Source organism: Ambystoma mexicanum, chromosome 11 (assembly GCF_040938575.1).
Source record: "Ambystoma mexicanum isolate Mex_15411 chromosome 11, UKY_AmexF1_1, whole genome shotgun sequence".
Classification (NCBI taxonomy): domain Eukaryota; kingdom Metazoa; phylum Chordata; class Amphibia; order Caudata; family Ambystomatidae; genus Ambystoma; species Ambystoma mexicanum.
The window spans coordinates 102,999,196-103,071,284 of NC_090934.1; the positions used below are offsets into that span (position 1 = coordinate 102,999,196).

At 45.3% G+C, this 72,089-nt stretch overlaps 1 protein-coding gene across 1 annotated transcript; it reads right to left on the minus strand.

The window, feature by feature from the left end:
* Positions 1–45,408: 45,408 nt before the first annotated feature.
* LOC138504935 (filaggrin-2-like) lies at positions 45,409–46,770 on the minus strand. The gene has a single exon (XM_069625328.1). It carries the CDS (start codon positions 46,768–46,770, stop codon positions 45,409–45,411), a length of 1,362 nt encoding a protein of 453 aa, XP_069481429.1.
* Positions 46,771–72,089: the final 25,319 nt, after the last annotated feature.

The following is a 72,089-nucleotide window of genomic DNA, read 5'->3' on the forward strand; positions in this document are numbered from 1 at the left end:
TTTATGTGATGTAGATGGGACATCATTGATTTTTTGACTCTGGAGAGAGTGTAATTCGAGCGATGATGCACATTCATCCGAGAGGTGTATGAATGCTTATATTTAGTCCACATCAATGTGGGTAATACCCTGGCTTCACTGGCAAGGTTCACCTAGTCCTTCTCTTCGTTAGAATCCCTGCACAAACGGTTATTTCGGGGACGCCGTGGTGACGCGGCTATTCACACACTCCATGGTGGAGTCTGTGAACGACACAACCTGGACGAGCGGTCGCATATGAATACGATGCAATCATTGCTCTGCATTTCGGAAACATACTATTTGGGTTATTGAGATATCCTTATTTGAATATTTCGTGTGTGAATAGCCGCGTCACCACGGCGTCCCCGAAATAACCGTTTGTGCAGGGATTCTAACGAAGAGAAGGACTAGGTGAACCTTGCCAGTGAAGCCAGGGTATTACCCACATTGATGTGGACTAAATATAAGCATTCATACACCTCTCGGATGAATGTGCATCATCGATCGAATTACACTCTCTCCAGAGTCAAAAAATCAATGATGTCCCATCTACATCACATAAAAGACCAAGTCTGAAGAAATCATATGTCCTGAAGATGGCCACAATATCTATCTCGAAATAGACATTTGAGGAAATGTCTGATTTTTGTATGGGCCGAAACATGTCGACAATTTACACCTCAGCTAATGTCTAAATGAGTGACAATATAGCTTATGAATTCCTTCTAAGAATAGGGTCATTGGTTGACACATTCATATATGTATTAATGTATTTTATGTCTTTTTTATCTTCTGGTATCTTTTGATACATTGATGTAGGAATCGATTCTGTCTTTTTTATATTTATATGAATAAAAGTATTTGCTAACATTCCCTTGTGGCGAATGTTTTGTTCCCTCTAGTCCTCCATGCTCTGATGACAGCAATGTTTGTGTATCTGATGTTTGTGTATCCGGTGTAAATGCATGTGACTACAGTATCCTGATTTCTGCCAATTCTGGAGTTAGAGTAGTAAGGGGTAATTAATTCTCTGTACCTCCTGGTACCTCCTGTATGCTGCCTTGATACATTTCCAAGTATGATATTCTGAAATAATCTAATATTTGACTTTATAGTACACTACTTGCACCTAGTGTATCGTATAAGTAGCCATCTTTCTCTCTCTCTCTCAGGTGCATGTTTGGTCGAGTCACCCCAGCCGCTGCTGCCAGTAGTGTGAACAGTGAATAAACACAGACATTTTGAAGCAGAGGGATGAGGATGCTGTGTTTTATGGTTAAAAAGAACATGAAAACAGCAGTGACAGTTGTTTACCAGCCTAGTATTGGGCGACACACATTCCTATTGGATGTGTCTTGCAGGAATGTTGCCATTACACTGAGGGCACATTTTCCATATGTGGGAAGTTCAGTGGAATGCAGACAAGCGGTGCAGCATTTGCTAGGGCTCTGACAGACCTTGTAGGAACCATAGTATCAGGCTTCAGGTTCTACAATTGCTTTTGTAATTTTATATTTTTCCCAGTTATTTGTGTTTGTACATAATGTAACAAATGAGCATTTTCACGGGCACAGCCAACCAGTCAGTGGTCAGCGCACAAATAAACAATACCTTTTTGCTCACAGAAGAAAAAGATCATTGCTTTTGATACAAATGCAACCTTTCTGAGAAGGAATTACATTTTGAGAGACACATTGTGTGTAGCCTCAGGAAAAGAAGCCATTTCAAATGGACATTATTTAACAATACTAATATTGCAAACTGTCTGTTTTTAAAACGTACCAATCTTCATCTGTAATGATCACTTCCAATATACGTTATAGTCACAATATGAATGTTACACTTGCCTTACTGAGCAAGGGCCATTATCAAAACCTACAATAACCATGCATATTTTTCAGGATGGACTGTCAGATACACTACTATTTAATAACCCAATGCGAAATGGTTTGGGATACATAGCACCAATGAAAGTTCTTGGCTATCTTGCATACAACCCAATAGGATATTAGGAACATCGGGAGGACGCAAAATTATTATATTTAACAAATATGCCTGTGATGAAGGATATTTTGCTTGAATCACTATGTCCATCAGGCACATTGGCTTAGAGCTCGATTTATTTTTCACACCACTCACATTAACAATAGGGTGTTTGTAACCAAGAACCAGACATACTCAGTGGTCGAAGTGAGCGGGAGCGTTCGGGAGCGGTGCTCCTCTACTTTTTTAAATAACATTTTACAGCTCCTATACTTTTATTTAAAAAAGAAACCGTTCCGGAATGGTTTCGTTTTAAAATAAAAGTGTAGGAAGAAGTTGAAACTTGCACTTTCAGTGCAATGCACTGAATGTTCCCTTACACAGCAGGTGCAAGTGTTTGAGGGGGTGTATTGTGTGTGGGAGGGGACGTGGTGATGGGGTTTGTGGGAGTGGCTGCAGGCCAGAAGTGAACATAGTTCCACTACTTCTTTTCGTACACTTCGACCACTGGACATACTCCTTCAGACAGAGTAAGGAATGTCTGCGCCTATGGGGCTGCACACATGCCTGGCCACCAATGTGCAGATATCCTAGAGAATTATCAGTCGACCATTTTACCTTTCCGTCGATTGTACTGGTAAGATAGCACAGCGAGTAGAGCGCTCGCTTTGACATCCATGCAGTGTTAAAACATAATCACATAATACCGCCTTGTTATGAATATTGACCTAAGCTCATTCGCATTACACAGAAAACCGCGTTCATAATGTTCCGCTTTTCGATCGATGTCGCCGCCATTTTAAGAATCGTCCGCCATTTTGATTTCAACTCTTGTTTCTGTGTTCTAAAATGGTGGATTGTGTTTTCAGCTTGCAGCCAAGCTGAACAACCTTTGAGTTATGTTAATGTTTAGGGTGACCGAGAGAAGACTATTTGACCAATGCAAAGAAACCTTGTCACTCATATAAACTGCAATCCAAGTGTTGTCTGAACTCACGAGCCTCATCCTCGTATAAACACCAAGACAATGGAGAGTAAACTTCAGTCGTATGTTTTAGCTGAACTGCATTGTAGCGACTTTTGGAAAAAAACTTAACATGGATTTGAGAACCAACGGCATCATTGTATTTTTATGGACATGTACATTTGTTTAATCCTTTGTATAACATTGTAAACATTTGTCATGTGAACTAGGCACAAACTCTAGCCCGCAAATTATTAACTTGGAGAGAGGCTGGACAATGTTTCAAAAATGGTATAAATATGTCTGTTTTCAGATGTCCAGCACTCCCACCCCTCACTGTGTCGGCTGGTACACACTGCAAGGAGTTGGGAGCCAGATAGCTATTTGTTTTGCATTGACTGTACAGAAATAAAAGATACTTGTATCTTTTCAGCCTGTGATGGGTGTATTTCATTTGTGGTACTAAGCCTCAATATTTCTTTGGTCTTTCAGCAGAGCCTGCTGACACAGGTTCAAATCCTGGGCGAGGCAAACTCAGCCTTCAGAGGTTGATAAATGTGCACCACACAGCGTGGGTAATAAGCAGCGCTCAGATGCCTGGATTGTAGCGCTATATAAATGCAAATTATGTTATTAGTTACAATAGGACACTTTCATACGTTAAAATCATGTTTTTGCACCATTTCAATTGGCCAAAATATGAGAAATCTTAAACTATGTGTGTATCATTTGATTTGGGTAAAATGAATGGAGGATTTCTTCTCACTTGTACCAACTGCAATGACCGAATTATTGCACAATTTGAGAATGTTTTAATTATTATGTTGACGTGATAAATACATATGGATGTAATTTGCCTTCAAGATGCTTTATATCTGAAGTAATCATTATTAGCAGCTAATTATAACCGTGTTATTTCCTGTGCCTTTTAATTTCCTTTGCTTTCAGTGGGATTCATGTACATGGTCCATAGCTAAAAAAAAGTAGTTGGCTAAGAAAAATACCTCCAATGAATTAGCACAATTCAAATACATCTCATCCCTCAAAAGGCAGGTTCTGACGAGTGCCTCCAGTTCAGCTGCATTTAGTCGATTTTCCAAGATGAATGCCACCATGGGGAGCTCATTACCTTCCAGCATCACAGACGCCAAGCGAATCCAACGGTGTGCTGAGAGGAAAACAAACAGATAGAAGGCCACTTACTGTAAAGTCAACAAGAAACTTGCACATGATTACACATCCCCCACAATGCATTTCTCTATGCCGGATTGCACTCTAAAATTAAGGTGTAATTAAAGCGAAGCACTCTGCATATGTTTAACAGGACTATACCACACACTGAGCTCTTTTTCCATGCCTGTGCCAGGAAGGGGACTATTCATAGCTTAGGCTGGGTCACAAAAAAGACGGCTCGGTGGAATTATGGGACTAAATGTGAGGCACTTCGTAGTGGTATACGTGTAAAGAAGGAGCGCGGCAAGAAAAGTTTCCCCAAACCATTTGCCACCTGACTGACGAGGCCGCCCTCGCTCCCAGAGCCTCTGATCATTCTTATAACGCCCCCCCCCCACCCCCACCAACCGTACAGAATGCTGTTCTTTGCGAAATGGGTTAGAGCTACAGAAATCCTTGAGCACACACACGTACTTAATATATCCATGTGGAAGGACCGGATCGGACATTCAAGATTTCAAATGTTGACTTTTCCTTAAAAATGGGATTTATGGGAATTAAATGCCAAGTTAGTGTAATGAGACGAGCACTTTTGGTCTCCATATCCTACACATATAGGGGCAGATTCATAGAAAAGTGTGCATTTATTCTGCAAAGTCCGGGTACCAAGAACATCACTGCGCGAGTCTGCGCACAGATTTGTTTCTGTATGCTCAGCGTATTCATGAATTTGTTTGTGCAATGTAACCGTATATGCAAGTCGCGGGCGGAACGCCCCAACATGCCCCCACGCAAATCAATAACAGCCAGAAACAGCTACCTTTGCGTGCTCCCGAGATCGCATTCATGCACCCTCAAAACAGTGCACGGGGACCCCCACAAGCATGCCTGCACCTTGTGGACCCTGCGCAGGGTGTCCAGGAACTGTCACCGGCACCCCGACGACATGTGTTTGATTTATTATAACTCAGGTAAAACTTGCTAACCCTTGTAAACCAGCCCAGCCCAGCTACCCACTACGCAGCGTATGCGCACCCTAAAGTCCGGTCGGAACCCTGTCTGCGTGCACGCACCCCTAAATCTGACATGCAAACTCACCTCTGTGATGCAAATCCTATGCGCAAGTGTCCGTATGCCTGCCTTCGTGTGGCGGAGAGATCGAGGGATTTGCGTGGGCATTTAGCAAGTGAGAGGGCAGGGCGGTCACATCTGTGAATATGCTTTGCTGTGCCCGTCCCTCGTAATGCTCACTTTTTTTCCTTGTACTTCCTCATTTTCTGAGTTCTGCCTCCTACTCTGCACTCTGCGCAGGCCTCGCTCACGCTCTGCATGGAGTCTTGCGCAGGGCACTCGGCTGCTCGCAGAGACGTGCTGAGCCTGCGCGAAATCCACTCAAGTCCAAGGAATTTCCCACGCATTCGATTCCATGAATCGGCGAACGGGATTACGCACGCAGTTTGGCATGCAAGTTCCCTAATTTCTGTGCAAATAATTCCATGAATCAGGCCCATAGTCTTACATTGAGGGGATTGGAGGAATGCAGAACGTTGTCATAACACATCTACCTTTCTTGAGTTAACAATGCTCACATTCCAAAACAAATGTGAAACATGGGGGAGATGACCCTTTAAACAAAAACATTTATTCGACCCATATATTCGACCATGATCCTAGGCGTCCCTGTCCCTGTGCCAACGAAATCCTGCATACTCCTTCCTCACACCCTCACCACCGACTCACCTGAAGGTCCCGTGCTTCCAGCTTTGGCTATGAAACCTGTGCTATGCTCCCTGACCATTTGTTGTCGAACCACCATAAAAATAGAAAAGGGACTTGATCCAATTTCTACTTCCTATGTCAGTGGCAATCTTGTTTTTTGATGGAAGATTGAGCACGCATATGTGTGGAACCCATCCACCAGTCAAAAACAAAAAGAACCTAAACTGGTCGCATCCTGGACTGAGCAGTGGGGTACAAATAGATATCACTGCCTTGTCTGGGGGCATCCAGAGCTGTAACCAGCTCTGAGTCTTTACCAAGGCACTTGCTTTGCTTTGACCCACATAGGAGCAGGCTGGTGGGCTGTTACCAGCCCTGTACACCCCTGTATAGCCTGGTTGATTGTTATATAATTTACTGGAAATAGATATAGGAAGAGGGGTTCTCTAGGTTACCCATTCCTAAATTGTTGAAGTTAATCCTTGATCAAAGCTGGATTGAGGAGGAGTACGAAAAGTCTCCACACTTGGTTGCCGCCCAGCAATATTTTGATGTGTCAATTTTCTAAGAGCATAAAACCATCATTTTGCGATCCCATAAATCGGATCATGACAGGCAGTTTATGGATGACTTGTGGATAAGTAAAATGACCAGAGAAGAGATGGAAAGCCACTCGCCGGCATTCGGAAACCGGGGTCCAAGACATTCTGCATGTTGCCAAGGAATGCGGCATGGATGCACAACATTCTGCTACCTCAACACACCTGATGACAACAAAACGGGCTGCATCAGCACAATAACCACATGGGGAAATTAATGTGACAGTAATACCGAACTACTAACAGCACATTTTGATTCTATTGAATTTAAAAAGAAATTTAAAAATAATATTGCGACAATGAGTAACGCCAAAACTAAGATGTCTCACACTCTGTTGAAAAGGATTACATGTCCAGGACAACAGATGTATATTATCTCTCGTTACTAGCTATGATAATCAGAAATGGATTGCCAATATTGTACAAGGAGGAAACTTACTCGAACAGCTGTATCTGGTCAGCTGTTAGCACTTAGAAAGCCTGGTATATGACTGCGGCCATGTGAACCAGCGGACAGGGAGCAGGCTGTGTGTGCCCTTTGGGTTTCTTTTAAACTCCACACTGGCCACTCAACCCGCACTACCTCAACTGCCATACCACAAAACCTTTTCCAGCGAGCAATTATTTCAGTGTTTGCATGGAGAAGGCACACACAACAGAAAACATGCCAGTATTTCTCAAAGCCAAGCTTTTGGAATTGTTTTAACCAAAAGGATTGGTTGTTGGTTTTATTATCAGCGACAATGGCTGCAGCTTTGTGCGTGCATTGGCGGATAACTATTATTGTGTGGCATATTATGAATACAGGTTAAACCTCACAATACAGGACTTACTGAAAAAGACATAGGGCCTCATTATGAGTTGGAATACGGCCCAATGAAATTACAGTTACCGACACTTGGTCCAGTGGAAATACCCCCGGATGACAAGTGGAGGTGGCGGAGTAAACCACCATTTTTTCAGAGTCCATTGGACTCTATTTTTCTGCCAAATGACAGCCGCTGGAATGACTGCCATGGTAATTCTACTGGTTTTGCTTATTTTCAGTGGACAGTGGGAGGATTTACCTCCAGTGTGATGCTGGAGGAAAATCCCCCACTCCACAGCCAAACTGGTAGTATGGCGGTGCAGAAAAGGGATGGTAATTCCATTACCATCAATTTTTTCACAAGCCGCCATAATTGTAATGAGCCCCATAGAAATTGCCAACATAGTGGCATTATGTTGCTAAATTTGTGTCCATTTCATCCAATCCATCAAAGCCTGGCAGACACTGAGATTTTTTCGCAAACCACTAATGGCCTGCCTCGGCTTAATGTTATACAGGAGGTTTCCACCTGATGGAATTCAACCCTGTTTGGGCTGAATGCCTCTTTGCACAGACAGCGCAAAGCGATCAACAAGTCTGTGATGCAACACAAAGGTGAAGCAAGATCATCTCGTCACATTTCTTGTGACTGTGCACAGTCACACGAAATGGCTTATTTAGCTTCTAGCAACTCTTGAACATGCTACACAGACTCCAAGCAATTATATAATGACCACAAGGGAAGTTGTCCCTGTCTTTTATCTAGTAAAATACCAGAATTAGAGCATGGGTCTAGAAGTTCGAGAATACGATGATCTGAACCTCTCGAACTGTCCAACACATACACCAGTCTTTACAAATAAATGCCAGGACCAACCAAGACGCAGTTGGTTCTAAGGAGATCATCTGTGCTATATTTGTAAACCCATTCTATAGATTGTGTCTATTGTTTCTGAGGGAGATATGGAAATATACAAGACATGGATCCTGGACCGAAGTGTAGCACATGAGAGGAAGAGGTCCCACTTGCGACTTTCCAGGAAAAGAATTGGAGAAATGCCTTCCTATTCCACCTCCACCGCGAGCGGTCCCAGTGACACCACTATCATCATACTCCCGGGATAGTGCAAATCACCAGCCTCTCCACTATCTCCTTCATCTGTTACCGTGAGCAGAGCAGTACAAGGTCATGGCTGTCCTTTTCTTTTACAGTAGCTTCCCAACTCTGGTCCGAAGGAGAGAATGCTCTTTGGAAAGGCCTAGCCACATTTCTAAGACACAGCCAGCAGAACAGTTGAGCAGAGGAGATCCTCAGGCACTATTCTGTAGATAATGATCTGTTGACAATACATGGCAAGTGTCTGACTGATTGACACAGCAACATTGAGCAGTGGTCAACATTAAGCAGATTGGCAAAAAGTGTGCCCTGCAGCCTGTGCCAAATCTGAACATATCTGCAGTGTTGTGAGGAGCATCATTAGAGGCAGAAAGATAGGCCTGTTAGCCAAAAAGGTAATAGTCTTAAAAATGCTGAAGATGACCCAGCACTTCCTATGCCAAAGTTGTACTGTCCAAGGAGATGTTGCTGGAAACACATCTGGGAGCCTTTGACCATGTTACTTCCACTGTTAAGTCGAATGGCAATGATGCAGGGTATGGAACCATCATCCACTCGTGCTGCTTGGGTCTGATGCAGCAAACTGCCTCAGAGAACTCAGCATACAGCAACCACGGTAGGGATATTACCATATACATTCATGTAACCTAGATCTGTGAGTTAGCCCCTCCCTAAAATAGTTACTGCAAGATACTTTCTAGCAATACAGAGATTATCCTTGGCTGCCCCCATCACACAGCCCAAAAACAATATAAGATCAACTACCTGAGGTCGAGTGTATGTCTTCCTTCAACAGAAAGATTGCATGAGGACTCTGTGAGAAACATGAGGGTATTCTCCCAGGTCGAGCACAGGAATCCCTTATCCAGGATGCCAGCACCCAGCCATCACTGTTGGATCCAGTTCCTGGGGGTGGCCCAGTGGAGGAGGATCACCTGGGTGGGGGTGACCGGGTTTATGCTAGGGAGGATATCCAAGGTGAGGCTCAGTATTGTACCAAGGAGGAAGGTGAGGGGGCGAATTCCCTGAGGTTTTCCTTGGTTATTCCACTTCTACCTCCCTTCCACCCAAAAGAAGCTCCCTCAATAATATCCAATCACCCCTACACCTCTGGTAAACCAACTAGGAGCCCAAACCTCGAAACACCAGGAAACGGCCTCTCTCAGAATCCCCATTGTTATTTCATGAGAAAAGTCCTGATCATTCCCATTCACTTCACAAACCCTACCAATCTCCACCTTCCAAGGTCATCAACCTTCCTGACATGAGGGTTGTAATTCCTTATAACATCTCTTCCTCATCCTACCCCGTAGGATATTTGGACACTCCAACTCCCCCACACCCCCCTTTTCTGACTCAAACACGTTTCCCTGACATGAAAACCAAAGCAGTAACCCTAGAGCTGTTTACCTGACATGTCCCGACACAAGAGTCAGGCAGAGTCAGGTAGTGAACGAGAATCACACACACCTGACAGCCCTTTCGCTTCCCCACAGGGATGAAAAGTGGAGCAAAAGAGCACAGGAGGAGCAAGGCAGACAGTGAGACGAGACAGCTATCCAGGCCTGAGGAGGAGAAAGGTGGCGATATCGAGAGGCTAACAATGAGAGACACGATTTTGCCCTTTTCAACAAAGACCCACAAAACCCCCACAGAAAGAATCATAAGAGTACAATAGCCCAAGTGTGCTGCAACAGATGTCAACGATACACAGAGTGCAGTGTTGCTAATAAGAGTAAGCGAGGGAAACTCCTGTTACTGTGGTGCAGGCCATGACTCCAGTTACGAGGAAAGCCAAGCGGTTCATCACGGCCGGTGAGTTGGCGGGAGAGACGATAAGAGCCAGGCTATGGTGAATGAAAGTCGCAAACTGGCAAGTTAAACCAAGTTCAAAGAACTGTAAAAGTGTTAAGGGGATACCTGCTGCAGAAGGAACCATCACTCTGGTCGGTCCCCGTCTGAATGAGACTAGAGATACCAAAGGGCCCTAGGAGAGCCACCAGGTTAGGCCAGAGTGGTCATACAGGAGGTCAGGCAAAATCCCTTTACAGTCGAAAGCCTTGGACCTAAGAACTGTACAGAAAGAAAGGGAAGTACGTCCCGCCTAGTGAGAAAGCAAGGCAAGTGAATCCCGCAATAATTGAAAGCAAAATGAATGTGAAGTTGGCAAAAGTGAACCCTCGAAGAGGGATGCTAATGAAGCAGGGAAAAGTCTAACGTCCCAAGAAACAGTTTGTTGACAAAGGTAAACATGGGGAGGGATGTCCCCTGGAACTGTTTAAAATTGGTGAATAATGTATAAGCCAAAGTGAACCCGGTGGAGGGAGGCTGAAAGCAGAGAGGGATCTGCGCCCAGAAGAGGGGAACCCAGGGGTGAAGAACTTTTTTTTTTTTTCTGTGGAAACTCACCTTTGGAAAATTTGAGACAGAACCACTGAAGGCCCTGAACTCGAGAGGACTGTTTGGGATCCAAGCCCGAAAGAGGGAGAAAAGGGGGTGAAAAGCAATCACCCAACAACACGAGAAGCGCCTGTGCCCAGAAGAGGAGGACCCAGTTGTGAGACTATCACTCAATGAACATATGGAACTGAGCTTATTTTATTTGTCATTTTCCGCCCCTCGAAGGCAAGAGACTTTTCCTTAAGATAAGAGACTTGGCCTGAGGCTCCTGAGCTGCTGAAACGGAAGTGTCATCTCATGCTGGGTGAGCTCGAGAGTGTGCTGTGCTACAAGATCCCACCACACCCTGTGCTTAAAGCGTGGGGAAGGGAGACCCAGGCTACCACATTCTGACATATTATTTGTGAACACTTCTTTCTTTTCTTGAAAACTATCCCACACACTTTTTGTATTAGTTGTAAGGGTTGGCATAGGTTTCTTAGTATAAGCCCTTTTTATTTGACACAACACCACTAGGACTGCCTTATTTTCATTTGATGGTCAACGCTTGCTCCCATCTTAGATTTAGGTTTAGGCGAGGCGTTGTTCCACCCTCCATGTGCATTTTAGTAAACACCCTTGAACTGTGATCACCTGTGTCTGTCTTTAATGTTGCCACCATGAGTTCCTTACAACTCACACATGTACGTTTTTTGGATATTTGCATGATGTACCTCTATATTTTGTCTTTTATTGATTTTTTAAATGCACACTGTTCTCTTTACCCCGAGGTTAGTATTTTGTGCAATGTTTTCAGTGATGATTTGTGGAAATGGAAATGTAATGAAAGTACTCACCTGACAGATGGGAAATGTCAGCTTTAAGGGCTACAGAAGAAAAAGGATAAGAAACCAATATGCACCACAACTACACCACAGTAACCCAAATGATGTAGGCCCTACATCCCCATACATCCTGCCACCACTCAACCTGACACTTAAACACTGATCTAGTGGCACCTGTGAGACAAATAAATAACATGAACAATGTATCAAGGAGAAGAAAACATACTGTTTTTACAACAAAAATACATATGAGCTCTTACCTCACAGTCGAAACACAGACGTTAAAGAAAAAGGAACAATGGGTGTCTCACTCTCCATTCAAAACGAAATAACCATAAAAATATGAAAAAAGAAGAATAATGGAACTAGGGTGATGGAAAATATAAAATGTCACCCATGCATAAAGCCCAGTAGATCCTCTATTCAAAATACACAATGATAGCATCAATATGGTCTAGCTAGGTTTGGAGTTCCCAGAACATCCCAGAACTTCCCCTTTATTCCGTTACACTATCCCTGACAGCTGTGGTGTTGGTGGCTGTGGGTTGGTGCCTCTTGAGCAGGAAACACTGGTAGCAAATGTCTTTTCTTAAGCTATAGTTCCCACACTCATACAAATTTCCTTTGGTGCAGAAACTCCCACGTGCTGCTGCAACTTACCAGATCGTGTCCCGGATTTCCATCTGAAAAACAGACACTGCTAAAATATCAAGTATAGTATGGGTTAGTGTCAAGTTTTGATTTGACAGTTATTTTATAGTTTACAGTTGCTTTAGAGTGTTCAAAGATCAGAGTGTTCAGGAGTGCTTACAGTTTAGACAATGTTACAGTGAGCTTAGACAGTTAGGGTTTGGAGTTAGAGTTTAGGGGGAGAGTTTAGTTTTTAGATTTTCGTTTTTAAATGTAAGCTAAAGGTTTGATAAGACATCGTTTTCCCAACTATGTTGTTTTCACTTACCGCCACATTCTTCTCCTGTTGCAAGTCTGACTTTCACAGCCTCCCGTTCCAGCACACACAGGCTCGTAAGCAGGTCTGACTCTCAGCACAACACATCATCCCACTGGTGACATTTATGATTAGAAGTGCATTTGACAACAGTCCTTGCCTCCATCTTGGTGGACACTGTGATGAATCTGATGGTATCATCACTTTGTTCCCGGTGATGTACTCCTCCCATTTGGCCAGGGGATGGCAGCCACTGACTGATCCTGGTGACGGTTGTTTGAGGGGGGTTACATGGGCAGACAATCTCCGGAAGAGGGTTGCGGTATCATCAGGTGAGAAATGTTATCCCCCTTTCCTTTCTGAAAATCATTCTCAGATTACCAATGCCCTAATAGCATATTGTAACACCTTCTCTCTTCAACGCATGGAGAGTAGTAAAAACCTTTTGTTACAACCCAAAGACCAACTCTGAAAATATAACCCGCCTTGTAAAATTATGAAAGACATTTTTTCCAAATCCACATACACTTCTTTCAAACCTAGTTCGCCTTTAAAACCCATTCTAAACATTCAAAAAGTGTTTTCTGGAAGGGACCACTATTCCCATAATCCCCACATTACTGGGATGAGGAAGAGGAGTGGAGTAATGCAGAGAATATGAATCCACGTGGACAGGCAGCGCTCTAGTGGCAGTGAGCGCTCACCTGTGCCCGGGACATTCGAATCACAGAAACAAGGAATGAGAGGAAGCTGCTGCAGGAGCAAGTTGATCCTTTCTGTGCGAACGAACATCTGGGAGTAGAGGAAGTCGGTGGAGCCAACTGGCTCAGGTATCTGAAGGCAGAAGGCTGCGGGAAGTGGATGGCATGCAGCAAGAATGCCAGGAGCGAGTCAAGGGCTCCTAGGCGTTGACTTGAAGTCGGAGAACTTCACTTTGCTCCCTGTGGTCCCATGCGAAGCAGATGAGCACAGCAGAAGCCTCAGGAAGCAGGAAAACAGTGGAGAAATGGTGCCAAAGTAGAAAGCGGCAGAAGATCGTTACCGGAGGGCCACAGAGGAAAGGAGAAATGCTATCAAGACCCAGTGAGTCCATGGAGGTACAGAGAGAACAATGGGGTGTATTGGGCCATGCCAAACTGAGAGAATTACACAAAGCGAAACCAGGATAGAGAGAGCGAGAGAAAAGGAACAATTTAATACACCAGAGAGAGAAAGACTGAAAGAGCAGTTTTCAAAGAGGGGAGACTGTCAAGTTTGTCAATGCATGTTGGAAGCATATAAGAGAGACACTAAAGAGGCCATATATATATTTTAAAAAAAATATATTAGCCAGTGGGGCTAAAAACCGGAACCATCAAGGGTGGGAGAGTAAGCATGAGTTCACATTTGAAGCAAGCACTGGCAGGTAGAGTACACCAGGCTACTATAAGTGTGTGCATTTGAAAGAAGCCCTGGCAAGAGAGTATACCATACAACTATAAGTTTGTGAATTTGAAAGAAGCCTGGCAGGAGAGTATACCAGGCAATTACAAGTGTGTGTTCTCAGGAAGTCATGTCAGGGGAGTATACCAGGCAGTGGCAAGTGTGTAAAAGAAATCCTAGTAGGGGAATACACCAGACAAATTGGAAGTAAATACAACAAACAGATTAGCTAGCAGGCTGTGTTGGTATAAGAGACACGAGGAATAAAATCCATGGCAGGAGAGTACACTTCCATTGTTGACCCATGGGAAGGTCACGGAAATGTCAAGAACTGTTATTTGTAACCCAAGAAAACAACCAGAATACTCATCCTTGATAGATTTCTTTTTTTGGAAGTTATACATTTTTACTTTCCTTTGAACATTTACAAAGCACTCAAGGCCAAAGACATTATCCTTTTCACCTTAGAATTTGTTTGGAGTGTGAGGGTCAGAATAGTACTTTAGACACAGGCCAATATTGTTTTGGACACTCTGACACAGACAGACCCTTAGCTCTGAGTTTAGGTAGGAAAACTCTGCTAGTGCTGGGACTGCAAGGCCTTTTCCCAACCCCTTTTATGTTCTAATAAAAGCCTGTAGCAAAAATCATGTTTAGCTTGTGTCAGAGTATAATTCCTGACCATTCACACCACCTTCCTCACTAGAGTGGAATACACCATTAACCAGGCTCCAGCACACGTGACATGTAAGGTGTGGCATATTGTATTGGACAGGACACCTTCACCTCGATAAATTTTGTTCTATGTGTCTTCTCTCAAACAACAAACACCCAGGGACAATCATCAAGAGAATCCAGTAACAAGACTGATCACAAAGTGTGTGTGTGTGTGTGTGTACATGAACATCTGCTTGTACCTACACCATGTGCACTATGCAGACTTAACCATCAGCAACTGTATCTATGCATTGTTTGCTTTCCGCTAAATGTACTATTACCCAGTGATGTTTACATTTCTCGGTATGGATGTTTGGTATGTTTCAGCCAATGTACAAATAATACACTTTTTAAATAGTGTTATTTTTCTCAATTCTTCTGCACAGATGTTGTGTTGAGAACTACTTCACAGCATACATATGGATGAGATTTGTAGCCGCAAAAATAATTGGTGGGAAATGTCATCCTCTAAATGAATGGTGCAGCCAAAAATACTTCACTGACGTTGTAGGTGTAAATACAAACAGCAAAATTCAACATTTTGTGTAGCAGAACAGTTGGAAACTTCCCACAATTATGTCAGTAGGGAAAAAACATTGTAAACTTAAATTTAAAACTCCTCTAAACAGACATCAAACAGAAGAACACAACTTCTCCACACCCAGTTTACATACCACGCCACAAGCTAAAGTATCCTACCTGCATGTGCACACAAGTCTGCCATCTGAACACAAATGCTTCTATGCTCTCAACACAGCACACCTAGAAATAGACCCACAAGCAGAGCTGCGGGTGCTTCTGGCCTGCATACATCAACACAATAGAAAAACCTTCTTGCATTGTCCCTCTCTTCGCACTCACAAAACCAATCTCCCTCTCTTTCAGATCCGACAGAGCACCTGGAGAACATGCAAAGGGCAGCGGTGCGTGGTACAAATCACACTAAAATACGATCACTCCTGCTGTGCTTCAACACTGGTACTCACAAGGGCACCTGGTAAGGTAACAGGTCAGCATGATGTTAACCTACTCTGGTTGGCCTTGCACTAATTTCACCCACTGTCTTTCTGTCTCAGTGAATGCACATCAAAGCTGGTCCCATAATGCTCTAGTGTTTCACATCAGAACTCCCCACTAGGGAACCCCAGTAAAGGTGGGCCGCGGTATGGCAAGAAGCTCACATAGACTGCTGTGATCTCACCTTACAAAGCTTTCATTTAGTTATTCAACATAAAATGCATTTCATAATCTTGCCTGGATGGTGCTTCGGTTCATGAAAGTCTCTTATTGTGTCTTTGGGAACTCCCTTTCATTTTCCAGATGCAAGCTTTAAGCATTAAAATCAGCCTCTTTCACAAACTCACATCGAAGCACTATGGTATTTTGTATCTCAGAATGCACTCTCTCTGTGTTCCTTCTCCCACTATCTTTATAAGTCACTTTTAGTATTTTGAATACAATTGCCAGAAGTCGGTGAATGAACCTTCTCTCGTAGCCTTCACTGGCCACTCTGTCTTTATTAGAGCCTTTGCTATTTTGACTACAATTCCCAGCATTCCGTACCTGAACTTTCTCTCACTGTCTTTATTGGCCACTCTGGTGCTTGGATCATAATCCCCAGAATGCAGTCTCTGAGCACTGCGTCGGTCACTGTCTTTATTAGACCCTTTGGTATTTTGACTACAGTTCCCAGAATTCAGTACCTGAACTTTCACAGTCTTCATTGGACAACCTTGTACTTGTACTACAGTTCCCAGCCTTCTGTCTCTGAATGTTCCCTCTCTCACAATCTTCAATAGATTATTTGGTACTTGAACTATAATTGCCAAACTTCAGTGTTTGAACTTTGCTTTTCTCACAGTATTGATGGACTATATGTGTATGAGATTTATAAAGCAGAAACCTATTTGGGCGGCCACGGAGTGCTGTACACGGGCTGTGTTGGCCATTTTGGTACTTTGTGGTTACATTTCCGAACATGCACTGTCAGACTCAACTTATGTGGTATCAGGTAATAATGTCCCCATATATACTATCCCCATAACTAATGTCGCTGGGAAAAGCCATTGGCGACATTATATATGGCAACATTATGTGTGGGGACGGGTTGCAGGGATGTCCCCTGCTCCCCTTGTAAAACAAAAAAAAAGAAGAAAATCAGGGGTTGGGGAGGTGTCCCCCGCATGTTCAATGTAATAATGTCTCTGCAAAAATAAAAGAAACTTTTTGTGTCAGGACACATTTTTGCAGGGGCATTATTACCTGGAACCACTAATGTACTCAGTCCTCCCAGTATCTCTTCTACTTTTCTTTTCCTTGTATTTCTTCTTGTTCCGGCTCAGATGTATTCATGGACTTCCAGCATCCGTAGTTTCTGTGGCTTTTCACTGTACAGTTTTCTCCCCACCCGATGCCCATCACATCACTCCAGCTCTGGCAGGACCTCTCATGTATTGTAAGAGGATTCAATTCAGCACTACAGCTAAGTCTATGCCTAGTCTAGAATACAGAATGAAAACCCTTATTGATATATCTTTATGTCCAGTTCATGCGTTCTGGATGACTACCCCTGTATAACACCCCTCTCTTGGAATCCCCCTGGCCCCACTGAGCCAAGAAGGAGTTCTGTTTTGCAAGTTTAAAAGGTTTATTTGATAATTGAAAATATATATATATATCACACTTTATAATAAATTAATAATTGAATATCACACTTAATCTGATATGGTAAATATTAACAACGGAGAATCTGGCACTAGCACACTTCTTTATAATCAATAAGGAGTGGACATGGAATGGATAAGGTAGCACATTGGTAAATAGGTACAGAAGTATAATGTGGTAGAGAATGCTTTATGTAAGCTCAGGTGGATGCAATATTCACTGAATGCAGTACAGAAAATACTCAATATGATTTCAACCCAACAATGTAATCACTTTTCTCTGGCTATTCACTCCCCCCTCTTTATGCAATGCAAGGAAATGGGAGGAAACACACAGTTCTCAGAAATGCAATCAATGTAATTCAGTTCACCCCAGCAAGCTTAGACAACAGAAAACAGATAGGAGTTTTGAAATAGCAATGGATGAGAAATATGCTAAATTTGCTTTTAATTCCCTTTCAGAGGTTCAGGGTGAGTGGTATCTAGTTACTATTAGTCCAGGCTCACACTAGCAATGATGCAGGGATAGTTAGCAGGTTAAACGAATTTCTGGCAAATGGAAAGCAAGCAGCAGCAGTTTTTACATGTGAAGAAATTTGCAAATCGCGGCAAAATTCGCGGATGCGTGTTCCGCGATTGCGGTAAAACTATAGGGGGTAGGAATGCGGTTCTAGGTTCCTAGGAAAGCCACGATTCTAAGCTATCAGAGGAAAGTTACTGCAAGTCTCTAGCCCAAACGGTCGCGGAGATATGAGCGATTTAATAGAGGTCGTTTTTGGTTTTGCAAATTTTAAAAGCTCAAAATGACAAGTGACACATTTTTGCAGCTAGAATGACAGGTGACAGATTTGGATCTATCAGGCAGTTCTACTTAGGTTAAATAGATTGAATTGGATGAATTTAAACTAAGATATTGGTTCTACACAGTTCTGCTGGGTACTCACACTATATTCTTGAATTAAATGGGCCTCGTCACGGATCTGGTCAGGGTCTTAGACTGGGCTCTGGTCTCTCTCTGGGCACAGCACTGCTTTCTCTCTGGGTACAGCACTGCTTTCTCTCTCTGGTCTGGTCTCTAGTTTGGCTTTCTGGAGGTTGATGAATTTGAAGTCTGGATCTCAGGATGTTGTATGGTCCAGCAGAGTGCGTTGCAGCAAATGGAATTGAAGGTCTCTACCTAAGTTTCAGTGGTCCATTTATATGTTCTGCAAGTGGGCGTGTGTGTTTGGTCATAACTAAACTCGCCCCTCTCACTTGTCATTGGTCAAGCTTTCATTCGTCCCCTGATTGGCGAACTGAGTTGTGTCAGAGTGATGTCAGCCATTTATGATCTCTTGAAGAACCTCCCTTATCATCTGTGCACCCAAATCTATATATGATCAAAATACATACTTCAGAGTTACACAGTTGTTTGAAATTACATATACATGGTGTGGCTGAATTTAGCCATGTCTCTGTCCAAATCTGCTCTTTCTAGGAGCTTGCATTCAGAGATGGTACATAATTGACTTTTTAACTGATTTTTCAATTTCTGACATGGACCCAACTTTACATACATGTGCGCAGGGGGTATGGACATTAATTGATGAAGTTTCAGATTTTTAACATGCACACATTTAGAGTAATATCCACTTTTCCGCTGACACCCCCCTGAACATACCACCGGTTCTAAAAACCTCTTAAACTGTGGGCAGAAAAATCACAAGAATTATGGTATCATTTATAAAATTTTCACATGTCCGCACCATGAGTTATTAATCTTTTTCTAAACAATATTCTGGCTACAAAGGGGTGTGGTTTTCTCTCAGCACAAGGTAGAAATACTGGTTTATCCAGTTCTGCCAAGCCAGCTTGCTCTCACAGGCAGTGCCCCTCCCAGCTCCTGCCAAGAGGAAGCTACATTTTACGACTGCGGTAATAAAACCTTTGCCTGAGTGAAGAGGGCTTTGTTCAGAGCTCCTGTAGAACACAGGTAATTCAATTATCAGATAGATGGCATATCCTTAGTGTTGCCAGCAAAAGGCAGATAGCCTGTGAACACAGTTGTGACTCAAGTTTCACTCCTGATGGGGGTAGCTGTCAAGCAAAATCAAGTTCCTTAAGCCAGACCTTCAGCTAACTGGCAGGTTTTTTTGTTGCTTTTTAACTTAACTTGCAATTTTACACAAGCAGCTAGAATGCTGATTCTAAGTGCAAAACTATGACATTTCAACAGTTACAAAGGCATGTGACCCCAAACATAGGTCACTCATTTAATCTAAACATTTTCGATTTTAGTGTCTTTAATCCAGTGCAACTTAAACTGCTGCAATCCACAGCTCAGCCAGTCTTGTTATAAACCTTGTCTTATGATCTTCATTTCCCAGATTTTGTAGGCACACAAAACTCCATTCTGCCAAATGTCTGCTGGTGTTCAGTAAATATTTTGCACATATTGCAATGTTTGAAAATAGGCATTTTGACTTGCCTTCAGGGAAACACAGAGTGGTTTTAAAACGCCGGCTTTTGGATAGTGGTGAGTACTGGTACTGCACCCATTTTTGGGATTTAAGAAATTAATTCCCCACAATTCTAGGTTGCATTTGGCAATCAGCATTTCCATTCCCAATGGTTTCAGACTACTGTGCGGGTAGTCCAATGGTGGTTTTAAAGCGCTTTGAAGCTAACCGGCGCTACTGTTTTTCCTTTGGCAACCCATTTCCCTCATGGCAACCCGGCCTTTCATTCTCGCACTGGTGGGTGGCAAGTGAGGCAACCATTTTGGTGTGCGCACAAACTGCGCAGCTTTCCTGGATTTCGCCGCACATGTGGGTTTTCCGCCATCTTGAATTTTCTAAGCCCACAGCACCCAATGTTGTGGCATGATAGCTTAAACGTGGGTCAGGACACCCAACAAACCCCCCCCACGTGACTGCCCCTTGAATTTGAGTCGATGGGGAGTCGCGTGCACAAGGGTTTTGACCCATGCACCGGTCTGTCCGCATAATCTTCTTCCTCTTCTGTAGATGGCACAGTTCAGCATCTTCTTCTCCATCCGGTACTGATCGATGGGTTCTCCTCGCCGATCCTGATGGGAATATTGGGCGGTCCACTGGGCCCATTGGATCTTCGTTCCCGGTCTCCGGATCGCCCTCCTTGGCCCGTCTTCAGGTTTTCTTTCTCCTAGGACGACAAAGGAAGAGCGGCAATACCTACTCATAGACGTTTTTCCACCACTGTTGAGATAGTGGGGCAGCATATGCATTTCATCATAACGAAACATTACATTCTTATTTTAATAAAAACATTATGACTAAGAGACAGTTTCATGCAAATCACAGTATGTTAGAGACTAGATGTGGTATGTTTTATGATTGGAACTGAATTAGTCTGAGACAGTACCCGCTAGGATTCCAGAGGATTCCTCCAGTTGTTGCAGAGCGTGCCTGGGATGGCAACATTTCAACTGGTTTATGTGGACCCACTTGTCTTCCCCCTCTGCCAAAGGACCTTTGGGGATGTGGATTTTGTAGGCCACAGGGGAGATCTTGTCGACGATCTCAAAGGGTCCCTTCCATGTAGGCAAAAATTTGCGCTGCTTGGCCTGGTTCCTTTGGAAGTTGTATAGATAGACCCGGTCTCCAACCTGATATTCCTTCCTGGAAGTTTTCAGGTCATAATGGGTCTTCATGCTATCAGCCGATCTTTCTAGATTCCGCTGAGCATAAGCAAAAGCATGTTGGAGGTGTTTCCTTAAATTCTCTACATACTCATGAGTAGTGGAGGCATTTATCAGTGTCTGCTCTTGGGTCCTGTAGAGCAAATGCTGGGGAAGCACCATCTTGCGTCCAGTCATCAACTCAAATGGTGACATTTTGGTTGCAGATGAAGGGGTAGATCTGATGGCCATTAGGACCAGAGGTAATCGGATATCCCAACTTGGCCCAGAATCTGCCACAAACTTCTTTAATATGCTCACAATTGTCCGGTTATATCTCTCTACTGCCCCAGAAGAAGCTGGTCTGTAAGCAATATGCAGCTTTCTCTTGACCCCCAGTATCTCCCACATCTTTGTCATTACTTCACTGGTGAAGTGGCTACCTCTGTCTGACTCAATCCTTTGAGGTAGACCAAAACGGGAAAAGATGTGGTTAATCATCAAGGCAGCTGCAGTTTCTGCCTTGCAATTTGGGGCTGGGAGACATTCCACCCACTTGGTAAACAAGCATGTCACAGTCAACATGTACTTATTCCCCCTAGCCGAGCGAATCACAGGGCCTACAAAGTCGATTTGTAAATCTGACCATGGCAGTGTCATTCCCCTCTTTTGGAGAGGCGCACGGTGCGTGAGGGATGATGGCTGAAATTGTGCACACACAAGACAACCCTTCAAATATTGGTTGAGGTCCTGGCCCATGTGTGGCCAGTATGCAACCTCTCTTAAGATTTCCAGTGTTGTGTGAAACCCCCTATGACCGGCGGTGGCCGCATCATGGGCGTGACTTAACATCAGGCTTCGGAATGAGGTAGGAACCACCCACTGATCGTGGCCAGCTTTGGATTTCCTTACCAACAAACCGTCTTGGATCCGGAACATTTTTGGACATTTCATCAACACTCTTAGGTCCTCTTTCCCATTGTAATCGGTATCCGTCAGGGGAAAGTTCTCAGGGTCCTCAAGGTGCTGGTAAAATTTACCAATTATTGGATCCCCCTTCTGAGCAGTAATCAAATCAGCATCAGGGGTCTCCTTACTCCATTGTGCAATTGAGAGGTCGTTGTGAGCATTTGTCTGGGACCTAGTGATGGCAGTGACCTGGATTTCCCCCAACAGGGACTCAATCTCAATTAGATCCCCTTGGATGGCTCCGGTTTTGGCCAGCTGATCAGCTAAGTGATTTCCAGTTTTGTCTGGTCCCTCTACTTTGGAATGACCCTTGATCTTTTTCCAATAGATGGTCATCCCATTCGATGAGACCAGATCATCAATGTTTTGGATCAACTTCCCATGTTTCAAGGGTTTGTTGTTAGCACATAACATGCCTCTGGTTTTCCAATTAACCAGGTGCTCCACGAACCCATTCCGTACATAATCCGAATCTGTGATTATGACCAGTTCGTGGAGTTGATGCTGGACAGCAGTGAGGATGGCCTGATGCACAGCCATCAATTCTGCCACCTGACTACTTCGGGGACCAATTTTGTATCCAGCTGAGGGTTCTGGGGACTCATTCACCCATGCATTCCCTACGCCGGCCACCAGTTCTTTCTCCCCGTTGTTGTCAACATGGTAAGAGCATCCATCCACATACACAGTGGGCATTCCCTCACACTTGTCTTCTTCAAAGACTTTGTGGGGGGAATTAAGGTATGCCTCCATGTTGTCCTTTATTTTTAGACTTTCGTCCTCGAGACAGTTTTCTCTGGCACAATCATGCAAGTCAGCCAGACCTTGCGCGAGGGGACTCTTCTTGTTTTGGCCATATCGGACCTCCACAGGAAAGCCTTGCATTGACAGAATCCAGGAAGTAATTCGGGAATTACTCACATTTCCGGCCCGGATTCTGTCACTTTGGAGATATTGCAGAGGCTGGTGTGGAGTCTCCACTATGATGTGTTCCCCCTGGATAAACGGGCGGTAATTCTTCAATGCCCACACCGTTGCCAGGAGTGCCTTCTCACAATCGTTGAATTTTTCCTCCACGGAGGATAAAGTTTTGCTCGCATAGGAGATTACTTTATTGACCTTGTCATGCTTTTGGTATAATACGGCCGTCAAGCACGTATTAGAGAACCCCGTCTCCAGGAAGAACTCCTTGTTTCTGACAGGGTAAGCTAGGCAGGGCGCTTGTGAGAGGCTTCTTTTGAGTTGTCTTACTGCCTCGGCTTGTTCTGGACCCCATTCCCACTTGACCCCCCCTTCAGGAGATGAATCAGGGGTCTGGTGATCTCTGCGTAGCCCTCAATGAACTTTCTGCTGTAATTAGTCAGTCCAAGGAGGCTCCTTAGTTCACGCAGAGTTGTGGGGTCTTTCAGTTTCTGAAGTGCTTCCACTTTCTTTTCCTGGGGACAGAGACCCTGAGGAGTAATCTCATGCCCCAAGAAATTAACACGGGTTCTACACCACTGTGCTTTCTGAAAGGAAAGTTTTGCTCCGGCGGCCCTCAACTGTGTCAGAACATAACGGATCTCCGCTATGTGTTCCTCCACAGATGAACTTTTGATGAGGACATCATCTACATAAGCCAGGTTACCCCTCGCACCCAAGTCGGGCATGGCCTTGTGTAGAAAAATGTTGAATTCATTGCCGGAGTTGAGGTATCCGAAGGGAGTCCGGGTCCAGGTGTACTGCTGGCCCCCAAAGGTAAACGCCAGCTTGTATTGGTCCTCCCTGCTGACAGGCACGGTCCAGTATCCATTGGTCAGGTCTATTGCAGTGAATACCTGTGACCCCTGGATCTGGGCTAGCCCTTGGTCAATGTAGGGCAGAGGCCATCGGGAAGTATGGACCCGTTTGTTGAGCTCCCTGAGGTCGGCACAGAGTCTCCACTGGCCATTTGGCTTCAATATTCCCAGCACCGGATTATTGAAGGTGCTGTGGACTGGACGGATTATTCCCCGGGACTCAAGGTTCTTAATTATTTCAGTAAGGGACTCCATTGATGCGAGAGGCAAGCGATATTGCTTCACAAACACAGGAGTCATGCCAGGGTCCGTGGGGATTGTTGTTGTGTGGATGTCAGTGCGACCACAGTCATATGAGTCTACCGCAAAGAGATCTTGGAAATCCAAGAAAACTTGTTTCAACTTTTGCTTTTGTTCCAGCGTCACACAGGCATCAGCTAGGTTGACTCTCTCTTCCACCATCTGCCTGAAGCCTGGAAAGACTTCTGGTTTGGCTATCTCCGCGGCCTCCTCCAGCTGGGTGGAGAAGTCCCTGGTCAGAGTGCTGATTTGGACCGGAGGCTTCAGGTGGGAAAGGCAGCCCTCATGGACTTGGAAAATCACCTCATCCCTCCTGAAGTCACACGTCACATCTTCCTTACCATAGGGGCAGGAAGTGTACACCAGGAAGTTCCCCCCATGCCGGGTGAAAATCCTGTCTGGTGTTGTATTGTCATCACTGTCACTGTCAAAACAGTCCTTAGGGATTGGTCCTAACAGTTCGTTACCTAAATCCATGGAAAAATGTCGGTCATCAACCGCCATTCCAATAATGGTGCCTGCGGCTAGAGTAATACTCTTTAAGTCGCTGTTATCCACCTCTATTGGAATGGTGTCATGTTCTAGGTTGACTAATGGAGTTGGGTTTACCCCCAACCCTTGCTGTTGGAGAAAAGCGTTTAGATGTATGTAAGCATCAGGGTTTTTCAACTCTTGTCCCCTTTTAACTTTCACTTCCAGGGAGAATTGTCGAGTCCTTTCTGGGATGGTGACTTCCTCTTTAACCTGAATTTCAACTGCATAAGGTAGCAATTGAGCTGACCTAAATGCTTTTTCTGGATCATCAAAGGTCATGGGATTATCCGCTAATCGGGACCAAGCTTTGAAGTTTATTAGGTCCAAACTAATGGCAAAGCGATTGAGAATGTCACTGCCTAAGTAAAAGGCGGCAGGGACGTCACGCACGACCCAACAATTGTGGACTATGCTCTTGTTGCCAATGGAGATTTTGAGCATACACCTGCTTGGCAGGAGATGTTTGGAATTGGGTGCTTCCAGGTCCATTTCCCATTTGTCTATCAGTTTGAAGGTGGGAATGGCTGGATCTTTTGGGAGTTGGCGGAACATGGCTTCGCTGATGAAGCTCTTACCGTTGTTCACGCACACTCGAGCGAGAACAGTCTCCTTCCCATCATTTAACTGAACAGGGATGAACAACTGCTCTCCAATTTGCTGAATATCAGCCAGGCTCTGAGCTGATTTCACATATTTCTGGACTATAGGAGTGGGAGTTTCTGAGTGTGGATTTGTAAAGAATTTCAGAGTGTTTCCTTCCAGCATGGAATACCACCTTAAACTGGGAGGAAGGTTGATTTTCAGAAACAGAGAGGACCCCCCATCACCAGTCTGTTGTCCTACTGCTATTACTGTCACGTCTGGAATTTGGTTGTTCTGGAAGTGAAATTCTACTTGGTCAGATTTTTGTTCAACCATGTGGCATGTGCCGTTTAAACTAACATGGTTGACACTCTGTTTTAATTTTATTGGTCGGCTAGTCTGGGTCCAGAGGACTTTGTTTACGCAATCTATTAGGGGTGACAACCTTCTCAGGAGGTCATTCCCTAGTAAACAAGGGGTGCCCTCTGGGGTCACAACTATGACCGGGTGTTTCAACTTGTGTCGCCCGATCTTAATGTCCAAGTCTGCCGTCCCCTCGACGGGAATTTCCTTCCCGTCAAAGTTCTGCAGTTGTCCAGGAAGAGAGGTGAGAGGAATTTGGTAATTCTCTCCCCTTCCTGCATTCAGTTCGTCAAAGGCCCTTCTGGACAGAAGGGTAGCTTGAGATCCAGTGTCCACCAGCGCTGAGATTGTACCCTGCCCCTGTACTTGTACCGGGGCATAATATCTTCCCTCCTTCTCCTCAAGGGGGCACAGATAATGTACATTTTTGGACAACTGGTGGGCTAACTTTCTGGTTTTGGACATCGCTAGCGAAGAGATTTGGGCAGAATCTTGTGGAGAGCCTTGGGAATCTGAAAGAAAATTTTTGCAACTGGAGATCAGAGCCATTGTGGGTTCCCCTGGCTCCGTTTCTGGGCCGCCCCCCCCTTTTTGGAGGCAGTCCCCAGGATGGGTTTGAACCAGGGGATTTTCTTGCTGTTGGTTCTGGGATGAGATGGTGGGCGGCGGTAGCTCAGTCTCCACATCTTCCCAGTCTGGATTTGCATCCCTAGGGACCCACTTTTCTTTGGGAGGAGTTCCCCCCTCTCTGAAGGAGAAGATCCTTTTCCCAGGATCCTCTGAGGATCCCTCTCCCTCAAATTGGAAGATCTGTACCTCCTCCTCAAACTGAGTCTGTTTGGGTCTTTTGTTTCTCCTACCCCCCCTCTGCTCCTTAGGAGGCAGACTTTCAGGGGCAAGAGATTTTGTTTCCGGTTCCTGGGTTTCCAGGGGCTGTTTACAAGTGAGGAAGGAAGCTTCCTCCAAGGCTTTACACCCCCCTTCCCCTTGTGCCTCCTCCCTGGGAACCAGTGAGTTATCGGGGTGCTGCCCCCGTCATTGTTCTGGAGCACCAGGTCCAGAGTTGGGTGCGTTCTGCGCCGGCATGCTGATCTGAGGGTTCTGCTGTGCCCTCAGTATATGACCCATATCCCGCGCCATGTTTTGAACCTGGCGCTCTAACTGGGAAACCCGCTCAGGCTGATACGGGGCCCTGTTTTCTCCCCTGGGCTGATCCCGGGAAGGGTAGCTGTCCCTCCTCTGGTAGTACCCCTGGTTGGGAAGATTTTGGTACCCCTCCACCCTTGGCCTCCCCTCTCCCGGATTAGGTTGTCTGGGCTCAGGGAATTGGGGAAAGAAGGATGGATGATTTTGGGGTTGGAAGTCGGGTGGATATCTGGGGAAAAAGTTCTGCCCAGGGTTTGGTAAATTTCTGCCCTCCGGTGGGAAGTTTGAAGGGAAGTTCCCTGGGTTAGGTGCTTGGCTGGATCCCCCCCCTTGGGCTGGAGGAGTCCACACATAACCCAGGATGGGTCTGTTACCTTTGTAGCGAGGACTTACATAGTCAGGAGAGCGAGGGACCCCATTTGTGGGGCTGCCTCCCTGGCTCCCTGTCTGTGACTGGCCCGAGGACCTTCTGGGCCTAGCATTATTAGGTGCAGGTAGGTTTTTAGGCCCCCCCATCTCCAAATCCAAAACGGGGGTGACCTTTACCTCTGCCACCTTGGCAGCAGCAGGGGTGCTGTTGGCTTTGGGGTTTTCTGGGCATTGCTTTTATTTTCTATGGGCTTCTGCACCTCATAGATCCGGGTAGCCTGTTCAATGACCCAGTCTAAAGATATTTTCTCATGAAAATCCCTCACGAGCTGGGTCATGATATATTTGGGCAAGGCATGGAAAAACGTATTTATAAACTCTCTACTATCTGTGCGCACCCTTCTTGTGGTCTGTGCAAAAGCACGCTTTAACTCCTGCACAAATTCTTGTGGGGCCTGATCCTCCCCACATTGCAAATTGTAGGCTGCCTTGCGAGCCTCTTGAGGATTTCTGTGAACAGAAAAATGTTTCAGGATGGCCGCCTTATAGGTGGACCATCTTAAATGATTTTGGTCCTCCAGCCCCGCAAAGAAACTGGAGTATTCCGGGGAGAAGGTCCACTTTACATATTGAATGCAGCTTTGGCTGTCCTTCAAATGGAAAGTCTCCATCATTTGTTCAAACAACTCTAAGTGCTCCCAAACAGAATACTTAGCGTTCTTATGGTAAGGCGTGATGACGCTCCTGATCGCCTTAATCTGCTTTAAGGGGTCCTTAAGCAAGGCCGTTTTTGCCTTATTGGCCTTTTTGGTTCGGGTAACCCTTGTCCATTCTTCCTCGGACTCAGAGGCACTGCTCCCAGAGGTTCCCGTCTGTTCTTCCAGGTTTTCCCGGATTCTGCGAGCCTGGGAATGGCTGGCAGAATGTGGGGACCTGGTCTCCTGTGTCCTGCGCAGTTCAGAGGAGTCTTCAGATTCCTCCTTGCTGCCAGGATTTGATGGGTACCCCCTCCACTGACCTAACTGGGCAGAGGTTTTCAGGATGCCCTTAATGGGCCTACTCTCCTGGGGTTCCCCACTGAACTGTACTGTACTTGGGTGCCCATACCCGGATGCCCACCCCTCCATTCCTGGATGGTACTGGCCTATGAGCCCCATGCTTCTGGCTGGATAGTAATCTGCCATCCCTGTGGCCCTGTGCTCATGTGCGCCAGGGGACATGGGGGTGGCAGAGTCCAGGGACTGAGAGGTATGAGGGCCTCTGGTACTAGGGCTTCTGAGGTTATGCTCCGGAGTTTCCATTTCCCAGCGAACCTCATCTCTATCCGCCCCTGCTCCCTGTTGCAATGCAAGAGCCTGCATTTGTGCCTTCAGTTCCTCAGTTAAGGCCTTACTCGACTCTATCAGTCTCTCCTGCATCGCTACCTGCTGTTGGAGCCTATCATTGTGCTGGCAGAGAGCTTCATTCTCTCTCTGTGTTTCCTGATTGGTCCTGGAGCACTGGGCCAGTCTTTGCTGCAGGAGGGTTACCTCCTGTGCTGTGTCCCTATTGGCCTGCTCCTTTCTTGCTAGAGCATCCTCCACCCTCCTGGTGTGCTCTAACAAGTTCTGGTGTTCTTTTTGGAGGTCACCCAGTCCCTGGTGGGCCAGGTGATTTTCTTCCATTTTTCTTTTTAAATGGCAGACTTCCTGGCCTAAGGCGTCTCTTTCCTGACTAAGAGCCTGCATTTGTGCCGCCAGGTCGTCCCTTTGCCTTTGGAAGGCACCAGCTTTCTGGCGCTCCTGATCAAACTCTGCCTGGGTATCTAGGTCTTTCAGAATCAGTTTATTGCTCTCCTCTTTCTCTCTGTCTAGTTGGATTTGCAGGGTGGCTACCTGCTCTGTGCATGCCCTGTTGAAATTGATCTGTTGCTCCAGCTTTTTCTGGTTTTGCAGTAAGGAGTCCAAACTGTCTTGGTGCTCCTTCTGCAGGGCCAGAAATCTGGTATCCTGGTCTGTCTTTTCCTGTTGTAGGATGCCCATATCCTCTTTTATTTTAATGATGTACTGCCTACTATCATCTTCTGACTTCTGGCTCCTCTGCAGCCTCTGCTCAGAAGAGTCCAGATCAGATTGGGCCTTCTGTAATGCCATCTGTTGCCTATTTGCCAGATTTTGGCTTTCAGCACATCTATCCTGCATGTCTCCCATATATAGGTACAGGTATGCTGCTATCCTGGCAATCTTATTGTGTTCCTCTTTGGCTTTAGGAGCCATATATAGTTCACTCAGGGCCACATGTAAGGGACCCTGATCTCTCCATATATCTGACCCTGTTTCCGTGACCTGTTGCATGATGGCCTGCAACCAGACTGTTTGGTCCTGGTGAGTCCACTCACCTCTCACAAATAACTTATGTAAGAAGTGCTCTCTGGCTATTTTCATGTCTACTAAGGCCGTCATTCTAGAGATTGGTCTCTGTCCTGACTTACAGAAGTTAGTATTTTATTTTTGCAGAACAGAACTTTTCTTGGAGTGTCCCTTTTGAGGAATGCTTCACAGCGTAATGCAGCGTGGTGATCCGACTGGATGTATGTATCCCGTCAGTTAGCACACTGTATTAAGCTGCACAAATGGTAAATCTAACCCAAACGTCTCGGCACGAGCCCCCAATTTGTAAGAGGATTCAATTCAGCACTACAGCTAAGTCTATGCCTAGTCTAGAATACAGAATGAAAACCCTTATTGATATATCTTTATGTCCAGTTCATGCGTTCTGGATGACTACCCCTGTATAACACCCCTCTCTTGGAATCCCCCTGACCCCACTGAGCCAAGAAGGAGTTCTGTTTTGCAAGTTTAAAAGGTTTATTTGATAATTGAAAATATATATATATCACACTTTATAATAAATTAATAATTGAATATCACACTTAATCTGATATGGTAAATATTAACAACGGAGAATCTGGCACTAGCACACTTCTTTATAATCAATAAGGAGTGGACATGGAATGGATAAGGTAGCACATTGGTAAATAGGTACAGAAGTATAATGTGGTAGAGAATGCTTTATGTAAGCTCAGGTGGATGCAATATTCACTGAATGCAGTACAGAAAATACTCAATATGATTTCAACCCAACAATGTAATCACTTTTCTCTGGCTATTCACTCCCCCCTCTTTATGCAATGCAAGGAAATGGGAGGAAACACACAGTTCTCAGAAATGCAATCAATGTAATTCAGTTCACCCCAGCAAGCTTAGACAACAGAAAACAGATAGGAGTTTTGAAATAGCAATGGATGAGAAATATGCTAAATTTGCTTTTAATTCCCTTTCAGAGGTTCAGGGTGAGTGGTATCTAGTTACTATTAGTCCAGGCTCACACTAGCAATGATGCAGGGATAGTTAGCAGGTTAAACGAATTTCTGGCAAATGGAAAGCAAGCAGCAGCAGTTTTTACATGTGAAGAAATTTACAAATCGCGGCAAAATTCGCGGATGCGTGTTCCGCGATTGCGGTAAAACTATAGGGGGTAGGAATGCGGTTCTAGGTTCCTAGGAAAGCCACGATTCTAAGCTATCAGAGGAAAGTTACTGCAAGTCTCTAGCCCAAACGGTCGCGGAGATATGAGCGATTTAATATAGGTCGTTTTTGGTTTTGCAAATTTTAAAAGCTCAAAATGACAAGTGACACATTTTTGCAGCTAGAATGACAGGTGACAGATTTGGATCTATCAGGCAGTTCTACTTAGGTTAAATAGATTGAATTGGATGAATTTAAACTAAGATATTGGTTCTACACAGTTCTGCTGGGTACTCACACTATATTCTTGAATTAAATGGGCCTCGTCACGGATCTGGTCAGGGTCTTAGACTGGGCTCTGGTCTCTCTCTGGGCACAGCACTGCTTTCTCTCTGGGTACAGCACTGCTTTCTCTCTCTGGTCTGGTCTCTAGTTTGGCTTTCTGGAGGTTGATGAATTTGAAGTCTGGATCTCAGGATGTTGTATGGTCCAGCAGAGTGCGTTGCAGCAAATGGAATTGAAGGTCTCTACCTAAGTTTCAGTGGTCCATTTATATGTTCTGCAAGTGGGCGTGTGTGTTTGGTCATAACTAAACTCGCCCCTCTCACTTGTCATTGGTCAAGCTTTCATTCGTCCCCTGATTGGCGAACTGAGTTGTGTCAGAGTGATGTCAGCCATTTATGATCTCTTGAAGAACCTCCCTTATCATCTGTGCACCCAAATCTATATATGATCAAAATACATACTTCAGAGTTACACAGTTGTTTGAAATTACATATACATGGTGTGGCTGAATTTAGCCATGTCTCTGTCCAAATCTGCTCTTTCTAGGAGCTTGCATTCAGAGATGGTACATAATTGACTTTTTAACTGATTTTTCAATTTCTGACATGGACCCAACTTTACATACATGTGCGCAGGGGGTATGGACATTAATTGATGAAGTTTCAGATTTTTAACATGCACACATTTAGAGTAATATCCACTTTTCCGCTGACACCCCCCTGAACATACCACCGGTTCTAAAAACCTCTTAAACTGTGGGCAGAAAAATCACAAGAATTATGGTATCATTTATAAAATTTTCACATGTCCGCACCATGAGTTATTAATCTTTTTCTAAACAATATTCTGGCTACAAAGGGGTGTGGTTTTCTCTCAGCACAAGGTAGAAATACTGGTTTATCCAGTTCTGCCAAGCCAGCTTGCTCTCACAGGCAGTGCCCCTCCCAGCTCCTGCCAAGAGGAAGCTACATTTTACGACTGCGGTAATAAAACCTTTGCCTGAGTGAAGAGGGCTTTGTTCAGAGCTCCTGTAGAACACAGGTAATTCAATTATCAGATAGATGGCATATCCTTAGTGTTGCCAGCAAAAGGCAGATAGCCTGTGAACACAGTTGTGACTCAAGTTTCACTCCTGATGGGGGTAGCTGTCAAGCAAAATCAAGTTCCTTAAGCCAGACCTTCAGCTAACTGGCAGGTTTTTTTGTTGCTTTTTAACTTAACTTGCAATTTTACACAAGCAGCTAGAATGCTGATTCTAAGTGCAAAACTATGACATTTCAACAGTTACAAAGGCATGTGACCCCAAACATAGGTCACTCATTTAATCTAAACATTTTCGATTTTAGTGTCTTTAATCCAGTGCAATTTAAACTGCTGCAATCCACAGCTCAGCCAGTCTTGTTATAAACCTTGTCTTATGATCTTCATTTCCCAGATTTTGTAGGCACACAAAACTCCATTCTGCCAAATGTCTGCTGGTGTTCAGTAAATATTTTGCACATATTGCAATGTTTGAAAATAGGCATTTTGACTTGCCTTCAGGGAAACACAGAGTGGTTTTAAAACGCCGGCTTTTGGATAGTGGTGAGTACTGGTACTGCACCCATTTTTGGGATTTAAGAAATGAATTCCCCACAATTCTAGGTTGCATTTGGCAATCAGCATTTCCATTCCCAATGGTTTCAGACTACTGTGCGGGTAGTCCAATGGTGGTTTTAAAGCGCTTTGAAGCTAACCGGCGCTACTGTTTTTCCTTTGGCAACCCATTTCCCTCATGGCAACCCGGCCTTTCATTCTCGCACTGGTGGGTGGCAAGTGAGGCAACCATTTTGGTGTGCGCACAAACTGCGCAGCTTTCCTGGATTTCCGCGCACATGTGGGTTTTCCGCCATCTTGAATTTTCTAAGCCCACAGCACCCAATGTTGTGGCATGATAGCTTAAACGTGGGTCAGGACACCCAACAGTATATCATGGCAGTGCCTTCAGCTTTACTTAATGGCGGGCAGGGCTGTCTCATGGATGTTCTGCTGGCTTCCCAACACTGCTTCCAGGCCTCAGAACCCCTGCAGCAACTTTGGACCTCAGAGTTTCCCACCTGGGTCCAGCCAAAGCCAGAGCACTTCCTGTTCACAGGACTCTTTGAGCCACCTCTCCTCCAACCAAAAAAGTAATGGGTGGAAGGTTTTTAAATATATCTGAACCACTGGCGTTGGTCTGGGCCACCTTCCACACCACTGTTTTTTAGCCCGTCTGCGCCATTGCAAAAGGAAACCAGCAAAGTGCCAATCAGTCTTGTCCTCTCACCACTGGTAGCTAGAGGTGGGAGAGCCAGAAGAAATTCATGGGTAGGGCCAAGCCAGGGCTGAGTCTGGAGGTTAGGCCTGGCTCTAGGAGTCCACCACGGACCAAGCCCGGGAAATGGCTGCACAAAAACGCTTTCTCCAAATCGCTGTACATACAGCATATTTGCATGTCGATAAATGTCTGTGGAAGTTTGTACCAATTCGTCTACCTCAGAAGGATGAAAGGCTGAGTTAGTCTTGCCTGGATGAGAACCTGCAACCTGCATATCAAAGGTAGATCACAGCAGCAAGCACTCAAACCACTGAGCTGTCTTACCAGCTATGGTATAGAATGAGGACACTCCCTGTTATTCTTTAGTATGCAGTTCATGAGTAAAGTGATTGTGACCTTAACTGTTAGTAGGTTTGCAGGACAGGTGTTTTGTCCCCTCCAATGCATTTTCATGGACACAGTTAATGAAGTCTTAGTGGCTGCAAAAAGTGGGATGTGGGGCAGCAATTCAGCTATTCAGATATGGAAGTCTAGTATAAATCATTGGTGCTGTAGCACTAGTTCTTTTAATTTTTACTGAGCATACTTTTAGTTCAAAGCATCAAGATGTGCCTCCTTGACGCTTTTTTATTCCCCTGAGCCAAATATAGAATTGGCTCAGGCCGGACATTCAAGCACTGCCAGTTTCCCGGGTCTCAGCGAAGCAGACACACACACAGCATCTGTGGCTCTGCAGGTCGTTAAGGTGCTCAGGTAGCAAACACATTTCTTTTATCAGTGGCAGGCTTAACCTTTCATATGCATGATGGAACGTTTCCAACTCAAAGAGCTCGCAAAGCACCAGTTACCATTCAAATCTGTGCTAGTGAAAGTGGCCAACACTAACTAACTAAATTAATTTTTATATAGCGCACACTCACCCCAATGGCCTCAAGGCACAAAGCACCCATTTAAAAATGTGTTTATATACATGACGTCTCCACTATCTTGATATGCAAAACAATAAAGTTGCTTTAAGTCACTAATAAAGGTTTTCATCAACATGAATAACCTTAGAAAAGAGGACATACTGTGGTCCGCGGCATCACAGCTGCGCAGTGCAGCCATAGTAAAAAAGCTGCACGGCAGAAGAGGTTAACAGCTGTTGGATGCAGGAAGAAAGGAGAGTGGTGGAGAAGGACGTGCTCTACCAGGCAGGGTAAGTTTGGGTCAGGGGGCCGAAATAAAGGCAGGCACAAGCTTGTTTTCCTTTTTTTTTATAGGAGTGGGCGAGCCCCCGGTGGGGCTTGTGACCGGCCCCTGCTTTGGGCAGACACTGACCCGAGAGGGGGGTCAGGCCCGAGCCCCGTCTGGATTTGCCCAGCTCAAACCTTAGCAGCCCAGCACGAATTGCTAGGCCAGGTCCCCTCCGCACGGAAACACAAGCAACCCCAGACATGTTTCTGCCTTGTTGGGCCTCCTCAGTGAGGAGCAGCTTGGTTCCCTATGGTGCAGCGAGCAAAGGACCCACGTCTGGGCATACTATCTCTCACATAGGGAGACAAACTACAACCAAAAAAAGTGATCAGCCTTTCATCAATTATCCTTTCTTCCACATCTCTACAGCTCTCGTCTTCCATGCCTCGTCATCTTCTCATAACTCTCCTTGCTCCCATACCCTGTTCCCACCACTAGTCTCATGGACCTCCAGGTCTTTGGCGCATTCCTATTACCTTAGATTCTCTGTCAAAGACCCCCAGTCACGTGCTCATGGGAGGAGAGGTTGCACCTCTGCAGGCTGCCATCTTGCATTTTATTGCCATTTCTCCCTGGAGCTGTTTGGTCCAAGGAGGAGAGGCTGCATTTCTGCTCCATTTTGAAAAGCCCCTTTTTGTTTTATTTTGTGACATTATGTGGAGGCACTGAGGAACACTTTGTATTATATATGCCCATTTCATTTGTTGTATCAGTTTCTCAAGAAATTGAAATTATTGGGTATAATTTCCTGGGGAAGATCAAAACGCCACCATTAGCTTTCACTGTGTTCAAATGAATCCACATTGACGCCCCCTTCATTTCATCTTCCCCACTGTAAGCCAAACCTGATATCTGTGCTGTGCTCATAATCTATGGCTCGGTGCTGGGCAATGCTGCATGGGCATCCCACAAGCGAGGCAGGGTAACTGCTGTTACCATCAGCAGCTGGGAGAGGGGCAGCTCCAACCCCACGCGCCTGTTCCTCTCCTTCCCCCCCAGTTTCGGAGACACGCAGTCTCGGCAGCACAAAAGCCACGGAAGGGTAAGGTGCGAACAGTCATCGCACCCTTCCTCCAAACAGCAAGGTGCTAAGCGCCATAAGGAAAACAACCATCAGGCAGGGCCCAGGTTCAAAGATCTGCCCCCACCAGGGGGTCAGACAGTCGGCTATCCGGCCGGGGGCTGCGACAACAGCAGCCCCCAACACATACACAACAAAGACCCAGGGCCTCCCTGGGTCCTATAAAAGAGAGCAGCATGCTCAGAGTAAACACAGTCTGTTTGAGGACCCTGAACGGGGTCCCAAGCAAACAGGAGGTTCACTGTTTACTCAGTGTCTTCCAAATCTGCTTGCTTCTTTAGCAAATCTTTGAAGTTCGCTGTACATCGCAGTGTCTTTTCCTTCCTGAACATTGTACTGTTCAAAGCAATTTATGCAGCTTTAACGAAGGAAGAAGCAGCAACCGAACGGCCAGTGCAGACGTGGTCAACATCAACATTCTCGGCATAGAACGAAAAGCGAGAGGCGAGCGTGTCCAAAACAAAACAAACAAAGACGCGTGCTGCGGAATTATCGACAAAACCAGTGCGAACGAAAGAGAAGCGGCACTCGAACAGCACGGCGCGGACGGCTTCCGATTCAACATTTTACAGCAGGCATAGAAAAACATGGGGCCCAAACGGAAAACACGGGCACCCCCAACATCGGCACAGAAGCCCAAATCACCACAACTGCTAGCAGCCATTGAAGCGGCAGAGCACTACGGATGGGCATGGGTCAGAGAAAACATGTACGGGCTACCCAGGGAAGGAATTACCAGCCCACCCAGCCACAACAAGATTTCTGCACCATTAAAAAGGAGAAAAATATCCAAAGACGCCAGAAAAGGTACCATAAAATTGTCAAAACTATGCGAGAATGTAGCGGAAATACAGCAACTAATGGTAGAAATAAGGGGGAAATAGACCCCGCCCACAAGGGAACCTGGGGCCGAAACCCCCCATCACAATAGAACCTACTATAACGGTTGTCAACCCACCCCTAACACTACCGATAGCAATCCCTTCACAACAAGTACAGCAGTTGCCAATAGCGCCCACAGCTATAAATACAACAGCCTCCACAACTCCAGCAACTGATCCAACAGGTGCCCTAAAAGCATGGACAACGCCAGGCACAGACAACACGGGCGCGACAGGGACAACCAGCAGCAATACAACTGACATTGTAACAATCTGTAATGCGCAATTAGAACAAAAAATGAAATCTTTCCAAACAGAGATATTAAATAGATACAAAAGATGCCTGGCATGGAACATTGATACCACAATCAAATAAGCCATATGGGCCAAAGAATTTATAGAAATCTTTTCCTTAATAGAAGCACAGCGCAAAGGGAAAGACGCTTTTGGAGACCCCAAAAAAATAGAAGAAAAAGCTATTGCCAGAAACACCCAGGTCGAACAAAACTGGGATAACTGGTTACAGGCCTTTGCCATCTTAGCAACAATATATGAAGAAAAATTCCCCATGGATGGTAGGAAGATCTGGGCAAAATAAGGGAAGTAAAAGTAACGCAGAGGGGGAAGACATGGCTTGCATATGACATCAGTTTTAGGAGGAGCATGTCAGAAAGGCTGGCCATTGAGTGGGATGAAGTCCAGAACGACTTATACACCCTCAACGCCGAACCTCCCCAGGAAGAAGATACCACGCAATCTTCTTCCAAAAATAGCAAAAATTCACAAGTAAGCAAATCCCATGACAATGATAAATCCAAAAAAGGGGAGCAGCCCTTTCAGAGGAACCAGCCTTGGGCGGCTAAAAATAATACCCACAGACAGAACAAACAGCAGGATGTTAAATCAAACATCTCATGCAGAAAATTTGGGAAAAACAAGTGTACATGGGGCAAAGAATGCTGGTACAAGCACGCCTGCACAAACTGCAACGGCGACCACGCAGCAAGCAACTGCACCAAACTCCCAGCCAAGAAAGAATGATATCACAGTTTTTGAACCAGGACGAACGCCCATCAACCCGGGCAAGTTTAGGGACGCCCTAAACAGCTACCCAGACAAGGAAACCAGCAGGTTAATATCGCAGGGTTTCACCAAAGGGTTTTTCATCCCATTTAAGGGCACCGGGTCACAATACATCCCGATGAACCTAAAGTGAGCCAGGGACAACCCCCAGATAGTGGAAACCAAAATCAAGAAAGAACTGCAACTGGGCAGGGTAGCAGGTCCCTGGGATGCCATGCCCCTAAAGGACTTTTTAATATCTCCACTAGGCCTGGTCCCCAAAAAAGAACCCGGGAAAATGAGACTAATCCACCACCTATCCTACCCTAAAAGCCAGTCTTTAAACGACGGAATCCCACACATGGAATCTGCTGTATCTTACACGCATTTCCAAGAGGCGGTAAGGCTCATACAAGAGTGCGGCAGAAACGCCTTGATGGACAAGCTGGAAATCGAATCTGCTTTCTGACTGCTGCCAGTCCACCCAGAGTCACAGCAGTGGCTAGGTTTCACGTTTAACAACACATTCTACGTAGATAGATGCCTCCCCATGGGGTGCGCAGTATCCTGTGCACTATTCGAACAATTCAGTTCCTTTTTTCAATGGGCTTTCCTAAAGCAGAGACCGGGGACAAAAGTAGTACATTACCTAGACGATTTCATGGTCATAGGGCCACCAAACTCTAAAGAATGCGGCCGAGCTTTAGCAAAACTGGAGCACATGGCCGCTCAGTGGGGAATTCCCCTAGCGAGGGAAAAAACCACAAAACCAGACACAAACATAATTTTCCTGGGCATCGAAATAGACTCAGTAAAGGGGCTCTGCAGAATCCCCAAAACAAAAATATCAGAACTCCTGGCTAAAATACAAAACCTGATAATGAGAGAAAAGGGGACTGTAAAGGAAATATAATCCTTAGCAGGCAGCCTCAATTTCGCATCCAAAATAATACCTCAAGGAAGGATATTTGCCAGAAGCCTAGAGTTCAAAATCAAATCACTCACCAAACCACACTTGCATATCCGGCTAGGCAGAGAGGTGAAACAGGACCTGGAAACATGGGGAAAATTTCTCAGAGATTTCAACGGGTCTTTACTTGGGCGAACGCCTTTAAATACCCGGTCAAACAGGGTCCTATACACTGACGCAGCTGGGAGCAAGGGGTTTGGAGCCATACTAGACTCCGAATGGGTGGCAGGACACTGGCCTAATTCATGGCAAACAGCAGGGTGGACAAAAAACATCACCCTATTAGAAATATTCCCCATCTGGGGAACACATCTGGGGCAAGCGACTAGCGAACACGGAACTTTTTATCTGGTGTGACAACATGTCTGTAGTGGGCTCCATAAACAAAAGGTCTACGAAATGCCCTTTAGTATTAAAAGTTCTACGAGCCATTACAACAGTCACACTACAAGGAAACGTTGTACTCAAAGCGAAGCACATTGCAGGAACAGATAATAACATTGCTGATGCCTTATCTCGTTTCCAGTGGACAGGATTCCGAGAGCTAGCGCTGCACGCCCAAGAACAGATGACGCCAATACCAGCAGAATGCTGGGCAATAATGGGAAGACAAGAATAACGGCATCAACGCCAGCACCAGAGAGTGCAGGCCGGGATGACCAATACAAAGCAGGCACCTCTAAAACGGGTGCCAACAACACATTGGCATCAACGCCAGCACCGGAGAGTGCAGGCCGGGATGACCAATACAAAGCAGGCACCTCTAAAAGGGGTGCCAGCAATACATTGGCATCAACGCCAGCGCCAGAGAGCCCAGGCCGGGATGCCCAACAAGAATCAGGCACATCAACAACGGGTGCCAACAACCTCACAGGCTTCCTAACGGAGATGGCAGAGAGGGCAGTGGCAAGCACCACTGCAACACAGTACAGTAAGTGTTTGCAAACAGTATTTAAAGCCACAGGTGTAAACCATGTAGAACTAATAACGATTAAAGATATAGAAGTATTTTTAAAAAATTGGCTCGAGAACAAGGTTTCAAAAGGGATTGGGCTAAAAGACACCTGGTGGCAATTTCATACTTTACAAAAATACAGGGTGATTCAGACCCCACCCAGAACGCCCTCATCTCTTATGCAATGAAGGGATGGGGCAGATTAGAGGGTCCGCAAGTGGACACCCGCCGTCCCCTTGATTTCAGCAAACTGGTACAGATAGCAAGCCATTTGGGAGTCATATGCTGGCACCCATACGAGATAATGTTATTTAAAACAGCCTTTTTCCTAGTCTACTTCGGGGCATTCCGGGTAGGACAACTCATCGCTTCCAGCACCAAGGACACAAACGGCCTGGGCATCATGGAAATCAGGGTGAGGCAAGAAAGTGTTAATATAGAAATGCAACAGTCGAAAACAGGTGCAAAAAGAACCATCAATATTTGTTGCATCGATGAAGCAACAAACTGCCCGGTGTGCATCACCAACCTCTATTACACACAATGACCCAAAGTGGGGGGGAGTTTTTTAATCCACAAGGATGCATCGGCCCTAAGCCGCTACCAATTTAAAGGAGTGCTGATGAAAGGAATCAGCAGAGCAGGGTGGGATCCCAAACATTTCGGCACTCATTCCTTCAGGATAGGTGCCGCCACTGCAGCATGGCAAGGAGGTTTAGCACCGCAACTACTAAAAAACATAGGGGGATGGAAGTCCGACTGTTATATAAAAGATATATCAGACCGCAATCGATATAGCCATCCACCCTTATAATTTTCTTGCTTTTCCCTCCCTCCCACCTCCACAGAAACAACAGGCGAATTGAGGACCACACTCCGATCAGCATGGATAGTTGACCACTCATTCGTTTTCAGGACAGGCAGATGGGCAGAAGAGACTAAAGAAGGGCCACTTTTCAGAAACACCATTACTTCATGGTGGGGATACAGAGGCCTACGTTGGGCGGACATCCACGAAACATTAGCGGAACTGGTGGCATACAGGGACCCACCAGAATTCCTGATCATCCATCTAGGGGGCAACAACCTAGTCAACACAGCTAGACGCATCCTATGCGAAGAAATTTGCTCCTCCCTAGCAGGCATTTCACACAACTGGAGGGGTATCGAAATATACTTCTCAGCCATCTTACCAAGAAAGAAATGGCTAGGGGCCAACTGCTACAAATCTATTGACATATCCTAAGAAAACTGAACAGGACTTTAGAGAGATTCTGTATGACAAGAGGACTGGGTTTCATAAAACACCCAGCCATTACACTAGGCAACCCAGACCTCTTTCTCCACGACGGCACCCACCTGTCTAGTCAGGGCATGGAGCATTTCTTTCGGGAAATCAATACAACACTTGCTCACAGGGGCTGTCTCTAGGCCATACTTTTGGGGGAACACGGTCAGCCGGCAACCTGCCCGTGTGTGGCGGCACGGGTCCGATGGGGTAACCTCAGGACCCGGTGCCCAAAAGTATGATACCATCATGATATGTGATATTGTTATTGTCATAACCCATACCTGTACAATAAAATCCTACGGCCTTTTATTGCCAACACTTGAAACAAGTTGTGAGCCTATCATTATGGGTGAGGGTTTGGGGTTCGGCCATTACTAATGCATGCATATGGGTTCAGCAGTTATGTCTATTCAAAGCACAGTTTACTGTCTTGCCAAATAATATTCCTGCTGCCTGCCAGGAACTTTGGAGACTTGGGTGATGAATGCAAACCTAAAGCCTGTGTAACTGAAGAATTGTTATCTTCAATCCATTTATCCCTGTTGTGTTGCAGGACACGGGGCTCACGTTAGACTCTGGGGTATTATTAGGAGGGGGGGGGGCGAATCGATACGCCTTCATAATCACACTGCAGCGGTATCTGGGGCGGCGCGCCTGGGCGCCCCCAGACCCTTTATCATAAGATGACAAAGCCAGATGGTCATAACATTGCCGGAGGAGAAAGCAGAACCAGCTGCTGCGTGTGCTGTTTAGAGGCTCTGTGCTATGAATGCAGAGTTATGTCAGTTGCACTTCTGTGGAATAACAGGGACCTTTCATTAAAAACAAGAACATCGAAAGGACAACTTCAGTTGGTAGGGTGGATCTTTGGGGTCACTCAGTGAGTGAGTCGACAGTGGAAGTGGACACTACAAACAACCTGGTGCACACATTTCGGGGCATTTTAATACAAATGTAAATTGCATGGGGGTGGGGGTCACCGGCATTAGCACTTACTGCTGTTGGGCCCCCGCATGCAACTTTACTTATTTAAAGGTATTTTACATATGCATGTCTGATGTAGCTGCCCGTAACATGAGGAGAGGCTTTACTAGCATGTATATTCTGCATATTCTTGTATCAAGCACTTAATGTAAGTAGCGCCTAGATGCCTCGGGGTTTTTTGTGCTGTAAATAAATGCCAAAATAAACAAATGAATAAAGGTGAAGTGGAAAACCTAAGAACAAAACAAGGCGAAATCAATCACGTATGTCTTTCTTTCCTCCATTTTTCCCGCACCACCCATTTCAGAGTGACCCCCTGATGTTACTGCTATTGACGTCAACAGGCTGTATTGTGTGCAATGGGAAAACAGTAACTGGCGGTAGGGCCTGCTTCTGCATGCAGCCTGATTGCTCTCCCATCTGTCTGTTTTGGGTGGCCAGAGGTTTGCTAAGGCCCTTGGCTTTGTGGATGAGTGACGATTCTCCCAAGATTGACAATTATGGATGTGAAAAAAATCACTTTTATGCTTATAAATTGCTCTTCGAATCAGGTTCAGATTTCAGCATAGCCAAGGTGGATGCATTTTAAAATGCACTCAGAACATTGGGCCTCATCACTAGTTTATTGGTATCTCAGCGGTAAATCTCCTAAAATACCACCAAACAAAATTACTGTTATCACCACTTGGTCTATTGGAATTACCCACGTATTACAAGTGGTGGTAGACGCTGTTAGAGCCCAGTAATTGGAGTCTGTAGGACTCCATGCTATTTTGGAAGAATTACCACTGGCGGTAATTCCACTGATTTTTCTTTTTTTTGCAGAAAGGTGGTGGATTTACCGCCAGCCCTTAGGTGGAGGGGAATCCTCCTCCTCTCCACCAAACTCGTAGTTGGCTGGTGCGGTAATGCAGATATAATGGAATTACTGCTGCATTACTGCCAATTTTTACCACACCACCCAACCTTTAATTGTTGAGCATTTCAAATGAATACGTAGTGTAACTTAGTAAGAAGCAAAGCGCAATCTAAACCAGTCTTGTCCAACATACAGCCCAGGGACCACAATGCGACCCACCAAGTTGTTTTCTCTGGCCCACAAGCAATGTAATACAGAAAATAAACATGGCAAAGAGAGCCATGACTGCTTTCTATAGTTCCCACCCTCATCACTGCGCTATCCCCACAAAAACGTCTAATGACTGGTGAAGGCACAAGGGGTGGGAGTCCTTCTACACTTCCATGCCATGTTGGCCACTGGCTTTCAACCGCATTTGCCGCTTCAGAGAGGCATATTCCTTTGGTCTGCCCTGCAATCGTGTGATTGGCCTTTGTTTGCTACTTCTTCTCAATCCGCAGGGGCCGTCTCTAAGGCCTGCTTTTAAGGCCACTCGTCCATGTCGGGCCCGTTCCAGCCGTGGCCAGCACGAAGGTCACCCCCGTCCAGAGGCGTAGCCAGGATTGTCCAAAAAGTGGTACCTGAAGATACTGTATTTAGGCCCACTGTAGTGACATTAACATCTGTAAGTGCCCACACCACGCTGCTGAGTGGGTATTTACAGATTTCGGATGGGCCTTGCACGCTTAGGGCCTAACCTGTCTATGCCTCTGCTTCCATCATCCATCTGACCGCCTAAAACCCCAATGCACTTGCTCACTATCACTGCAGGCCCTGCCAAACTCCCACCGAAGCGCCACACACCCGCAAGCATATTCGATCCTGGTAAGCGCAACTGCCTGCCTTCGCATCAGTCTACCCGCCGTGCCTATCGCTCCTCCTTTATCAGAATTCTGTCCCTAAAAAACCCCACCATCAGACTGCACTTGCTAACATCCATTGGCTGTCTAATACGTTCTAAGCAAGCCCGGTGTGGTTGTAGTTAAAGTTCGACCTGCATGTTCACGGTCTTACTCCAGCCTTCCATTGGAACCGTCCTCCCGGCACTTACCGATACAGCAATTAGCTTCCATGGCTCCTCACTTCTAATTCACCTGACATTCACTATCATCCTTCTAACCTCAAGTGCCATATAGAGTTCTGTTCTTTATTTCTACCCGTCAACACATTTGATGCTGCCCTACTCAGGGTGGGTGACCAAACGTCCCGGTTTTGCCAGGACTGTCCCGGTATTTGGTTCTCTGTCCCCCATTCTCAAGATTATGTTCTCATTGGAAACTGCAGTGGTCCTGGGTTTTTGTAATAGGTCCTCATAGCTTTCAGCCAGGAATGAAAAATCTCGCACAAAAGAAATGCTGCAATTTACAACTTAAGGTAGTGTTAGTTTGAGATAAATTAATTATAATATGTGTTTCTTTGAACAGTAACACTTAAGCCCTTTTCTCCTCGCAACGCTACTGAAGTGTAGTGCCTTGACAGCCACTTTCAAGAGTTAGTCCTACTTTTATGTTAGTCATATTAGCCCTACGCTCTAGGAGGGGAGGCTATGCCATACATGTCGTAATCCTCACATATGCTCTTGTACTAAATGAACTGTACTTGTCTCCATATCTAGAACTTAGCCGTGTAGACCATGAAGGCCCTTTGTCCCACTGACAAGCCGCCGATTTGAATCTTGCAGCCTGTTACTGCCCCTGAACATTACTTGGAATCTACCTCAGCTGACATTTATGTGGCATGTTGCTGCTTACGGACGTCACCTGCTTTGTCTCTTAGTCCAATGCTAAATCTTGAACACAACTGAAGTAACCTTACTTTGTCTCTTTGCTCTGTCATGTATGTTTGCCTGCACAGCTGATGTATCCCCCATTCCTGATGTACCACGATGCCAGGCTTTGCCAGAATATGCACTCACACTAATATTGTCACTCATGTTTGCTTTCATTCCTGATGTATCCCCGTACCATGAGGCAAGGCTTTGCCAGAATATGCACTCACACTAATATTGTCACTAATGTTTGCTTTCATTCCTGATGTATCCCCGTAACATGAGGCCAGGCTTTGCCAGAATATGCACTCATACTAATATTGTCACTCATGTTTGCTTTCATTCCTGATGTATCCCCCATACCATGATGCCAGGCTTTGCCAGAATATGCACTCACACTTATATTGTCACTAATGTTTGCTTTCATTCCTGATGTAGCCCCCATACCATGGTGCCTGGCTTTGCCAGAATATGCACTCACACTAATATTGTCACTCATGTTTGCTTTCATTCCTGATGTAGCCCCCATACCATGATGCCAGGCTTTGCCAGAAAATGCACTCACACTAATATTGTCACTCATGTTTGCTTTCATTCCTGATGTATCCCCCATACCATGATGCCAGGCTTTGCCTGAATATGCACTCACACTTATATTGTCACTAATGTTTGCTTTCATTCCTGATGTAGCCCCCATACCATGATGCCAGGCTTTGCCAGAATATGCACTCACACTAATATTGTCACTAATGTTTGCTTTCATTCCTGATGTATCCTCCATACCATGAGGCGAGGCTTTGCCAGAATATGCACTCACACTAATATTGTCACTAATGTTTGCTTTCATTCCTGATGTATCCCCGTACCATGAGGCGAGGCTTTGCCAGAATATGCACTCACACTAATATTGTCACTCATGTTTGCTTTCATTCCTGATGTATCCCCCATACCATGATGCCAGGCTTTGCCAGAATATGCACTCACACTTATATTGTCACTAATGTTTGCTTTCATTCCTGATGTAGCCCCCAGACCATGATGCCTGGCTTTGCCAGAATATGCACTCACACTAATATTGTCACTCATGTTTGCTTTCATTCCTGATGTATCCCCGTACCATAAGGCCAGGCTTTGCCAGAATATGCACTCACACTAATATTGTCACTCATGTTTGCTTTCATTCCTGATGTAGCCCCCATACCATGATGCACTCACACTAATATTGTCACTCATGTTTGCTTTCATTCCTGATGTAGCCCCCATACCATGATGCCAGGCTTTGCCAGAATATGCACTCACACTAATATTGTCACTCATGTTTGCTTTCATTCCTGATGTATCCCCCATACCATGAGGCGAGGCTTTGCCAGAATATGCACTCACACTAATATTGTCACTACTGTTTGCTTTCATTCCTGATGTAGCCCCCGTACCATGATGCCAGGCTTTGCCAGAATATGCACTCACACTAATATTGTCACTCATGTTTGCTTTCATTCCTGATGTAGCCCCCATACCATGATGCCAGGCTTTGCCAGAATATGCACTCACACTAATATTGTCACTCATGTTTGCTTTCATTCCTGATGTAGCCCCCATACCATGATGCCAGGCTTTGCCAGAATATGCACTCACACTTATATTGTCACTCATGTTTGCTTTCATTCCTGATGTATCCCCCATACCATGATGCCAGGCTTTGCCAGAATATGCACTCACACTTACATTGTCACTCATGTTTGCTTTCATTCCTGATGTAGCCCCCATACCATGATGCCAGGCTTTGCCAGAATATGCACTCACACTAATATTGTCACTAATGTTTGCTTTCATTCCTGATGTATCCTCCATACCATGAGGCGAGGCTTTGCCAGAATATGCACTCACACGAATATTGTCACTAATGTTTGCTTTCATTCCTGATGTAGCCCCCATACCATGAGGCGAGGCTTTGCCAGGATATGCACTCACACTAATATTGTCACTAATGTTTGCTTTCATTCCTGATGTATCCCCCATACCATGAGGCGAGGCTTTGCCAGAATATGCACTCACACTAATATTGTCACTAATGTTTGCTTTCATTCCTGATGTATCCCCCATACCATGAGGCGAGGCTTTGCCAGAATATGCACTCACATTAATATTGTCACTAATGTTTGCTTTCATTCCTGATGTATCCCCCGTACCATGAGGCGAGGCTTTGCCAGAATATGCACTCACACTAATATTGCCACTAATGTTTGCTTTCATTCCTGATGTAGCGCCCGTACCATGAGGCGAGGCTTTGCCAGAATATGCACTCACACTAATATTGTCACTAATGTTTGCTTTCATTCCTGATGTAGCCCCCGTACCATGAGGCGAGGCTTTGCCAGAATATGCACTCACACAAATATTGTCACTAATGTTTGCTTTCATTCCTGATGTAGCCCCCGTACCATGAGGCGAGGCTTTGCCAGAATATGCACTCACACAAATATTGTCACTAATGTTTGCTTTCATTCCTGAGGTATCCCCCATACCATGAGGCCAGGCTTTGCCAGAATATGCACTCACACTAATATTGTCACTAATGTTTGTTTTCATTCCTGATGTATCCCCGTACCATGAGGCCAGGCTTTGCCAGAATATGCACTCAAACTAATATTGTCACTAATGTTTGCTTTCATTCCTGATGTATCCCCCGTACCATGAGGCGAGGCTTTGCCAGAATATGCACTCACACTAATATTGTCACTACTGTTTGCTTTCATTCCTTATGTAGCCCCCGTACCATGATGCCAGGCTTTGCCAGAATATGCACTCACACTTATATTGTCACTAATGTTTGTTTTCATTCCTGATGTATCCCCGTACCATGATGCCAGGCTTTGCCAGAATATGCACTCACACTAATATTGTCACTATGTTTGCTTTCATTCCTGATGTAGCCCCCATACCATGATACCAGGCTTTGCCAGAATATGCACTCACACTAATATTGTCACTCATGTTTGCTTTCATTCCTGATGTAGCCCCCATACCATGATGCCAGGCTTTGCCAGAATATGCATTCACACTTATATTGTCACCCATGTTTGCTTTCATTCCTGATGTATCCCCCCATACAATGAGGCCAGGCTTTGCCAGAATATGTATTCACTCTTATATTGTCACCCATGTTTGCTTTCATTCCTGATGTATCCGCCCATACAATGAGGCCAGGCTTTGCCAGAATATGCATTCACACTTATATTGTCACCCATGTTTGCTTTAATTCCTGATGTATCCCCCCCATACAATGAGGCCAGGCTTTGCCAGAATATGTTTTCACTCTTATATTGTCACCCATGTTTGCTTTCATTCCTGATGTATCCCCCCATACAATGAGGCCAGGCTTTGCCAGAATATGCATTCACACTTATATTGTCACCCATGTTTGCTTTCATTCCTGATGTATCCCCCCATACAATGAGGCCAGGCTTTGCCAGAATATGTATTCACTCTTATATTGTCACCCATGTTTGCTTTCATTCCTGATGTATCCCCCCATACAATGAGGCCAGTCTTTGCCAGAATATGTATTCACTCTTATATAGTCACTCATGTTTGCTTTCATTCCTGATGTAGCCCCCGTACCATGAGGCAAGGCTTTGAAAAAATATGCATTTACACTTATATTGTCACTAATGTTTGTTTTCATTCCTGATGTAGCCCCCATACCATGATGCCAGGCTTTACCAGAATATGCATTTACACTTATATTGTCACTAATGTTTGCTTTCATTCCTGATGTAGACCCCATACCATGATGCCAGGCTTTGCCAGAATATGCACTCACACTAATATTGTCACTCATGTTTGCTTTCATTCCTGATGTAGCCCCCGAACCATGAGGCGAGGCTTTGCCAAAATATGCATTTACACTTATATTGTCACTAATGTTTGCTTTCATTCCATATGTATCCCCCCATACAATGAGGCCAGGCTTTGCCAGAATATGTATTCACTCTTATATTGTCACCCATGTTTGCTTTCATTCCTGATGTATCCCCCCATACAATGAGGCCAGGCTTTGCCAGAATATGCATTCACACTTATATTGTCACCCATGTTTGCTTTCATTCCTGATGTATCCCACCCATACAATGAGGCCAGGCTTTGCCAGAATATGTATTCACTCTTATATTGTCACCCATGTTTGCTTTCATTCCTGAAGTATCCCCCCATACAATGAGGCCAGGCTTTGCCAGAATATGCATTCACACTTATATTGTCACCCATGTTTGCTTTCATTCCTGATGTATCCCCCCATACAATGAGGCTAGGCTTTGCCAGAATATGTATTCACTCTTATATTGTCACCCATGTTTGCTTTCATTCCTGATGTATCCCCCCATACAATGAGGCCAGGCTTTGCCAGAATATGTATTCACTCTTATATAGTCACTCATGTTTGCTTTCATTCCTGATGTAGCCCCCGTACCATGAGGCAAGGCTTTGAAAAAATATGCATTTACACTTATATTGTCACTAATGTTTGTTTTCATTCCTGATGTAGCCCCCATACCACGATGCCAGGCTTTACCAGAATATGCATTTACACTTATATTGTCACTAATGTTTGTTTTCATTCCTGAAGTAGCCCACATACCATGATGCCAGGCTTTACCAGAATATGCATTTACACTTATATTGTCACTAATGTTTGCTTACATTCCTGATGTAGCCCCCATACCATGATGCCAGGCTTTGCCAGAATATGCACTCACACTAATATTGTCACTCATGTTTGCTTTGATTCCTTATGTAGCCCCCGTAGCATGAGACGAGGATTTGCCAAAATATGCATTTACACTTATATTGTCACTCATGTTTGCTTTCATTCCTGATGTAGCCCCCCCTGTACAATGAGGCCAGGCTTTGCTAGAATATGCATTCACAATTACATTGTCACTCATGTTTCCTTTCATTCCTGATGTGTCCCCGTACCATGAAGCAAGGCTTTGCCAGAATTGCATTCACTCTTATATTATCACCTATGTTTGCTTAGACACCTGTGTAGATTTTCCAGAAAATGCATTCACACTTATATTGTCACTAATGTTTGTTTTAATTCCTGATGTAGCCCGCCTCCCCCATACAATGAGGCCAGGCTTTGCCAGAATATGCATTCGCAATTACATTGTCACTCATGTTTGTTTAATTCCTGATGTAGCCTCCATACCATGAGGTCAGGATTTGCCAGGCTTTGCCAGAATATGCATTCACACTTATATTGTCACTCATGTTTGCTTGCATTCCTGATGTAGACCCCCCTGTACAATGAGGCCAGGCTTTGCCAGAATATGCATTCACAATTACATTGTCACTCATGCTTGTTTAATTCCTGATGTAGCACCCCCCTGCCCCCATACAATGAGGCCAGGCTTTGCCAGAAGATGCATTCACAATTACATTGTCACTCATGCTTGTTTAATTCCTGATGTAGCCTCCATACCATGAGGTCAGGATTTGCCAGGCCTTGCCAGAATATGCATTCACACTTATATTGTCACTCATGTTTGCTTGCATTCCTGATGTAGACCCCCCTGTACAATGAGGCCAGGCTTTGCCAGAATATGCATTCACAATTACATTGTCACTCATGCTTGTTTAATTCCTGATGTAGCACCCCCCTGCCCCCATACAATGAGGCCAGGCTTTGCCAGAAGATGCATTCACAATTACATTGTCACTCATGCTTGTTTAATTCCTGATGTAGCCTCCATACAATGAGGCCAGGCTTTGCCAGAATATGCATTCACACTTATATTGTCACCCATGTTTGCTTTCATTCCTGATGTATCCCCCCCATACAATGAGGCCAGGCTTTGCCAGAATATGTATTCACTCTTATATTGTCACCCATGTTTGCTTTCATTCCTGAAGTATCCCCCCATACAATGAGGCCAGGCTTTGCCAGAATATGCATTCACACTTATATTGTCACCCATGTTTGCTTTCATTCCTGATGTATCCCCCCCATACAATGAGGCTAGGCTTTGCCAGAATATGTATTCACTCTTATATTGTCACCCATGTTTGCTTTCATTCCTGATGTATCCCCCCATACAATGAGGCCAGGCTTTGCCAGAATATGTATTCACTCTTATATAGTCACTCATGTTTGCTTTCATTCCTGATGTAGCCCCCGTACCATGAGGCAAGGCTTTGAAAAAATATGCATTTACACTTATATTGTCACTAATGTTTGTTTTCATTCCTGATGTAGCCCCCATACCACGATGCCAGGCTTTACCAGAATATGCATTTACACTTATATTGTCACTAATGTTTGTTTTCATTCCTGAAGTAGCCCCCATACCATGATGCCAGGCTTTACCAGAATATGCATTTACACTTATATTGTCACTAATGTTTGCTTACATTCCTGATGTAGCCCCCATACCATGATGCCAGGCTTTGCCAGAATATGCACTCACACTAATATTGTCACTCATGTTTGCTTTGATTCCTTATGTAGCCCCCGTACCATGAGACGAGGATTTGCCAAAATATGCATTTACACTTATATTGTCACTCATGTTTGCTTTCATTCCTGATGTAGCCCCCCCTGTACAATGAGGCCAGGCTTTGCTAGAATATGCATTCACAATTACATTGTCACTCATGTTTCCTTTCATTCCTGATGTGTCCCCGTACCATGAAGCGAGGCTTTGCCAGAATTGCATTCACTCTTATAGTATCACCTATGTTTGCTTAGACACCTGTGTAGATTTTCCAGAAAATGCATTCACACTTATATTGTCACTAATGTTTGTTTTAATTCCTGATGTAGCCCGCCTCCCCCATACAATGAGGCCAGGCTTTGCCAGAATATGCATTCACAATTACATTGTCACTCATGTTTGTTTAATTCCTGATGTAGCCTCCATACCATGAGGTCAGGATTTGCCAGGCTTTGCCAGAATATGCATTCACACTTATATTGTCACTCATGTTTGCTTGCATTCCTGATGTAGACCCCCCTGTACAATGAGGCCAGGCTTTGCCAGAATATGCATTCACAATTACATTGTCACTCATGCTTGTTTAATTCCTGATGTAGCACCCCCCTGCCCCCATACAATGAGGCCAGGCTTTGCCAGAAGATGCATTCACAATTACATTGTCACTCATGCTTGTTTAATTCCTGATGTAGCCTCCATACCATGAGGTCAGGATTTGCCAGGCCTTGCCAGAATATGCATTCACACTTATATTGTCACTCATGTTTGCTTGCATTCCTGATGTAGCCCCCCCTGTACAATGAGGCCAGGCTTTGCCAGAATATGCATTCACAATTACATTGTCACTCATGCTTGTTTCATTCCTGACGTAGCACCCCTCTCCCCCCATACAATGAGGCCAGGCTTTGCCAGAATATGCATTCACAATTACATTGTCACTCATGCTTGTTTAATTCCTGATGTAGCCTCCATACCATGAGGTCAGGATTTGCCAGGCTTTTCCAGAATATGCATTCACACTTATATTGTCACTCATTTATGCTTTCATTCCTGATGTAGAACCCCGTACCATGAGGCCAGGCTTTGCCAGGATTTGCATTCACACTTATATTGTCTCTCATTTGTTTACTTTTGACAATTGTTTAGTGTACTGAACCTGGGGGCAACTGGGTGCTGCTTACATGGAAAGCTTAGTTGCAGAAGGTTACAAGCAGGAAATGCAATAAGTACTTTTATTACATTGTGTACATTAGTTAATTACATTTAAATGGATAGTGTTAGTTACGGTAATGGTTCGGGAGATGGTAAAGTTGTGCATACATTTTGTCTACGGCAACAAGTCTAGCTTTAGTTAAGTTAGAATTGGAGGTCTTGTGAGAATAGCCAGGTTTTAAGGCCTTTTTGCGAAAAGACCAATAGGAAGCATCAGATCGTAGGGCTAGTGGGAGAGCATCCCGTATATTGGGAGCAATCACCTGGAAGCTGCTTCTGCTTGCTTTCTGCTGCTTGTTCCTGAGGATGACAAGTGAGTGTGTGAAGGCGTCACGGGTGGGTCTGGTTGACGGGGGCTTAGTGATTTTCCCGGACAAGTAGGTAGTTGCTGTGTTTGAAATACATTTGTGTGTAAGGGCTAATGTTTTGAATGTGATGCGTTCTTGGACCGGGAGCCAGTATAAATTAAGTCTGACTGTGGAGATGTGGTATTTTTTGGAAATGTTTCGAGCTGCTCTTATGGCGTTATTTTGAATACTCTGCAGTTTTTTGTGTTGCAGGTATTGATACCTGCAAAAAGGGAGTTGCAGTAGTCGATCCTGGATAGGATGAGGGTTCTGGTGAAGGTAATGCAACTGTCAGTATATCGGAAGGGTCTGCAGGCATTGATTAGTAAAACAGTGTATGCTGCAGCTGATGCGATCGAGTTAACCTGTCTGGTTAAGGAAAGAGTGGAGTCTAGGTATATTCCTAGCATTTCTACCTCTTTTGCGACCGTAATGGTGTTACGGTCGATGTTGAATTTTTGTAGTAGTTATTGAGTGTCTTTAGGTGTGGTTGTGCGCCAATGACGAGTAGCTCAGTTTTGTTTGTCGTTGAGGCATAGGATGGTATGGTAAAGTTTTCTGGGTGCGATGGAGTCTGTGTTGTAGTTTCCAGAGATGGGTAGGAGGATTTGGGTGTTGTCAGCATACTTTGTGTATGTGACACCCAAGGCATCATGGCGGTCAAAGAGGGGTTTGGTGAAAATTTCGTACAAGGTCAGTGAGACGCATGAACCTTGAGGCACTCCACAGGTGACTGGTGAGGGTGGGGCTGCCGCAGTGGCGGAGAGCACTCTCATAGTGCGGTTGGTATGAATGACTCGATCACGGTGATGGCTTTGGATGAAAAGTGGGCAGCTGAGGAGAGGTGTTGGCAGAGAATCTTATGATTCACCAGACCAAAGGCTGCCGAGTGGTTGAGGGGGAGGAGGATGGCCAAGTTGCCATTATCTTTGATCTCATCCATTTGGATTTTTAAATGTAGGAGGGCCGATTCCTTTCCGTTACCAGGGCGGAAGCCCGATTGGCGAGTGCAGAGGAGTTTGTGAGTTTCGAGATGGTTTTGGATTTGCAGGTAAGCTGCTCTGCCATGGATTCTTTCATTCCTGATGTTGGACCCCGTACCATGATGCCATGCTTTGCCAGAATATGCATTCACACTTATATTGTCACTTGTGTTTGCTTTCATTCCTGATATATCCCCCGTACCATGAGGGGAGGCTTTGCCAGGATGTGCACTCATACCTATTTTGTCACTCATGATTAGATTGCTTATATACATATTGTAGCCCCCTGTACCATGAGTCGAGACTCTGCTAGTTTATGTTTTACCACCTGTATGCTGTAACCTATATGCATGATCTTGCACTCTGAAAAATGTCACTTTCCACTTACAGTAACTAGCGCCCTGATGCCTGAGGGTTTGGTGCGCTGCTATAAATAGACGCTCCACATCTCCAGCCTCCGTTTCAAGTGCTGCAAATCAAGTTTCAGGACTGTAGCTTTCAAGATTCTGCTGTTTCTTCTGTGCTGGGTGCCGCAGACGCTCCTTCCCTGGCCTCTCCTCTGTACTACGGTGAACCGGCATCCGTGCCTGCAGCCTCTGTTTCTAGTGCAGCGGTGACCCTCTTGGATGTGCCTGGCTCACCGCCTGTCCTCTGCTGCTGGTACTGCGGTGACCGGAATCCGTGCCTGCAGCCTCCGTCTCTAGTGCAGCGTCGACCATGTTGGACGTGCCTGGCTCACCACCTCTCCTCTGCTGCTGGTCGCCGCTAGCACCTGGCGGACCCTCTTCGGCGTTGTTGTCCTGGGCCTCTGCCGGCCGTTGCTCCACCCATCTGTGCCTTCTGTGCCAGCACCACCCAGCTCTGGCACCTCCTCTGCGTTTGTCCCGGGCTGGTGTCCTGGGTCTCTGCCAGCTTGCTCTGCCCTTCTCTACAAACACTTCCTAGCCCCAGCCCCATGGCCATCTCTTCACAAGCCTCTCCTGCTCTCATCCTGGGCGTAGGAGCTGAACCTCTGCTGGCTACAGGCCGCACTTCTCCATTGCATCTCCTCTGCTCCGGCCTCTCTGAGGCTGTGGGGGTTTCACTGCCTCTCCTACTCTTGCCTCATAGCCTGGAGGAACCTAATGCTGTCCCTGCCTCTCCTTGACTGAAGCGGGCCCTGTCACTGCCTCTGTCAGGTGGGTGTATTGGGCCACCACCTGCCACTCTTGGCTGCCCTGCCTAACTTCTCACTTATCAGTGCGCAACCCTCTCTCACCTGCGTTCATCTGGGCACCATTACTGGGCATCTATTTAGTGCTCTGCCTGCTACTATACGGGCTCGACCTGTCTACTGCCCCTGCACAATCACTGGGGTCCTGGGCACACTGCTACCTTCAGTGCAGTTGCCGCTGCCTCCTGTACTGGCTGCCTTAATCCTGCGGACATAATCCTGTGGACACAATCCTGTGGACTACCTGCCCCCTTCAGAGCCGCTGCCTCCTGCAATGGTTGCCATAATCCGGGTCCTACCTGTTTACTGGCTCCTGCAGCCTCTTGGTCCCTTCCTATCTACTGACCATTCCCCCTTCACCGGACTCTCTTGTCCCTGGACTGCCTGCTCCCACCATAACCACTGGATTTGCCACCATCTGGATTCTCTCTTCCCTTTGTCTGCCGGCCAGCACCATAACCCCTGGATCTGCAAATTGCCTACTACCCCCTGGACCTTTCTTGCCTATCAGCCCCCACCATAACTTGATCTCCTCTGAGGGTTATGTGCTACCTCCGGAGCCATCTGTTCCTTCAGACCAACTGTTACCACCAAAGTCCTACCTGATTACTAACAATGTGCCACCTCCTGGGCTCCTCTGGTCTGTCGTCCCATTGTCCGCACCAAGTTTCTATCTCTCGAAGTACTGCCTGCCTCAACATGGACCCTGGACCTTCCTTGTGGGCCTTCCTGTTGGCTGGACCCTCCCTACCATCTGGGCCCCTTTCGACTTATATTTCCTGATACCTTCTGATCCCCTTCTTCCCACGACCCGCCTTCTTCTCCTGGACCCTCCTGACCCACTCACTCAAGCTTCTCTGTCATGCAGTCATGCACATCCCCAGACCTCACTCTCCTCGTCCCCCTCACTCCTTTCCCTCTTCCCCCTCTCCTTTCCTCCCTCCCTCTCCTCCCTATTTTCCATTCCCTTCCCCTCATCATCATGTCCATTCCCTTGCTCAACCCCCTTCCCCATCCACCCCATCCTCTTCCTACCGTTCCCCTTCATCCCAATCTTATCTACCCCCCTATTCTCCAACCCTCCAAGCTTATCAACATTGTTCTCTGGAATGTTAGATCCAACTGCAATAAGACCGCAGCTGTCTTGGACATGTTCTTCTGACTTAACCTTCACTTCCTCTGCATAACTGAAACCTGGATCCCACTTCACAACTGTACTGTTCCTGCCTCTCTCACTACATCCTCCTCCTCCTTCTCTCACGTTCCTCGTTCCTCTGGTCGTGGTGGAGGCATCGGACTCCTCTTCCACCCGAAATAGCTTTCTTCTACCTCCTCTGTACCTCTCCCAACCTTCCATTCCTTTGAATACCTCTACAAATCCTTCCCTTCCCCTCACCATATCTCTTTTCCAATTATATATAGACCTCCCGGCTCACTTTCCTCCTTTTATGAAGACCTTGACCACCTCCTATGTCTTATCTCCCCCTCTCCTTCTCCTCTCACCGTCCTCAGCGATTTCAATCTTCACCTCCCCTCTCTTCCTCCTCCTTCCCCTCTTTTCTCCATCCTTGACTCCTACCTCCTACCTCCTCTTCCTTCTCCTCCTACTCATTCTTCTGGCTCCACTCTTGATCTTATCTTCAACTCTACCTACTCCTCATCCTCCGTCTCTACTCTACCCAACTATCTCTCTGGCCATGCCTTACTCTCCTTCTCCCTTACTCCTCCTCTCCCTCAACCCATTCCTTCGCCCTCTTCCTCATCCTTCTATCGAAGAGATCTCTGTAACTTTAGCCCTTCTCTCTTTCACGATACTTGCTCCTCCTCTCTTCCCCCTCTCTCTGACTTTTCTTCTCTCTCAGCTAATAAAGCCCTATCCTCTCTGTCTCCATCAAACTTTACTGGTCAACTCTATCCTCTCTCATCCTTCCACCCTACTCGTAAGCTTTATCAACCTTTGCTTTCCTCCCACCGCTTGTCCATGCGTCGTCTCATACGCCGCCTCTAGCATTGCTGGCTCATATTCCCCTCTCTATCTAACTAGACATCCTACTTCTCTTACCACTCTCTATATGACTCCAGCCTCAACTCAGCTAAACGCTCCTACTACTCTAACCTTCTACACTCCCAAGCCTCTCATCCTCGTCGTGTATCTTTCAAACCCTCTCTCGCCTACTCTCCCCACTTACTCATGACCCCTCAACCTCATCGCCCTTATCCCCTTCTGATTTCTCTGACTTCTTCTCCTCCAAGATGCTCTCTCTTTGCCAAAACATCACTTCCTCCTCTTTCTGCTACGTTTTCCTTTTTTCCCCCAGTCCCTCCCTACCTGTATGACTGACTTCACTCCTGTCACTCCTTCTGAAGTTTCCCTTCTCCTGTCCAAATCTCATCGCACTGCTGCCCCTTCTGATCCACTCCCTACCCTCCTTATTCCTAAGATCTACGCTCTCCTCATTCCTTACCTACTCTCCTTCTTCAATATCTGTTTCTCTTCTGCTACTTTCCCCTCTGCCTTCAAGCATGCTACTATCATCCCTATTCTGAAGAAACCTTCCGCTAATCCCCATTTTATATCCAACTTCCGTCCAATCTCTCTTCTTCCATTGCTCTCTAAATTACTTGAACGCATAGTCTATTCTTAGCTCTCTGCATTTGTTACTAACTTTTCTCTCCTTCCCTCTTTCAATATGGCTTTCCCCCTAAACACTCCTCTGAGACTGCTCTCACTCAGGTTCTCAACTCCATCCTCACTGTTCGCTACTCTAAGCAATCCTCTGTCCTCATCCTCCATGATCTCTCTGCAGCCTTTGACACAGTTGATCACCCCTTACTTCTCAAAACTCTTTTCTCTTTAGGTTTCAAAGGCTCCGTCCTCAACTGGCTCTCTTCTTACCTTTCCCACCATTCTTTTACTGTCTCCTGGGGAGGTCGTACCGCCTCTACTATTCCCATGGACTACGGTGTACCCCAAGGCTCTGTCTTTGGCCCTTTTCTATTCTCTCTTTACACCCCTATCATCTCTTCCTTTGGTATTTCTCACCACTTCTACGCCGATGACACCAGCTTTTCCTCTCATTTCCTTCCTTCACTCCTGACCTCCATCTTAACCTCCCTTCTTGTCTTACTGCCATTAAAAACTGGATTTCATCCCACTTTCTCTCTCTCAATACAGACAAGACTGAAGTCTTATTCTTCCCCTGCAACACTATTCCTCCTCCTTCTCCCCTCCTTCTATTCACTTTCCTCCCCCTAATCACTTCTTCCTATCTCTGCCCATACTCGTAATCTAGGCATTTACTTTTACTCCTTCCTCTCCTTCAACCACCATATTTCTCTCACTTCCCGTGCATGTTGCTACCACCTTTTCAATATTCGCAAAGTACTCTCCTCTCTCACCTTCCACGCCACTAAACTTTTAATCTCCTCCCTTTTCTTTTCTTGTCTTTTCCACTGTTCTTCTCTCCTCTTTGGACTCCCTGCTTCTCATCTTGCCCCCCTCAAATCCCTCTACCACTCTGCCATTTGTATCCTCTGTCTTCTCTCTCCTTCCGACGCCATCTCCTCCTCGCTCTCTCATCTTGGCTGGCTTTCCTTTCATTCCCAACTAAAATTCCACTTACTCTGTTTCATCTTTAAATATCTTCATGATCTTGCGCCCCCATATCTCTCCTCTCTCATCTCATTCTACACTCCCTCCCGTTCTCTCCGATCTGCAGACCTCTTCCTTCTCTTTGTTCCCCCATCGTCATGCGCATCCTCTAATTTTTGCTCCTTTCAGCTCCTTTCCCCCCTCCACTGGAACTCCCTTCCTCTCACTATCCGTTCCATCCCCACCTACTCCTCCTTTTCGTGTCTCCTCAAAATGTCTTCTTCTCCACTCCCCTCCCTGATACTCTCATTCCCTCCTCCTCCTTTCCCTTTCACCCCCTTTTTATCCTCCTCTTCTTACCTCTCTCTCCCTGCTTCATTTCCTCTTAAGTCCCCTCTCCTTCTCTCTCGCCTTCAGCTTATTCGTGATAATGATGTGTTATTTACATAGCGCCTTAATCCAAAGTGCTACACAGAGCACATATTTTACATACAATATCATATCACCAACCAAAATTGGTACTCATTTATCGACCTCGGAAGGATGAAAGGCTGAGTTGGCCTTGCCAGGATTCGAACCCGCGACCTGCAGATCACGCTTAGATCGCAGCAGCAAGCGCTCAACCCACTGAGCTATCTCACCTACAATGATTGAGAGACATTACCCTGTCACGAGGAGGCATTTACTGAGGCATTTGAGGCAACACCTGGCATACATTGGCATAAGCTGTACATGCAGCAATGCACCTTTTATACAAGACATCTACAAGGAATATTAGGCAATAACTGGCATTAGGTGGCATTCAATGAGGCATTTGAGGTTGCACCTACATGATGACAGCAGCTGCACGTGTGCTGATGATCGTTACATGTGATGAATCTGGAAGGCCGTTGAGACATTGGGTGTCATCAGATGACATTACTTAGGCACGAGAAACAACACTCAGGAGCTCATTTTATTCCCCAGTGTCAATTGCCTGGAGGGGACCGCTTATGTTTGCACTTAAGTGAAAACAGGCCCCCTTGGGAAAAGAGTAAAATTATATGAGGCCGGGAAACCCAAAGGAAACACACCAAACACTGGTTGCAAAGGAACATACAAAGTACTTTATTTTAAGGTCAAGCAATGACAAAGTCAATGACAGGTCAGATAGCTATCGGCCCTCAGTACAACACAACGAACTTCAACGGGGTTCGATGTATTCAGTGAGAGACTGTACATTGGGACATTCAGGCTTTTATACATTTCTCCAGCCTGTTGTCCAACCCCTTCGTGGGTTAACCATTCCATGAATGTATTACTGGTCTAGGGTCTCTGCCAGCTCAATTCTAATTTATTCATTAGTATGTGCATAGATCAGTTCCGTTGATACAGGTAATCCATTTACATGCAGGTCAGCAGAAGGACAAGTTCTCAGTTCACGACCCTAACAAGTGGCTTGCAGGCAAGTTATACATTAGCTGTACTGAGGTAATGTCGACCAGATTCTGTTCAGCATGGCATCGTCCACCATTTTGATGTACAGGGTGACTTTTACACAGCAAGATAACCTAAAATGGCGGTTTGATTCAAGATGGCGGCTTACATCAATTTCTAAGGTCAAGACCTTGCCGCAGAGAGTCATTCGCGTACAGTTGTAAGCAACTTGGCGTAGGCCAATATACATACAATCGTTACAATAGGAGGCACAATTTAATATCCAGTTTGAGAAACCCTCCTTTTGGCCTATGCCAAGTGCTAAGACTACTTCTGATCTCCTTGCAAGTAACTCCATACGTCATTGTCCATACACCCTGAATCGCCGTCAGAGATATCTATGGCCATCAGGTCGTTCACTAAGATCTCTTTTAACACATAGTCCTTGGAAGTTTTATCTGGGGCATATACTTTGTATCGTATCGTACCTATCGCCTGAGCACAACATCCCCCTAACATCGAACATATACTAGGCAGACATTGGATACAACAACAAAGGAATAGCAGAACTCCCAAAATGATCAACAACACTGAAAGTACCTTCCAACCCCAAGATTGCAAGAAATCCCAAAACCAAGCACTAAGATTGCAGTTCCCCTCGGGAACATGCACTTCTGAGCTAAGGAAGTGCAGATTCTGAATTGCTTTGAAAATGGTTGGGGAGCAGTCTGGTACAAGAACACAGCAAGTGGACCCCACTAATTTACATACTCCACCACGTTCAGCCAGAATCACATCTAATGCCATCCGGTTCTGGAGTGCTACTAATCTTATCGCTTTCTGCTCTAATGTCATGTTATAGAGTATATCTGTGGTCCGGTTGATGGTTCTCTCCAGTACTCTCGCTAGTCTCCTGATGTCTTCGAAATTTGCTATCTGCCCCCAAAATGGCACAACTGATTTTGCTATATCTCCCATCACTTGTGCGGGGGTATCACCATTCTCGTCCCGTCCTGGACGAGCCTTTGAAACTTCCAAAGTGCTTGCTATGAATACCCCAGGTAACAGGATCCCTAAATAACAGGTTCCCTGCCAATCCCTGGGCAGCCATGGCAATGCTACATTACCGCAAATGAAATAGACAGGTTCGCCCACATACAAAGGTCTGTTTTCCCCAGTCAAATTTGCAACATTGGCACAGCCCTTAAAATCTCCCATTGACTGGGTATCATTCCTCTGTATGCAGAAAGAAACTGAATCAGGGCTATGGTTAACAGAGTTAGAAGGAGGCACAGCATCCTTATTGCCTATCGGAGCCATTTTAAAGGAAACTAAAGATTGGAAAGGACGGGATAGTCTATGCGAAAAGCGAGCATCCCAGGGGAGTCAGAACACGTTTCTCAAAATTATTCAAATTAGTTCTATCAAAGTTCCCCAAGATGCTATCATTCCATCGTCCAAAAAAAAAAATGCTCTAAGAGAAGCATAGCAAGCAGTTGTCAACGGTAATGGATGAATATACCAACCTAGCCCCTTATCCCGTGTTGCGGTAAATGTGAACAGACCCAACAATTGTTTTTTTTTAAAAAGGCATGTGTCGAATTCATAATCAGCATCATAGTATTATTGTGATACTTCTGTCTATGCTGAGAGTCCCTAGGTGACAGAGTATACAGGTGTACAAAAGGAGCAAAAACAGTAGGTGCAATTTCAGTTGGCAAAAGAGGCTCTAGAGGATAAATCTCCTCAACGTACCAGAATCCTAAAGCAGTTACTATAAAAACCCCAATTATTATCATCAAAACACAGCAATACATTTTTGGGGCCCAGGGACATTGTTCATTGTCCAAGTTGGTCACCCCCTTATTTAAAAGTCCAATACGGGCAGTAGCGGTGACAGGCATCGTAGTCTTCGGATGGAAACCTCAATGTTCGGTGCTGGCGAGCCCCCGGTCGCGCGGCTTCTTAGTCCTTCCCCAACCCTAGCCGTCAGAACCCCCTTTCTCAAATTTGGGCAAAAGCAAGCCCTTGATGATCCTTTCCTTCTTTTGAATGCACAGTTGAACCATGCTGTAGGTCTATTTTCTCCGTCGAAGATTGTATCTGGTGGTTCCCGGTACTGTTTGATCCGGAAATAAGGTAACGTCACTTCCTGAGGGAAGCAACGTATCAGATGCAATGGATGTTGCAAAATTCGAAGCAATGGTTTCTGTAAATGACTTTTCCAAAGAGTGTGGAGACAAAATGGACGATTCCCCAAGCCCCACGGCTCAGAGAGATTCTCCGACTCACTCACAGTGCTATTTGCTGCTTCAGGATCATCGATTGCAGCGTTAGCGAGGGGTTCTGTTTCTTCTGTAACGTACGGTGTCGGGTGAGGAAGTTTCTTGACATGCGTCGCATGCATCCAGTTCTTCTTTCCAGCCTCCCGCACTGCCGTTTGGGTGACCAACAAGACCTGGAATGGTCCCCGCGAGCGAGGCGCGAGGCAAGAAGACCGCTCGTATGCTCTCACCAGGACCCAGCTTCCAGTCTGAATGTTGTGTCCTGGGCCCCCATAACGTACAGGTAAAGCTGATCGTACCTAATGATAAATGAAATACAGATTTTTAGTCAACTGGTTACAGTAGTCTGAAAGCAATACATTCTCAACATTTCTCAGTGCTTTAGATTTCGGAAGACCCCAAATATTGGCAGGTATCCCCATCACCACCTCAAATAGAGAGAGCCCAGTCTTAGTTTGAGGGGTAGTGCGCATGGCTAATAACACGATCGGTAAGGCGTCCGGCCATTTAAGTTTGGTACCAGCACACGTTTTAGTGAGTTTGTTCTTTAGGATACCATTATGTCTCTCTACCAACCCGGCACTTTGAGGATGTCTAGCCGAATGAAATCGCTTATTTATTTATTTATTTATTTATGTATTCGCATTTGTTGAGCGCACATCAGACCGAAGGCATCGTGGCGCTAGTTACAGTGTTGCTTACTTAGTTACATACAGTTCATTTCCGTAAGGTTACATTGGACGAGATATACTTTTTTTTTTACAGATATGCAAGAGCAGCTGGAGTACATGAAAACGGGTTTAGTTGAATAGGGCAGTTTTGAGCTTTTTTCGGAAGGAGAAAAGAGATGTATCAGCTCTGAGGTCAGTAGGAAGGGAATTCCAGAGTTTAGGTGCGAGGGGAAGCTTATGCCTCCTGCTTTGGTTCTGTTGATGCGAGGTATTGCTAGTTGGTTCGTGTATTGTGCTCTTCTAGGTCTTGTGGATTGATATCTACCTATCGTGTCAGATAAATAAGAGGGAGCTGTGAGGTGTATGCATTTATGGGTGGTTGTGAGAATTTTGAAGGAGATACGGTCTTTGACTGGGAGCCAATGAGCTGCCATTCTGGCTTGTGTGATGTGTTCTCTTTTTGATATGCTGAGGGCTGCTCTGAGAGCGTTGTTTTGGGTTGTTTGGAGCCTAGATACGTTTTTTGGGAGGTGACGGCTAGGAGCGCATTACAATAGTCTAGTTTGGCTCCTATAGTTGCTCGGGCGATGGAGAGGCAGCTATGCTTGGTTATGAATGGTTTTATTGCGTTAATGAGTTTAGTACTCAGTGCTGAGGCCGAGACTATGGCGCTGACTTGTTTGTCCATGGATAGTGTTGCGTCTATGTGAACCCCCAGTGTTTTGACTGAGGATAGGACTGGGATGATACAATTGTCTATGTTGAAATTGATGTACAGTGGGTTGAGGTTGGAGAGGGTGGATTTCTGTCCTAGAATGAGGATTTCAGTCTTGTCCCCATTCAAGCAGAGGCCGTTAGTAGCCATCCATGCTTGTATGGTATAGTAGATTTGCTGTAGGGTAGAGGCGTCTTGGTGATAATTCCCTGTCAGGGGGAGGAGAACCTGCGTGTCGTCGGCGTAGTTTGTGTAAGTGATCCCCAGCGCGTCTAGTTTATCAAATAATGGTTTGGTAAAGAGGTTATAGAGCGTGGGGGCAGTACAGGAACCTTGTGGTACCCCACAGTGGATGATGGAGGGTGCTGCATGTGCTGTGTTAGAGAACACTTTCATCACTCTTCCCTCTAAGAATGATGTTAGCCAGGATGATGCGTCCTTTGAGAAGTGTGCTGCGTGTGTCAGGTGACTGGTAAGAGTAGTGTGGTCTACCAGATCAAACGCCGCTGAAAGGTCAAGGAGAAGGAGGAGGGTGGGCTTGCCTTTGTCTAGGATGTTGGTAATTTCGTTTTTTAAGTCTAGAAGGGCGGTTTCAGTACCGTGTCCCTTGCGGAACCCGGATTGTCTTTTACCTAGGATTGCGTTCAATTCAAGGTATAGTTGAATCTGTTTGTGGGCGGCCTTGTCAAGTAGTTTCAGGAGGAAAGGGACTGTGGTTATGGGTCGGTAGTTGTTAGGGTTAGCAGGGTCTAGCGTCGATTTTTTTAAGAGAGGGCGTACCCAGGCCTCTTTAAGGCTGTCTGGGACTATGCTGTTTTGAAGGATGCATTGATGAAGGCTGTGAGAAGGGGGGGGGGTGGTTCTGCGCAATCTTTGATGATTTTTGGGGGGCATACATCACCCTTACATTGTGAGGGTTTGAGGTGTCTGAGAATGTCAGTGACCTCGGTTTCGGAAATTTCAGTAAATGCAAATTTGGGCACGTTTCTTACTTTTACATGAGGTTTTATCTGTGCATGTGCACTTTGCTTAGGTAAGGTTTTGAAGTGGTGGGATATTTTGTTTTGGAGGAGGTTTATTTTTGTAAGCATGGCTGATTGAATGCCTGTACACCATGCCTCGTCTTTGACGATCTCATCAGGGCATGTAGGTGGTACGGTTAGCTCTTTGAATATATTGAAAAGTTCTTTAGAGTGGGAGTTGGCATTGGAAATGCGGTGGTTGTAGGTTTCAGATTTAGCAAGGAAGATTGCGTCTTTGTATTTTTTTGCTATGGATTTGAAGTTAGCTTTTGTGGTATCGCATGGGTTAAGCTGCCAATTTTTTAGGGCTAAGCGTTTGTCTTTGCGCAAAGTCTGGAGTTCCTGAGTGAACCAGGAATTGGAATGGAAGGATTTTTTTTCTTTTTTGTTTTCTAGTGGGGCAACAGTGTTGACAGGCATGGTAGATTGAGGAGTGCACTGATATTGTCTGCAGTGAGTTTTTTGGCGCTTCTCGCTGAGGTCGCCGGTGCTTTAGTAGGCACTTTAGCGCTTAGTAAGACAGAGATGTCAAATAGGAGAAGGTTGTGGTCTGTCCATGGGAGGCTAGTATTGGAGGTGATGGCTGTGTTACAGTTGTGGTCTACAATCCAATCTAGGATGCGTCCTTTAGCATGAGTAGGCGAGGTGCTCTTTTGAGAGAAGCCTAGGTCTTGGAGGTCCTTGGCTAGAGAGATAGCAGTTTTGTCCTTAGAGTCGTTGAATCCTAAGTTAAGGTCACCTTTGAGTAGTGATTTTGTGGATTTTTTAAGGTTGTTTCTTAGGAGGTGATTGACTTGACCTATGAAATTAGCGGTTGGGCCGGGAGGACGGTATACGGTATGAATATTTATTGTGCTATTTGGAGAGAGTGCTAGTTTGACTGATAGGATGTCTATATTATCTTCCTCTTGGTGGGGTACGGTTCTGATAGAGAGGGTTTCTTTGTGAATAATGGCTACCCCCCCTCCTGTTCTGGCTATCCTATCTTGTCTAAGGATGGCATACCCTTGTGGTAGGGCTAGTGAAATGGCTGGGCTGGAGGCTTCGTTGAGCCATGTCTCTGTGATAGCGAGTACGTCTAGGTTTTGGGTAGTTATTAGGTCATTTACTTCTAATGCGTGGGCATTGAGTGATCGTACATTGATTAAGGCGCATTTGTATAGCGTTGGGCAAGGGCAAGAGATTTTTGAAGGTATGGTGTGGGTGTCTGCTTTAGGTACAGTGGTACATTGAGAGTAGGAGTTACCGCTCGGTGTAGTAAGTGTGTGTTTAAATTCGTGGCATATGGATGTGTTATCATGGATGTGGAGTGTGTGCACTTTAGAGGTGCGTGAGCTAAGTCTGCAGTTTCTGTGTGGTATGTGTGTAGGAGTGGCATAGTGGTGGATAGGGATGGTGCGGGCTCTGAGTCTGTCTAGTCTGAGGTTGAGGTTAGGTATCAATAGTGCTGTGTTATTTGGAGTGTGTGAGGGCTTGGCCAGGGGGTCCATCGGGTGTATTTGATGGTGCGGGCTGATTTGATAGTGGTGGGGGTGCTTTAATGTAGAAGGGTGTGGTGTGGTCATAAAGCTGAGTAGCGTGCTAATTAAGCAGGTGAGGACGGGCAGAGAGTACATAGCAAAATAGCAGTGGCAACCTGCCTAGATTCCAATATCACAAAGTGGGGCAAAATGCAGTGTTTAGGCAATAAATAGCAGTGGCAACCTGCCTAGATTCCAATATCACAAAATGGGGCAAAATGCAGTGTTTAGGCAATAAATAGCAGTGGCAACCTGCCTAGATTCCAATATCACAAAATGGGGCAAAATGCAGTGTTTAGGCAATAAATAGCAGTGGCAACCTGCCTAGATTCCAATATCACAAAATGGGGCAAAATGCAGTGTTTAGGCAATAAATAGCAGTGGCAACCTGCCTAGATTCCAATATCACAAAATGGGGCAAAATGCAGTGTTTAGGCAATAAATACCAGTGGCAACCTGCCTAGATTCCAATATCACAAAATGGTGCAAAATGCAGTGTTTAGGCAATAAATAGCAGTGGCAATCTGCCTAGATTCCAATATCACAAAATGGTGCAAAATGCAGTGTTTAGGCAATAAGGGGCATTTAAATAAGCATATAGCGGTGCAGGCTGTAGTGTAGTGCCGTACATATCTGTAAAATTACAGCAGCAACAAAATGTGGACCATTGTCCGACCAGATGACTCTTGGCAACCCAAACCGCGGGAAGTACTCCTTTATCATAATTTTTGCAGTGGTCATGGCTGTAGCATCTTTGACAGGGAAAGCCTCAACCCATTTACTAAAGGCACAAATAACCACAAGGACATATTTTAAACTATTGCACCGCTCCATCTCAATAAAATCAAAATGAATCAATTCAAACGGGACAGAAGGAGGCCCAAAGCTACCCCTTGGAGTTACCGTCCCTTTCCCCACATTGTGCTGTAGGCAAATCATGTAATTTTGGACATAATGCTGAGCAATTTTCGAAATGTTATCATTTACCCAGACTTTCTCTAACATTTTCGTAATCTGTTGAGCACACACATGTGTGGGACCATGTGCCATAGTGACCATCATGACTATGTAGGCATTAGGAAGTAACCATTTCCCTTCAACTGTGTCCACCCAACACCCGTCATCATCTAATTTCCCCAAGCCTTCAGCCCATTTCTTAGATTCTTCCATTGTGGCATCAGCTTGAATATCCTGCACAGACCCAATATCCTCGTCCATTACATAGACATCCCTAGTTTCTCTTAGAGCATACATTTCTGTGCGAAGATCTGTGGCCGTTTGTCTGGCTATCTGATCAGCGAAAGCATTCCCTTTTCCTTCATCGTCTCTGATCTTGCGATGCGTTGCACATTTCATGATCGCTAACTGACTAGGGAGCGTGTGCGCCAAGAGAAATTGTACTATCAGGGGGCCATGCTGAATCTTGGTCCCATGTGAAGTTAGAAACCCTCTTTCTGACCATCTGACCAAAGTCTCCCAAAGTTATGAGACACCCCAAAAGCATACTGACTGTCAGTATATATATTCACTCTTAGCCCTTCGGAAAGCTCACAGGCTCGGGTTAATGCTATAATCTCTGCGGCCTGCGTAGATTTATGTGTAATTCGCTTGGTCTCTACAACAGTGCTCAATGTAGTGACTGCATAAGCAGCTATGGATGTACCATCTGGAAGTTTGAAAAAGGAGCCATCACAAAATAGCTCCCCTTGCGCATTATCCAAAGGAGTGTCCTTAAGATCAATTCTGCCCTTCGTTTCTTGTTCAGTAGTATACAGGCAGTCATGTGACTCATCATCACTGCAAACAGTATTTTGCGGGAAAGGTAGGAGTTCAGCCGGATTAAGAGCACAAATACCTCCTAATTTGTATATGGGGAGCAAACAAAAGTAATTCATATCTTGTCAATCGTGTGGAAGTGAGGTGTTGCGTTTGAGTTTTGTTCAATAGAACATGTACAGAGTGAGGCACCATCAGGGTTAGATCATGGCCTAGGACCATTCCCTCACTCTGTTTTACAGACGCGGCAGCAGCAGCGACAGCTCGCAAACATCTTGGCAAAGCGCATGCGACAGGATCAAGGGCGGAAGAGTAGTAACCGCACGGGCTATTCTTCCCTCCATGTTCCTGCGTTAATACAGCCAAAGCACATCCATCACATTCATGCACAAACAACACAAAGGCCTTGCTGTAATTTGGTGTACCCAAAACCGGTGCAGAGCATAATGCAGTCTTGAGAAGCTCAAATGATTGTTGATGTTCCGATTTCCATGGCAATGGTGAAGAAATGCCCTTCTTTGTCAAAGCCAACATCGGTTTTATCACTAGTGAAAAGTTTGGGATCCATAACCTACAGTAAGAAGCCATACCTATTAAGGCTCTGACTTCCTTCTGTGTACTTGGGACAGACATGCCAGAAATGTGTTTTATTCTTTCAGGTGTCAATCTTCTTCCCTCCTTTGACAGGAGGTAGCCTAAATAGGCGACCTCCTGGCAACAATATTGGAACTTTTTAAGCAAACCTTTGTGACCATGCTTAGCTAGATGGATGAGCAACAATACAGGGCCCTCTTTACAAGAGCTCTCAGAATCTGCTGCTAAAAGCAAGTCGTCAACGTACTGAAGCAGCGTACAAGTAGGGGGTAATTCAAGAGTATCAAGCTGTTCTTTCAAGGCCCTACTGTAAATGCTAGGACTCTCGGTGTAACCTTGAGGTGCACGAGTAAATGTGAACGAGCGTCCCCCTAAGGTGAACGCGAACCAATATCTACTGTCCTTGTGTATAGGAATACTGAAGAAAGCATTCTTCAGGTCCACACACTAAAGTAAGTAGACGTAGCTGGATTCATAGTTAATATCGTCGTCACATCAGGCACCATTGGAAATTGTGGAGCGACAACTCTATTAATGGCACGCCAATCAATTATAAAACGAAACGGAATAGCATTATCACCTTCTTTGTACACGGGTAGGATCGGACTATTGCACAAACTTCCTGTAATCTCCTCAATCACCCCACGATGCACAAAATCGGAAACAATGCTCTTCAAAGCTCGCTCACCTTCAACCGAGATCTTATACTGCGGAATACGTGGCAGCTTAATACCATGTTTCAAGACTATTCTAACAGGCTCAATCTGTAGAACGCCGACATCATTGTCGTCAGCCGCCCACAAACACTCCGGGACATTACTGAATTCTGGTGGCAAAGGTCTAGTCAAAAACTGTGAAACAGAAAACTGCTGTGGTGAAATCGTCAAACGCACTCCATCAGATGAACAACGAAATACCGCATTTAATTCCTTCAACAGATTCAACCCCAACAAATTCTCTCCACAATTCAAAGTCAAAAGAAAGGGACAATTGTCCGTAAAGGGACCCAAAGAAATAGGTACCGGCGAAGAAACCGGACAAATGACTGGTGTGCCAGAAAACCCTACGAAGACATTGGTTTGCCCTGACAGTGGAATGTTTGGAACCCGAGAATGATCAATGGAGCACTTCTGTGCTCCAGTGTCTATCAAGAACTGATGTTTTCTATTTCCCACTACCATTTCAACGTAGGGACCTTTCTGACTAACGGGAATAGGTGTAGGTTCCAAACCCTGCTTCGGGCAATCCTAACGAAACAGAATATCATCAGAAGGAAGCTCCTCAGAGAGGTAAGCAGCAGAAGGGTGATCGAATATGTTTCTAGTATCCACACTCGATGTCTGATTGTCCTGTGAAAAAGGTTGCTGAGGATCCTGCGTAAACTGACCTCTACCAGGGCCCCCCACCCCGGGGCGACCTCTGGGTCATCTACCCATACTCCCAAATGTGTTATTTGACCTCTGTCAAAGGACAGGGCATTGTGCATGCCAATGACCCTCCTGGCGACAATAGGCACACTGGTTAATGTTCACAGGACCCAAGGGCACATTCCCTTGTGGAACATACTGACCTCTAATCTGCGAACTACCCCCTCTGGGGCCTCTAACAATTTGTTGTAACAATACTTTAGTCTTTAAGTCTCCTTTTCTCTTTTCTACTCTTTTTCATTATTGACATGGTTCTCGTAGTACTGAGCCATGTGCAGTACTTCTGATTGGGATTTCGCCTGCCAAGCGCTCTCGGAAGACATAATCTGTGACTGGATGTCAGGCAGCAGTCCACGCACACATTTGTCCACAAATAATCTTTTCCCAGATTCTGTGCCTAAATCCTGTCCACTGAAGTCCGAGAATACTTGTTCGAACCCGTTAAAGAACTTGGTGGCACCCTCAGATTTTCCTTGGACACAGGCCGTAAGCTTGTCCCAAATAATTATTTTTTCGGGAATGATAGTTTTTAATTTCGCAATGATTCTGTCAGGCAAAATGAGTATCACCTGAGGCGGTCTCTCACCAGCTGGCCTTTCCCCGTCAAGCCTAGTTATATTAGCCCACGTATCTCCCAACCCAGGTGCATCATCTATTGTTCTAATCTGCTTCCCCAAATCTACGGGCAGGAGTACAGGGAATAACAAGTCAATATCGCCTAGGGTGAACACTGAGGACTGCAAGACGGACTCTATCTCTTTATAGAATCCTGTCGGATTTTTCCTAATGTCGGGAATAGATTGCCTAATAGTGTTCACTTCCTGTCGCGAAAACGGGACGTGAACAGACTGTGATACATAATGTGCAGGAATGTCCACAGCAGCTATACCTGCTGCAGCATTGGCGGCAATCTCAACTTTTGCGACAAATGTCGGAGGTACCTCTCTCATAGGCAACTGAGATATAGGCAACTCCGAACGCTTACTAAGCAACAGCGCTAAAGCAGTCGAAGAAGTGTCAAGTGAAAAAGCTCTCTTATAAATACCCAGTAACTCTGTGGGACAACTAACCGTCTTCCTCACACATTCATCCTGCAGGTACTCTACCATTACCTGAATCACCTTCCTCTGCATTTCTAGCGTATATTGACTATATGTGTCATATACCTCAACCGGAGTTATCGATAAATCCGAAATCCATCTAATCGCATCTTTTGTACAAATTTGTGCTTCCTCAGGTGCCCATTTACGAAATGGAAGAAATCGTTTCTGTACATACATACTCTCCTCTTCGTCATCCTCATTCCATAACTTCTCCAAATTTCTCCTATACTCAAACAACCTCTCGACATGCTCATGTACTTTCTCCACAGTATCTCTTGATAGTGCTAAAGTATTCAGATCGCTCAGCCCCTGTGGGAGATCCACATTATTTAATTTACCCCACATTACGCATAAATGAATCCCTAAACCTTCAATAAAAACATTTTTCTCAGGAAAATTATCCATATTAGACAGTGTGGCAAAAACATTAGCTCGATCATCTCTCTCCATAAAATGCTTAGCCCATGCAAACAAATCCCGCTTTTTATATGTAGGGACAGTATTACGAGTAACAACCTTCGACCCCGCACCCCGATCAACTATAGTCGGTACAGAACCACTCGGGAGTGGAGGAGCAGGCACATTCAATGGAGGTGTTATTACTGGTGCAATGGGAAGAGGTAGTAGAGCAGGCGGAGGAACAACAGCTGGAATAATAAGAGCAACAGGTTGAGCAGGGAGAGCAGGAATAACATCAGGAAGAGGCAAAGCAACAGGAAGAGGATCATACGGAGGTGGTACAGAGGCACCAGGACTTCGCTCATTTAACAATTTGTCGAGAAACTCGTTAGAAACATGAAGGTCTTTAGAAGGATAGATTTTCTGAATACCGAGTGAGAAAGCCCTATCCATATTCCTAACTGACTCAGACTGTTTGTCCTGATCATATAACAATGCCTTTTCAGCGTTTGTTTTATGACGGCGCGCATGTTTTTCCCTAGTCTTAAGCTGCTGCAACGCTTCTTTTTTCCAATTCTGTAGAACATCAAATGCTGCGGGTCTGGCCTTTTTCTTTAACAAGACCGACTCTAAGTATTCAATACAAGGGATCTCAAAACTACCATTGATTGGGCACTGAAGTTCGGAGGCATGTCTGCTTTGTCTGTGCCAAATATCATTAAATACTACACTTCCAATGCCATGTTTACAATACATAGTAAATGCCGGTGACCCCTCCTGTGGTGCCGGGCGGCTACATTCCAAAGATTGTCGATCGCTGCGGAATAATGCCCTAAAGCAGCTAGACAATTTCCCAGGTATTTCTCAAAAACCTGGTGTTACCTGGTCAATAATTGTGTCTGCAGATACAATGCGCCAAATTCAAATTGTCGGGGTTAAATTAAGAGTCGGGTCATGACTCACCTAACCAAACCTAAGGAGGACCGTACGGTTTATCAAAGAACTTACCTAACAAATTTTACCTTGTGTTTGGTGATTTGGGCAAATCTGCCCGCCTCAAAAGTGGACCCTCG

What these genes read in the sequence shown, in the direction of transcription:
- LOC138504935 (XM_069625328.1), bottom strand. Translation starts at nt 46,770, where the DNA reads ATGGGGGATACCTCAGGAATGAAAGCAAACATTAGTGACAATATTTGT.